The sequence below is a fragment of the Cavia porcellus genome, unplaced genomic scaffold (genome assembly GCF_034190915.1).
Source record: "Cavia porcellus strain 051 isolate PalLab524CR breed Dunkin Hartley unplaced genomic scaffold, mCavPor4.1 scaffold_6, whole genome shotgun sequence".
In the NCBI taxonomy this organism is placed as follows: Eukaryota; Metazoa; Chordata; class Mammalia; order Rodentia; family Caviidae; genus Cavia; species Cavia porcellus.
In genome coordinates this window covers 32,126,150-32,198,238 of record NW_026947489.1, presented here as the reverse complement: position 1 = coordinate 32,198,238, position 72,089 = coordinate 32,126,150, and the positions used below count along the sequence as shown (strand labels likewise).

The 72,089-nt window shown below is 38.2% G+C and overlaps 1 long non-coding RNA gene across 1 annotated transcript; it reads right to left on the bottom strand.

Moving 5' to 3' along the window:
* Positions 1-31,146: 31,146 nt before the first annotated feature.
* On the bottom strand, positions 31,147-59,552 carry LOC134476412 (uncharacterized). Its single transcript, XR_010048024.1, has 2 exons — positions 58,962-59,552; positions 31,147-34,556 (listed from the first exon to the last, which is right to left on the bottom strand). It is a non-coding gene; the product is annotated as an uncharacterized LOC134476412 (long non-coding RNA).
* Positions 59,553-72,089: the final 12,537 nt, after the last annotated feature.

Sequence of the window (72,089 nt, the reverse complement as noted above, 5' to 3'; positions counted from 1 at the left end):
GGATTTCTGGCTCTCAGGAAGAAATAGCACAGCAGAAAAGCATGGTGAAAAGAAGATGTTTCATCCATGGTGGCCAGGAAGGAGAGCAGGAGAACAGTGCTAGAGAAGGAGTCAAGGACCATACATTTCAAGTCACAACTCCATTATCTACCCAGCACCCTAACTAGTCCCCTGTACTAGTCCTCTGGAAAGCTCTTGAGGCAAGCTTAACTATGGCATTCTACTTCAACCTAACACTCAAACATGTCTCCTTAAACTGTACTTAATCTCCAAATAAAAAGAATAGAAAGTTAATAAATTTGCCTAAAATGACAAAACTATTCTGCCTATACACAATAATCCCTTACCCAAAGTCTCAACATTTCCAGCATTGCTCAAAACTCCAAGTCAAAATCTTCTGTAAGACTCAAGATAAACTCTTAGCTACAAACCTAAGTACAATTCAAACATTACATTAACTAATCCCAAAATACAGTGACATAGAGTAAACATTCCTATTCAACATTACAAAATAATCAAGCCAAAGGAGGACTAAAACCCAGCAGAGCATACATTAAGTTCTGTAGATTCAGGACACATCATAGTAAGATGTGGTTTCCAGAAGGTTTTGGCAAACCTACCCCTATGGCTTTTCCAGTTCCAGCCCATGTATCATCTCTCTTGGGCTGGCATCACTCAACTGAAGTGTTCTCTGAAGATGTTGTACATTCCAGGCATCTTTGCCTGTGTTCTCCAATATACCTTTGGTTTCATGCTAAACCCTCAGGGGTTCTGGGAAAGGACTCTGACCCTGTCCCAGAGTTTTCATCTTGCTTCCCAGTCCTTCCTTCGAAATCTGGATGGATGTCTCAGTAACCCTAACTCTTGTATTCTGACTGCAAGGAAAACCAGAATCATATGGTTTCATATGTCAATCATATGGTTGACACCAAGGTCTAGCACCATCCTGCACAGTAGTTGAGACTCCTTGAGCCATAGTTTCAGTGGCTTTTGAGTGCCCAGATGACTGAGAATGGTGAAATGAATCCTAAGGAACAGATTCCCTAGATGAGTCTTCTCAAACAGGAGACCCAAAGGGTTTCTTCTCAAATAAAAGGATTACAGGACTCAGAGAAGATGGCAAATCAATAAGTAGCAAGTAGGGAACCTCCCTGAGAGAAACAGCTCAGACACTGGCATTTACCACTATGGAGAAGACCAGATGAAAGGAGAGGGATTCTCAAGACCCAGGAAGAAACCAAGGGGGAAAAAAAGGAAAGAAAAGAAACACAGAGATGAGAGGCTGGAGCCAGGTGTGCTCTGACTGGAGCCAGTCAGACTCCCGGTCACGGTGCTCTTGCTGGAGCTGCAGCCGCACTGAAGTCGGGGGTTAGCTAGCCCAGCAGAGAGCAGAGCTGGCATCGAGACCTGCAATAACCCATGGTGAGCGCTCGAAATGTGGTCCTGCCAGGGGGAGGGGAGTGACTGACTGGATTACATATTGGAATTGGGCAGGATGAGTCTGAACAAGGAATGGCAGTGACTTCAGTTGGTTGCTCCCTTTTCAGAGCAGATTGGTGGGATCTGCTTGGGCTGGGTCATGCCCCTGTTTGGGACCCAATAGCCAGGGATGAAAGTGTCCCCCAAGTTGGCCTGAACTGGTTCCATCTGGGCCACACACACTGATATGGTAAAGGCACCTGCCAGTTGACTGGCTCAGAGGGGAGGGCCCAGCCTACATTGCCCCTGCTTGTACCTCAGTGACCAACATCAAACTGGAGAGGGCAGAAATCCCTAGATAGGGTGCTTCAGAAAAATCATAACCAATACAGAAAGGGGCTGGGACCTCCACCATATACCTGTATGGAAGAACCCAGAAATGACAAGAGAAAGAAACAAGAAAAAGCCTCCAGCAGCCAACCCAGGGAAAATGGGTCCAGGAGAGGTAAATACAGAACAGATTGAGGCCAGCCAACAGGAAATATTGGGCACAGCATCAGCTGACATAAAGAAATATCTTCATGACATTATAGATGAACTCAAAACTGAGATTCTAATACAAATAAAGCAAGATATAAGAAGATTAATAAAAGAAATGCTAAGCACTTCTCATGAAGACACAGATGGAAGAAAGGAGGAACACAGAAAAAAGGAGAGAAACCTTCAATGAAGAATATATTTTTAAAAACTTAGAATACATGAAACATACTCAAAGAGATTACCAGGATATTAAAAACTCCATTGGAAGCTGGCAAAATTGCCTGACAGAAACTAACACTAGATTAACAAAACTTGAAGATAAGTTTGCATTGTGTGATCGCCAAAGGGAAGAACTCTTAAAAATAACCAGAAAACAAGCAGTACTAATACAAAGGCTAGAAGATGACAAGAGGATCTCTAACTTAAGAATAAAAAATGTGAGTGATGAACCAGGGGTAAACATGAAGGAAATACAAAGGCTATTCACTGAAATAATTAAGGAGAACTTCACAAGCATAGGAAAAGGAAATGATATTCAGATGTATGAGGCATACAGAACTCCAGCCAGCTACAACCAAAACAGAACTACACCCAGACATATAATAATCAAGATCCCAGAAATTCATCACAAGAACAGAATATTAAAAGTGGTCAGAGAAAAGAAACAGATCATCTATAAAGGAAAACCCATCAAAATCATGACATACTTCTCAATCCAACCCATCAAATCAAGAAGAGCTTGGAGTGAAGTATTCCAAGCCCTGAAAGAAAATAACATCCAAGCCAGATTGATGTATCCTACAAAATTGTCTCTCAAAATTGTCTCTGGAGAAACAAGATGCTTCCATGACAAAGAGGAACTGGGGAGTTTGTGATCACCAATCCAACCCTGCAAAAAACTGAACATCCTAGAGAGAAAAAGAAAAAAAAAACAGAATTTCAGGAACAGAGGCAGAGAGGCTTCAATGAACGGTGCAGACAGTGGAATGAAGGAGAAAATTAGAAAACCAATGGCAGGGGCTAGGGATTTAGCTCAGTGGCATAAGCACCTACCTTGCAAGCAGGTGGTTGTGAGTTTGATCCACCATACCGATAAAAAAAAAAAAAGAAAGAAAAAAAGAAAACCAATGGCAGAAAAATAGCATAGTAGAGATGAGGCAGAGAAGTTTGACTATAATTTCTGACATAGATGATCTTGATACACTAACAAAAAAAGACACAGGCAGAGTAGATCAGGAGATAAGATCCATCAAGATACTCTGTATAGGAAATATACTTAACCTGAAAGAGGGTTTATGGACCAAAAGGCAAATATGGGAAAACAATATGCAACAGGGAGCCAGAGAGAGAAATAGGAACAGCTCATCCAGCAGCTGAAGATAGGTCAGAAAGATATGACACTTTTGTGTATTGGAGGACTGCTCAGCTATAATGAAGGAAAACCTGGAGGCTTTTGTAGGTAAAAGAATACAACTTAAGATCAAGCCCAGAGGTAAAAAGTTTCAGAACCACTTAGGTAAATAGTGGGTTGTCCCCCAATGCAAAAGCTAAAGGAGTTTGTAGGACCCAAAATGTACAATGTACCCTGTGAAAGTGAAAGGGGAGGGAATTGTCTAATAAAGGAAGGCAGAGGACATTGTTAATAGCATATCAGGATCTTAAATCCACGTTATTCTCATCACTCTGTTTAATATGATTGTATTCTATTCCAGTCTGTCTACGTGTACTAGATTTGAGAGCACAGACAGCTATTCCAAAAATAGCAGGATATACTACGGTAACTATCCTTAATTTCCTATTAACTTAATCTGAAAGCCCTATATAACTTACACTGTCTTATTATTGCTGATCTTATTTGAATCTAGTTTGTTAGATCACTGTTTTGTATTGACTGATTTTATTTGAATCTATAATGATTGATAGTATCAAGTCTGAAAATATAGGCAAATACCCTGAAGAGGATAAGATTCGCTAGGATACCCACTCTGATTTGACTATTACTTGCTTTTTAAGTCTTATAATGTCTCCAATATTTTGTTTTTATTAGTATTGTTATGTACTGCTATTCAATTATACTATGCCTGATATAGACAATTCTATAGAAGATAACAAGAGACATCATAGTAACCACTGTAGATCACCTTGTATTGTGGTTTTGCATGTCTTTTTTGTTTCATATTTTTTTAGGAATTTGTTTTGTTCTGTCCTGTTTTATTTTGTTTTTCCCTCTAACACAGAAAGGATAGATATACATGTAGAGACTCATGCATGCAGAGAGTTTCTAAACAGTTTATGAGAACTGATTATATAATGCATGATGAATTGAACAACTACTTTGAAGAAAAAGAAACATTAAGGTATCCAGTGCTGATTCCGTAGTGTCATGATGTGAAATCCAGCAATACTATGAATTTTTGTTCAGAGCGATTTAGTCTGTTTTGTTTTAATTTCAACATATATGAAGGTATGAACAGCTATTTTGAAGAGAATGAGAGACAGTATGACAACGATTGTTGACTTCTTTATTGTCTGATCTTAAAGACTTAAAATGCCTTCATCATCCTGTTTGGATCAGTTTTATACTATAATGTTTTGTATGAATTCAATGTGTGTGAAGATAAGGACAACTATTTGGAAGAAAACAAGAGACAATATGATAGGCAGTGAAGATCTCCGTTGTCTTGTTTTGAAATCTGTGTCCCTTACATTGTATTCCTATGTTCTGTTTTGTTATATTTAATTTCACCCTCTTTAAAATAAAATTTTAAAAAGGATTACACTTTTGCACAGTCCGCAATGGTGGTGTTTTGCTCATCCTTGAGATATCTTAAATGTCTCTCTTTTGTTTCAGTTAAAATTATAGTAAAACTTTGCTTTGCAAGCATAATTTATTCCAGAAACAAGCTTATAATGCAAGGCACTTATATAGCATAGCAAATTTCCCCATAATAAATAATGGAAGTTCAGATTTGTTCCACAACTCAAAAATATTTATATAAAATTTACTGTAATATTGTAACATAATACAAAAATTAAAAATTATAAAACTGTCATGGTTGGTGTGAGGGAGAGAAGAGAGAAAGTTATTGTGCAGAACAACTTTCACTACCAATAAAGGAATTATTATTATTTATTGACTCAATGGAATCTTTCATTTCATGCAACTTTAATAAGGAACCTACCTAATGACACTTGCTTTTGCCTCCTTTTGACAATGTCGCAAAAATGTGATATTGTGTTGTCATTAAATAGACTCATCACACACACTGCTACAATCTTATTCAGGTGATGATTTTCTACAAAATTTTACATTCTTCCCCATCTTTTACACAGCACCCCTAATCTCATGTGAGATTTTTGTCCCTCCTCTGCAGATGATCACTCACAATCCTTCAGTAAGAGAAAGAGAAGAACCACTGGGTCAGTTGTGATCATGTGATACTCTGTGTCATACACTACTCATATCACTTGTTTATCAAGTTGAAATTGATTATAATTGTTTACTTGTCTTGTGGAACACTTACAGAAGTTACAATTCAAGTTTTACTCTACTTGGTTTCTTTTTAAGGTTGCTAACTTCTTCAGCAGACACAACTCCTTTGGCCCCAACTTTACATGTGGTTTCTTTGCAGGTCCAAATTGAATATTTTTCAGTCTTTCTGCTCTGCTTTTTACACCCAGTTATTAATCTAAGTCCAACTAAAAGCAGTGAGCAGCACCAATGCCACAGTCAGAATATTGGTCTACCTTGAAATTTCCTGGACCAAGTCAATGAACCCACCGCAGTTAAACTCAGCCTCTTCAACATCAGGACATGAGCAAAATGTAGACAGCTTTTCTCACAGAGTATGACATGAATCTCCTCTATTCCAACTCGCAATACAGTTTTCCATCCCACATGAGTCTTCTTGATCCTGCCCTTTCCTGTCTGCATTCCTACCAGTGTTCTCACTTTCTAAGTTTTGACCAGAACCATTCATCAAGTTCTATTTAGAACATTTTAGATCTTCTCTATCCTGTATCTTCAAACATTTTCAAACTATTCCACGTACCATTTCCAAAGGCCTCTGAATGATTTAACCAGGTATTATCAGAGCAGCAAGCTCACTTGTCTGCTATCAATTTTCTGTACTACTCAGCAATCTTACTGCTGTTACAAAATACATGACATCCACAATTTAAAGATGAAGTTTATTTTGGCTCACAGTTTCAGCAGGAGTGGTCTATAGCTGGTGGACTTTTAGGTAAAAACATCTTGGTGGAGCACAGATGCTCAATTCATGACAGTGGCGAAGCAGAGTAGGGAACAGTACCAGACAGAAATGGGTCAGAGGCCAGCTATATTACCCAAAGTCACATCCTCATGACCCACCCAGACATCATCAGAAGTGTGCTTTACTAATCTTCTGGTGGCTCTCAGTCAAGTTGACAGTCCAGGTTAATGGTCTCACAAATTTTAAGAAAATAATCAGTATTACAAAAAGAAATTTTTTTCAAGGGTGCTCATTGTTATGGGCTCTGAAATTTAAAAACACAAACTGTGTGAGAATGAGAAAATTGTTAAAATTCTACAGCACATTCATACCACAGCCTACTACTATACAGGCACTAAAATGGTATTTTCAAAGATTTATAGTGGGAGAATCTTACAATAAAATATTTAAAAGGCTAGGCTGATAGAAAACTTGATATAAAATTTCTAAAGATTCATAAATATGAATTAAAATATTAGATTAAAGTTTGACAAAATATTAATTGCATTCATGTTTAAGAGGTGAGATAATAGGAAACTTACATTTTCTTTCTCTACTTTTCCTATCTTCCAAATTATATTCAGTGACTACGTGTTGCTTATATAACCAGTTATTTTTAAAAATAAGTGAATAATGTGAGGCAGATTTCAAAGTATAAAAAGAGTTTGAACTACTAGAAAACACAAGCGGCCAGGAGAGAAATGTTTGTCTAGCAGCAATCAAAGATGGAGCAAATCTAGATAATGATAGCCTCCCTGATACTAAGATTAGAATCTCAGTATGTTTTTATTGTTGATTATAAGGTATAATATAGGCAATTAAGAAGAAAACAACTGTTACCCCAAGTGTTTTCATTAAGTATAACTAAGACACGATATATGGACTTATACAAAGATATTTTAGTGAGATCCCTTGTCGTTTTTATATCTTTTGGAAAAATTGTTGATTTGCATTTAGATTCCAAACAAGCATAAAATTCAAGAAATGACTTTTCTCTACAATGTACTACAAATACTACTTTTTAAAACAATGCAACTGGCATGCCTTTCTATATTTTAAACATTTACTGTCATCCCAATATCATCCTTGTGTGATATTCAGATTATTTTTTATCTTCTAATTCTGTTAAAAAATTAATTCATATGTAATATAATGCCCTCAGTTGTCTAAGATTTTCAGTTAACCAGATACATCCTCCCATATGCTCCAAAAATGCAAAATGAAGTTGAATTTACACCAAATCATCTTTTTAAAAATTAGTTTAGTAACTGATCAGTGGATGTGAACATTCCACTATGCTACACTCACATGCAGAATTATCACTCCTAATCCAAAGCCATGAGATTGGGTGGAGTTACAAAACATTCACCCAGGCTGCGTAGGCTCCCTCCAAATTCATGTCATTTAGAATCCTCACCTCAGCATGCTCTCAGCAGTGACCTAGCTAGGAACCTAGCTAGTATCCTAGTCCATTTACTAGCCTACTCTCCTAGAGAACAGTTCCATATTTTCTCTTCTCTACTAAAACTTCCAACGCCTCCTCCCCCATCTTCACTCTCAGCTTTTGACCTTGATTGCTATTTCCTTGAGAAAATAGAAACAATCAGAAGAGAACTTCCACAAGTTCCCACTAACACCTCCACCCGCCCACCAGCATCTGGGCCCATATATGCTGCCTTCTCTACTGTTACCAGGAATGAACTTTCTGTTTTCTTAAGTCTAAACTCTAGAATTGTTCACTAGTGTTTAATTCTTTTAAATATTCAAAAATGGTACGTGAGAAATTTCTCCCCTTACCCTTTCCTGCAACATCATTTACCCCTCTTGACTGGATCACTCCATCAGCATATAGATATGGTGTTATTTCTCTCACCTAAATTGCCCTCAGCTAAAATTTCATATTTGCATTCTTTTATACAGGAATTTCTCCACTTCTGTCTTCAAAACCTCTTCCCTCGATTTCTCTAAAGTCCTTTCCATCAAGTTCTTGCCTCTGCATTCACCAAAAGTGCTCCCTGCCAATGATTTTCACATTGCCAAAACCTGTGATCAGTTCCCCTCATCTGATGCTTCAGAAATGTTTATCATCAACATTGACTCTCTCCTTCTACTACATTATTTCCCAGGATATTACACTCTCTTGATTTTTCTCCCATTTCTCAGTCTTCAGTGTTCATTTTCTTTTATTGCACCAACCTCTTAAGCTTTGGTGCCCATGATTCAGTCCTTGGGCAGATATAGATATTTTCACTATCTTGATGATTCAATTTATCCTGTGGCTTAAAATTTTTATCTATATACTGACTAGTCCAAAATCCTTGTCTCCTACCCTGACCTCTCTCCCATCTTTACACCTGGATATTGAACATTCTACTCAGTCTTTACCCGCTTTGAATGGCACCTAGTAGGCACCTGTTTTGGTTACTTTACTCTTGTTGCCTGGACAAAATACCTGACAGCCAAAGTCAAGGAAGAAAAGGTTTACTTAGCTCACAGTTTGTGGAGGTTTCAGTCTGTAATCAGCTGGCTCCAAAGCAGGGTGGCATGGTGAGGGGCAACAGTTTTAAGCAGCAGAAGACAGCAAAAGCAACAAAAGCCCACAATGCAGGGAAGCAAGCCTCTTTTCTCCCTTATATCGTAGGCAGGCTCCCCACCCACACCCATGGGTGGGTGTAGGACTTGCATCATCTCTGTGCACTCCTTTTGCACAGAGTGAGGCTGTTCACAAAGTGAGGACCTTGGCCCCTTGCTGAATCACTTAAACTTCTAAACTTTTCAAATTCACCCAATGAATCAACCACTACAGTACCTATAACCAAATTCTCGACTACCTCACAGAAGACTTCCGTCAGTCAGCCTTAGTCTCTTCTTTTTGCTTTGACCAAAAGCCTTGGAGTCACCTTGGTTCCTTCCTTTAGCTCACACCTTAGTTCACAGCAACACCTGTCAGCTCTACCTTCAAAATGTACCCTGCATCTGACTACTTCTCACCAGCTCCACCTTCTCTTTCTTATTCCAGGTAATCATTATTTCTTTTCTCAACTAATTTCTAAAGCCTGTTGACTGGTCTCTTGTGCTCCATGCCCTCTATTAGCACAGGAGTCACTGATCCCTGTCTTTAAAATGGTGCATAAAATCACTTCCTGTGCTCCTCTTCCTCACTCCATCTGCTACAGTTCCAGTTTTCTGTGTCTCATCCAAGATGCCAGGCTCATTCCCTTATCAGGACTTGAAGTCCCTAAGCTCTCTGCAAGTTGTCTCCAGGGCTAATGCCCTTGTCTCTTCAGACCTCTGTGTAGACCTTATTTGCTTGGTGAAGCTTTTCCTGACCATCCTGTTTAAAACTGCATCCCACCCCTCCCCCAGTACTATAGCTTTTTTTCTTCTTCTCAGCACCTAATCATCATCCACATATGCCATACAGTGGTGATCAAAACTTACTGTGTGTATTTAAATAAAAATAAATTACAGTAAAACACAAGGACAGGAAAAGGAAAAAGCCATAAATTTGTGTATATATATATATATACACACACACACACATAAGATAGGTAAGATGACTGTACTACTAATTGTATTAGTTCTTGGAAAAGAACAGTTAATACTCATATGATTAGATCAGTTTTACATGTCTATATCTGGTCATCTCAGCAACCCTCTGGAAGGTAACCATATGCAATATTACAACCATTGTCAAATTCCTAACATATTGTTTTGCAAACCTACACTGTTATTGTTTTGGGTTTGTTGCTATTGTTGCTTGTTTGTCTCTTTTTGTTTTTCTTTTCTGTCAAAAGACACATTGCCATTAATTCCCCCTAAAAGTGCTCTCCCTTGCTTTAAACATGCTAATTCCATAATTCTTGTCCCTCTCCTAAGTAGTTCTGCAAGTTCTTTTTTATGAAAGCCTTTAGAAGGTACCATCAAAAATTACAGTGAATGTACTGCTGAGTACTATCCAATGCAAAGGCAGGCTTATAAAAACATTACGGTGTTCTCTCATCAACCTTATGCACAACATCTGGCACCATATGACTCTAGGCTCTTTCCCAAAGTCAAAATGACTCTGAAGAGCTGGGCATGGTGGCACACACCTGCAATCCCAGCACTCAGGAGGCTGCGACAAAATGATGGTCCTGAGTTTGAGGCTCAGTCAAACCTCAGTTTGAGCTTCCATAGTGAGTTCAAGGCCAGACTGGGTCTCAAAACAAACAAACAAACAACAAAAATAAAAAGACCATGAAAAGTAAACATGTTCAATTAATTTAGGACATTGAGGCAGCGACAATAGCACAATTAAAGATACTTACAAAAAAGAAAGAAAGAAAAGAATAAGAGAAGCACCAACACTGCTTTAGAAAGTGGCAAGAACAATGAAATAAGCATGTGTGATGCAAGGAGGGGCATTGTGAGGTGGCCGAGGGGCAATGTGTCTTTTGCTATAATAATTTTTTAAATTAAAATTCACTGCATTTATAGAGCGCAGCTCACATTTTACCTGGCTAGAGGATAGGTTGCACTTACTGTTTGCCATCAATACAGGTGTCAGATGTCAAACTTACCTCCGATGTCCTTGTTTCTGTCTCTGGGTCTCCACAGAGGTTTCTAAAATATTTAAGATGCACACTTCTTTCTGTTGTTATTACTCAAGACCTCTATTGAAATCATGCTGAACTGAGACATAGGGGCTGGTAGGGAAGCATTCTAGAACCCTAGGATTGGTCTCATTATTTTAGTGAGGATGCCTCTGAGTGATGGCCTTCATAAGCCTTCTCAGTTTTGCTTTGATTTGGTTTGTTTCTCCTTTTAAAAATCATGAAGACTAGTAGAGGCTGAAGATGGGTATTTCTATTCCCTGAGATCAGTTAGTCAATTGTAAGTTAGGCTGTCACAAACTAGGTTAGCTACAGAAGGTCAGGATCTGGTAGAAAAATTTCTTTTGATGGTAGGCCCTGTTATGAACAAAGTACTCCAGACCTGATTCTAAAGCAGCTACTTTTCCTCTCTCCTGGTCTGAAGGTCAGGGGGATCTTTTCTGATCTTCACTGTGAGAATCTGATAGAGCACTTGGTGACAAAACTCATGAAAGTAGGGTGTCCCTAAGATTGGGCCTTTCTAAAGTTTTCAACTCTCAAATCTGTCCACTCCAAGCCTCTAGCATTTGGTACTCAGAGGTTAGGTGTCCCTGTCCATATCCCAGTCCCAGAGATACCCTCCTGGGATTCTGCTCCAGTGTGATTTTTTTTTTTTTCTTTTTGTACTGGGGATTGAACTCACGACCTTGCACTTGCCAGGTAAGTGCTAACTCTGCTGAGTTAAATCCCCCACCCCTCTCCAGTGTGATTTTTATGTATCTACCTTTTTGTTGTTCCAATTCAAGAATTAGCTTCACCTTATAATCTCAGTTCTCTGATGGATCTAGAATGTGTCAGTACTTTTTTAAGTTTGTTCATTTTTTTCATATAGGAACAAGATAGATGATATCTAAACCTTCATTTGGGACCAAAAACCAGAAGTCTATTTTATATATTTTATCCTTTTTGTTATTGCTCATTGTCTGTCTCACCCATAGAAACTAGAAGAGGACTTTTTCCTCTTTTTGTTTGTTGCAATATCCTGAACACCTAGTACAGTGACATGTGGTAGGTACTCCAGTAATACGTCCTTGAAGTTGAGTGAATGAATAAACCATCTCCCAGAAGTTTCTAGTAGAGAAATTCTTTGGTTGGCCCTTCACAGACACTGTCTGTCTACCTGGAAAGCTCTTTCTTGTCCCCACTAACTTTTTACCTGCTTAATTTCTGTTCTTTCCTTTTCAGTTTCCAAGACAAATGTCAGTTCCTCAGAGATACCTATTCTGACCTTTTGGTGGAAAATCCTAAGCACTTGTAAGCCTGTTACCCCATATTTACTGGGATAAAATAATTATATGATTATTTATTTAATATTTGTATCCATCACAAGATTGTACATAAGCAGAAACACTGTTTCTTATGTTCATTTCAATATATACAGCACCTACCAGATTTCCTGACACATATTGGATGCTCTATGAATATTTGTGTTATGAATGAAGACAACATCCTGTCCTGGCAACATAACTACATGATTGCACTTAATAAACTCCCCAAAACTTACTAACTTTAACACAATAATTGTATATTTTCTCTTCCTGTTTCAGAGAGTCAAGAACTGAAGAGTGGCTCAGTTGGGTAATTCTGGATGAGGTTCATTCAGGGTTACGGTCAGACATCATCCTGGCTGTGGCCATCTGAAGGACTGAGTAAAGCTGGAAGCTGGGTGGCTGTGGGAGGTTTTTCCCTGGAGGCTTCAGTGCCCCTCCATGAAGGTGTGTCCCCAGGCTGTTTTAGTATGCATAGGACCTACTTCCTGATTCCCCCAAAGTGAATAATCCAAGAGAAAAACAAATAAAAGTGATAATTTCTCTCTCTTTTTTTTTTAACATTTAGGCTTGGAAGTCCCATATCACAATTTCTTGCCTTATTTTATTTGTTAAAATAACTTCCTAACTCTAGCACACATTCAAATGGCAGGAAATCGGACTCTATCTCTGAAGGAAATTATATCAAATAATTTGTGGACATAGAGATGTCCTTCCACTTATGGTGGGGTTACATCCTAGGAAACACATCATAAATTGAGCATATTATAAGTTAAAAGTATATTTAGTACACCTACAGTGTCCAGATGTCATACTTGCGCAGCACAGCACACTGCATAGATTCAGTTGCTTATCTCAATGATCATGTGGTTGACTGGGAGCTCTGGTGAGCTGCATCACAACCAAGCTTCACACTGCATATCGCTAATCCAGGAAGAGATCAAAATTCATGCTATGTGCTCTAATCACTGCATATCATTTTCATACCATCCTTAAAGTCAAAAAATCAAAGGTTGGATCCCCAGATATCCAAGAGCTGCCACATGTGAGCTGAAGGCCTCCACAGTGAACTCTACCTAGCTATGCAGCCATGACACTTTGCTCAGAACCTGGTAGGGCACTGCCCAGCATCCCCAAACAGTCCAGGACCTTTGGGTCATCACTCAGGTCCTGGTTGGGCCCTGCCAAGTGACCCCAGGGTAGCCAAGAGCTGCTACATGTAGAGCAATGCAAGCTAAAAGCCTCCACAGTGAACTCCATCTAGCTGTGCAGCCTTTGTATGTTGCTTGGAACCTGGTAGAGCCCCACCCAGAGAACTCAAGAAGTTGGGGAGATTTGGTGTGCCACATGGCATGAGCTGAAGGCCTGCCCCAGTGTACTCCACATACAACTCAACTTTAGTACATCACTCAGAACCTGTTGGGGCCCTTCCCAGTGACCTCAAGCAGCTGGAGAGCTTCAGTGAGCCATGTGGAGTAAATATGCTAAAGGTCCACCCAGCACTCTCCATTTGGGGAATCTTTGAGTGTCATTAGGGACCCAGTAAGGACTGCCTAACATCCTACACACAACTGGGAAAACTCCCTGCAGTACAGACAGTAATCCTCAATCTAAGAAACAATTGAGACTTTGCATTCAGCTGCCCCAGGGGAATACAGGAAAATGACAAAATAAAAGAACAAAATGCAGTCACAAGCCTCCAGCCTATCTCAAACAAGCCTAGGAGACATGGACACAGAACAAAATGTAAGCCATACATCTGAAACTTCTGAAATGATAGCAACTGAAGTAAAGAAACGATTCCATGAAGCTATAAAGGAACTCAAATCTGAAATAATCTCCCAGGTAAAATAAGAAATGATAAATGTAATGAAAGAAATGCTGAATACATCTAAAGAAGACATAGTTTTTAAAAAAAAACAGAGGGACATGGCAAAATGATTGAAACCTTGAATGAACAATATAAGAAAAAACTACAATCCATGAAACCAATTCAAAGGGATATCCAGGAAATCTAAAATTTTATCAAAAGCTGGTAAAACCACCTCACTGTGAAGACAGACTTTGAGACCTTGAAGACAAGATTCAACCTAGTGAGCAAGAAAGGAAAGATCCTTTAAAAATAACAAGGAATTAGGAAATAACAGTTTAACAGTTGCAAGATGATGCAGAGAAAAACAATATAAAATTAATCAGCATCAATGACAAAGAAGGTAACAGCACAAATGATCTAAAAAAGAATATTTACAGAAATAATAGCTGAAATTTTTCCAAACACAGGAAAGTAAACTAACATACAGATTAGTGAGGCATATCAAACTCCAATCAGCCAAATCAGCCAAAATAAATCTACACCCAGACATATAATAATAAACATCACATAAATTCAACATAAGAACAGAGTATTAAAAGGTATTAGAGAAAAAAAATCACCTAAAAGAAAAGCCCATCAGAACACAGCAGACTTTTCAACACAAACAATGAAATCAAGAAAAGAATGAAGATACGAGCAAAGACAGCAGATAGATAACAGCTGGCTACAGAGGCTCCCTGAGATAGTCAACTTAGAATTCCACATAATACAGCATGGGGAGCCCCAAACAGAGGGAGATGAATTCTGTCATCCCAAGAAGAAACTAAGGTGAGAAGAACCAATCAAACATACAGACCCAGTGTTATTATTGGAACAGCTAAAGGTTCAGTGCTCCTGCCACAGCGGGCGACTTGCCAAGCTGTCTGAGATTCCACCGCTTCAACTCACTGGAAGTGCAGTCACACTGAGGTCAGGGGTTGGCCAGCCAAATGGAGAGCTGAGCTGCTGGGAGCCTGCATCAACCTGTGGTGAGTGACAGGAGTGGAGCCATTCTACAGCAAGGAGGGCTCTGGCAGACTACATTTTGCAACCGAGTAGGACTGGCAAGTACAAGGGGCAGCAGTGACTTCAGCCAGTTGTTTCCTTCCCAAACTGGATTGGTGGAGCGAGGTAGTCCTGGGTCATGTGACCTTGCTGAGACCCAATAGGTTATCCAAAATCAATTCCCTATGGTGGTGGTACACACTAATGCAGTGAAGGCCTCAGAAGTTTGACTGACCTGGAGGGGAGGCTGCACACAGTAATACAGTGCAGGCCTCAGCAGCTTGACTGATCTGGAGGGAAGGGGCCATCATATGCTGTCCCTATTTGCAACTCACTATCACACTGCAGTAGGAAGGGTCACCTAGTCAGCATGCTTCAGAAGAATTGTAACCAACAAAGAAAGAAACTGGGGCCTCCAAGAAGAAGCAAAAAAGATGGGAAGAGGAAGCAACAAGAAAAAGTCCCCAGGTCCCAACCCTGAGAACATTGACCCAGGACAGGTAAATACAAGGGAGAATGAGAACAGCAAACATGCAATATCAGACAAGGCACCAGTGGACATAAACAGATATCTTCAGGACCTCATAGATGAGTTCAAAAGTGAAACATTTAGTCAAGTAAAGCAAGATAGAAGATTAATAAAAGAGATGCTAATCAGCGCTCAAGAAGACACAGAAGAAATGAGGAACTCAAAGGAGAGAACCATTTGATGAAAAATATAAAGAAAATATAGAATACATGAAACAGATTCAAAGAGATTATCAGGAAATTAAAAACTCTATGGAAAGATGGCAAATCAGCTTGAAAGAAATTAAGGATAGATTATCCAAACTGGGGGACAGTTTGGCAATGTGGGATTATGAAAGAAAAACTTTTTTAAAATATCAAGGAAACAAGCAGTAACAATACAAAGGCTAGAAGATGACAAGAGGATCCATAACTTGAGAATAAAGAATGCAAATGAAGAAGCAGGGGTATAAACAAAGGAACTACAAAGGCTATTCACAGAAATAATTAAGGAAAACTTCCCAAACATAAGAAAAGGAAACAATATTCAGATGTATGAGGCATACAAAACTCCAGCCACCTACAACCAAAACAGAGCTACACCCAGGCATATAATAATCAAGATCCCAGAAATTCAATATAAGAACAGAATATTAAAAGCTGTTAGAGACAAGAAACAGATCACCTATAAAGGAAGGCCCATCAGAATAACAGCAGAATTCTTGACACAACTATCAAGTCAAGAAGAGCTTGGAGCAAAATATTCCAAGCCCTGAAAGAAAATAACCTCCAACCCACGTTGATATACCCTGCTAAACTGTCTCTAGAAATTAATGGAGAAACAAGATGCTTCCAAGACAAAGAGGAACTTGAGAAATTCTCAACCACCAATCCAACACTACAGAGAATACTGCAGGACATTCTAGAGAGAGAGAGAAAAGTAGTAGGATTCCAGTAACAGTGGCAGAGAAGCCTCAATGAATGGAGCATAAAACAGAGTTAAGAAGATAAGCAGACAACTGATGGCAAAAAAAAAAAAAAAAAAAAGATGAGCCAGGGAAGGTTGGTTATCATATCTAATATAGATGGCCTTGATACACTAAATTAAAAAAAAACACACATGGAGTAGATCAGGAGGTAGGGTCCACCGAGATATAGGAAATATAATGAACATGAAAAACAGTACATGGACTGAAAATCAAATATGAGAAAACAATGTTCTATGTGACAGAGAACCAGTGAGTAATAAGGGCAACTAGACCAGTATTTGTGGATAGGTTGGAAAGACAGGCTTTAATAGATAAAGGAATACAATTAGAGATCAAGTCCAGGAGAGAAAAGGTTTAGAACCACTTAGGTAAAAGCAGGTTGCCCCTCCCCAATTTAAAACCAAGGGTCTTGGTCAGACCCAAAAATGCACATTTCCCCCTGGGGAAATGAAAGGGGAGGGAGAGTCTTAAAAAAGATGGCAGAAGATATTGTTAATAGTGTATCAGGATTTAAAACCCACATTACTCACACCATTTTGCTTAGATTTTATTCTGTCCCAGTTTGTCTACTTGCATTAGATTTGGGGGCACAGACAGCTATCCCAAAAATATCAGGATATAGCATAGTAATCATCTTTAATTTCCTATTATCTCAACCTGCAGCCCTGTATGACTTATACTGCTTTATCACGACTGATCTTAGTTAAATCTGGTTTGTTTGATTGCTGTGTGGTATTAACAGATTTTATTCAAAACTGATATAATTGATAGTATCAAGTCTGAGAATATAGGCAACTACACTGAAGATGACAAGACTCTATGATACACATTCTGGTTTGATGACTGCCTATTTTTGAAGTTTTATACTATACACAAAGTTGTGTTTTTATTAATATTGTTATGTACTGCTATATTCAATTATACTATGTCTGATGATATAGCCAATTCTATTGAAGATAACAAGAGAAAACACAGGAACTATGGTAAAACTCCTTGTACAATGGTGTTATATGTCTTTTTAGTTTCATGTGTTTATAGGAATATGTTTTGGTTTGTCTTGTTTTGTTTTGTTTCTCACTCTAATATAGAAAGGATAGAAATATATGTTAAGACTCATGCATGTGTAGAATCTATAAACAGATTATCAGAACTGATCTTATGACACATGATGAAATGAACAGATACTTTGAAGAAAAAAGAGACACTAAAGTACCCAATGCTGATCCTGGAGTGTCATAATGTGAAACCCAGAAATAGTATTATTCTTTGTTCAGAGTGATATTAGCCTGCTTGGGTTTGTTCAATCTTAACATAATTGAAGATATGGATAACTGCATAGATGTTTAAGTGTATAGGATTGATAACTATGTTTCTAAGTTTTTGTTGGATAGTTGAACACAACTGGTTGCAATCTCACTGTTTGAATCTCCACTTCATATGCTCCACTTTAGTATCTTGAATAACTATTTGTAAGAGGACAATCTGTAATCATCAACTAGTGATTTCTTACTGTTTATTTTTTTCTTTGAAAGTATGTATTATTTCTGCCCATTTTCTGTTTTGTTTATTCTTTAAATAAATTTTTTTTAAAAAGCATGAAGTGAAGTATTTTGAATCCTAAAGGAAACCACTTCCAATCCAGATTGATGTACCCTGCAAAACTATCCTTCAAAATCAATGGAGAAATAAGATACTTTCATGATCAAGAACAACTGAAGAACTTCATGACCAAATTACCAACCCTGCAAAGAATAATGTAAGATATTCTACATAGACATAAAAATAACTATGACTTCAAGAACAACAGAAGAAAGCCACCAACCAGGGAAAAGAATTAAATAGAGAGAAAAGGTAAAGAACCAACAGCAGAAAGACAACATGACAAAATAAGCCAATATGTATCAGTTATAACCATTAATGTAAATGGCCTCAATTCACCAATTAAAAGAAACAGACTGCCAGTATGGATCAAGAAACAACATCCAACCATATGCTGTATGCAAGAAATCCATCTAATCCAAAAGGAAATTCATAGACTAAAAATCAAAGGATGGAAAACAATGTTTCATGCAACAGGATCCCCAAAAAAGCAAGGGTAACTATTCTGTTTGCAGACAATGTTAACTTCAAACCAAGAATGATCAAAAGATAAAGAAGATTGCTACATACTGGCTAAGGGAAAACTTCAAGAGGAAGAGATAACAATCAAATATATATGCATGAAATATGAGAGCACTCAGCTATATAAAACAAATATTTATAGAAGTGAAAAATCAAATGAGCAATAACACAATTATAATGGGAGAACTTAACACCCCATTGACACAAAAAGACAGATCAATGAGCCTGAAAATCAGTAAAGAAATAAAAGAACTGAATCAAACTTCTGAACAAATGGACTTAATAGATGTGTACAGTGTACCACCCAAAAACAGAATACACATTATTCTCAGCTTCATATGGGACATTCTCTAAAATGGATCATATACTAGCCCATAGAACATGCTTAAGTAAATACAAAAGAATTGAAATTATCCCATGCATATTATCCAATCTTAGTGCCATTAAACTGGAAATTAATGACAAAAGAAACTGCAAAAACTTCATAAACACATGGAAATTAAATAACACACTCCTTAACAATCAATGTGTCACAGAAGAAATTAAAGAAGCAATTAAACAATCTCTACAAGGAAATGAAAATACAAATACAACTTATCAGAACATGTGGGATGCAATGAAAGTAGTCCTCAGAGGGAAATTTAATGAACTCCCACATCAGGAAAACAGAATGAACACAAATAAATAACCTGATGCCACACCTCAAACATCTAGAAAAACAAGAACAAATCAAACCCAAAGCCCAAAGAAGGGAGGAAATTATAATGATCAGAGCAGAAATCAAAAGCAATAGAGACTAAGAAAGTAACACAAAGAATTAGCAAATCAAAGAGTTGATTCTTTGAAAGAATAAATAAAAGTGATAAGCCCCAGCAAGCCTTATTTAAAAAGAAAAGAAAACTCAAATTCAAGCAATAAGGAATGAAAAGGGTGAAATCACTGCAGACCCTCTGGAAACAGAGAAGATCATCAATACCTACTTTGAAAATCCTTACTCTCTTAAGCTTTGATAACACAGAAGAAATGAGCAGATTACTAGAAACATATGAATTATTAAAGTTGGATCAAGAAGATGTAAAACTGCTGAATAACCCAATTTCAATTAATGAAATTGAATATGTAATTAAAACCTTACCAACAAAGAAAAGCCCAGATCCTGATAGATTCACTGTGGAGTTCTACAAGAAAGTCAAAAAAGACTTAATACCAACACTCCTCAAACTGTTCAATGAATTCTCCCTAACTCATTCCTGGAAGCAAATATTACTCTAATACCAAGCCAAAGAAGACCCAACCAAAAAAGAGAACTACAGGCCAATCTCCCTAATGAACATAGAAGCAAAAATCCTTAATAAAGTACTGGCAAACAGAATGCACCAAGTCATCAAGAGGATTATACACCATGACCAAGTAGGATTCATGCCAAGAATGCAGGAATGGTTCAACATATGCAAATCAATAAGCATAATACATCATATCAATAGAGCCAAAGATAAGAATCACATGATCATCTCAATAGATGCAGAAAAAGCTTTTGATAAAGTCCAACACTCATTCATGATAAGAATCCTATGGAAAATCAGAATAGACAGTCTCTACCTCAAACTGAAAAAAAGCCATCTATGTCAAACAAGCATCACACTAACTGATCAAAAACTGAAAGCTTTCACTCTAAAATCAGGAACGAGACAAGGATATCCATTATCACCACTCCTATTAGATATAGTGCTGGAAATACTAGCCAGAGAAATTAGACAAGAGAGAGAAAAGGAATAAGGCTAGGAAAAGAATAAGTTAAATTATCATTTGCAGATGAATGATACTCTACATAGAAGACCCCAAAACTCCACTGAAAGATTTCTAGATGTAATAACCAAATTCAGTAATGTAACTAGATACAAAGTTAACACTCAAAAAGCAATAGCATTCCTGTACACAAATAAGAAATTAACTGATAGAGAAATAATAGAAACCACATCCTTCACAATAGCATCCCCCAAAATGAAATACTTATGAATTACACAAAAGAAGTAAAAGATCTATTCAGTGAAAATTACAGTACTTTGAAAAAAGAAATCAAAGGGGATCTCAAGAAAGGAAAAGACATTCTTTGTTCATGGATAGGAAGAACATTGTGAAAGTGACCATTCTTCTAAAATTGTTATAGAGATTTAATGCAATTCCCATCAAAATACCTCGCAGCATACCTCGCAGACCTAGAGAAATCATTCCTAAAATTCATCTGGAACCAGAAGAGACCTAGAATAGCAAAGGCAATTCTGGGCAACAAAGACAAGGCAGAAGGTATCACAATACCTGACTTGAAATTATACTACAAAACTACTATGATAAAATCAGTATGGTGTAGGAATAAAAACAGACTTGAAGATCAATGGAACAGATTAGAAGATAAAACTCCAACTACAAACACACTCAGCCACCTCATCTTTTTTTTTTTTTTTTTTTTTTTTGTCTTTTTCCTTTTTATCGGTACCAGGGATCGAACTCACGACTGCCCGCTTGCAAGGCAGGCGCTTATGCCGCTGAGCTAAATCCCCAGCCCCAGCCACCTCATCTTTGACAAAGGGAGAGAACATATACACTGCAAGAAAGATAGCCCCTTTAAAAAGTGGTGCTGGAAAAACTGGCTTTCCATATGCCAAACACTAGAACTAGACCCATGCCTATCACTGTGCACTAAACTAAAGTCAAAATGGATCAAAGGTCTAAATATTAAAACAGAAACACTTAATCTGCTGGAAGACAAAGTAGGTAGAAATCTTGAACACATAGAGCTTGGCAGAGAATTCATGAATAAAAATCATACCACATGGGAAATACATGAATCAACAACTGGGATCTCGCCATATTAAAAAGTTTTTGAATGTCAAAAGAAATCTCTGACAGAATGAGAAGAAAATCCAAAAATTGGGAAAAAATCTTAGTGAACTGTCCCTCAGACAAAAGACTTCTGCCTAGAACTTATAATTTTTAAAAATTAGGCCTCCAAAATTCAAAGACCCAATCCAAAAGTGGACATCTGAGATGAACACACACTTCTCAGATGAAGAAATACAAATGGAAAATAAATACATGAAAAATGTTCAGCATCATTGCTCATTAGAGGAATGTAAATTAAAACCACACTGAGATTCCATCTCACTCCAGAAAGAATAGCCAGGATCAAGAAAACCACCCACAAAAAATGCTGGAGAGGCTGTGGGGATAAAGGAACACTTCTGCACTGCTGGTGGAAGTGTAGACTGGTGCAGCCACTGTGAAAATCAGTGTGGAGTTTCCTCAAAAAGCTGGTAGAGGAGGTCCCATTTGACCCAGCTATTCCACTTCTGGGCATATTCCCAGAAGAACTGAAAACATGATAACCCAGTGATATACGTGCACCCATGTTTACAGCAGCACAATTTGTAACAGCTAAATCTTGGAAACAACCCTAATGCTTATCAACTGAGGAACTGATGAAAGAGATGTGGTGTTTTTATACTATGAAATACTACTCAGCTATAAAGAAAGACCACATTGAGGCTTTTGTAGGTAAATGGATGCAACTGGAGACCATACTCACAAGTGAAATAAATCAAACTTACATGTGTAAATACAATATTGACTTCCTAATGTAAGAATCTGAAAGAGTAACATACAAAATCTTCAATGAATATTGTGAATGGACAAGAAACTTCTCAAAGAGGAAAAAATAACTCAGAAAAAAAGGAAAAAATAAGGAAGAGAAAAGAAAAAAGATATAAATTTGCAATATATACACTTAAGATAGCTAAGATGATTGTACTACTAATTCTATTAGTTCTTGGAACAAAAAAGTTACCATCCACAGGATTAGATCAATTTTGCATGACTATATCTGGTAATTTGAATAAGGCTTTTGAAGATAACTGCAAAGCAACAAAATTTGTTACGTTCCTTTCACCTTGTTTTGACAGTCTACATTGTTATTGTTTTGGGCTCTTTGTAATAGTTATTTATTTGACCCTTGTTTCTTGTTTTTCATGGACTTTATTTTGTTTTGGTTTGTTTTTCTCTCTAATTCAGAAGGGATAGATGTACATGTATAGGCTTATATACGCGTAGAACTTCACCTAAAGAATTTACAAGAACTGATTTTATTATGTGTGATGGTATGAACAACTACACTGAGGAAAATGAGACAACATGGTAGATATTGATGATTTCCTATCATTTTGTTTTGAATTCCAACAATGCTTTTATTCTTGGTTTTTTATTTTAATTTATTTTCAATTATTTGATTTTAATATGAAGGTATGCACAGCTATTTTGAAAAGAACAAGAGACATTATGGTATTCATTATTGATTTCTTAGTGTTTGGTTTTGAAGGCCCATCAGGTTCTCATTCTTTTCTTTTGATTGCTTTTATACTATTTTGATTTATGTTAATTTATTTTGTGTGAAGGTATGGACAACTATTGCAAAGAAAACAACAGACATTATGGTAGCCACTGCTGATTTCCTGCTGTCTTGTTCTGAAATCCTGTGTTATTTGCATTTTTTGTTCTAATCTTCTTTGCTCTGTTTTTTGTTTTGTTTTGCTTTGTTTTGTTTTGTTTTATTCTCTTTTTTAAAATCGAAAAATATCAAAAGTTGAGACATCACAAGTTGGGGACTGTCTGCATATAAAAACTACCACTTAACCAATTATCAAATTGATGGATAAGAAATTGAGAGAAAATTGTGATGTAGTAACTTAAAATCAATTTCCTAGCTTTAGGAGAGAAAAAGAAAAATAATTCTGTAGCAGTTTAAGATAGCATAAAGAATCACATAGAGCATTAATATCCAGGGAAACTTCTTCTTTAGTACTAATATGTATGCAGATGTGTGTCATTCATAAATACTTTTATACCTGAGTATATCTTAGGAAAAATACCAAATCCAAGAAAATCAAAGGATAATGTCAAGCATAACTCTGTAAAAAAAATCATCAATAAAGCAATGAATGAAACAACTGCAGAATAATAACATATCTCTGTGTGGGTGTCACTGTCTGCTCACCCTTTTTTGGTGGATGGGAACAGAGCACGTAAGGAATCTTCTCTGCTGATTTGTATCAAACATCTGATCCCAGGATTGGAGAGCAGAACAAAGAGAAGTACAAGGTCAGAATAGTATCACCAGATAAATTCTCAAGTAGAACTTTGCACAAGCGAAGGCCCTAAACCACTTTTTGTGGTCATGAGGTTTATAACCATGTCTTCACTCCCTTCCACTTTGGGTACAATATGCTAAGAATACCTCTCTACTTCTGACTGACTGTCGCTGTCTCCTGCTCTTCCTTTCCAAGGCTATTTTTGAACACAGAAGAATGGTGTATAGACCATGTAAGTAATAAATAGCCCATACCACACAGCATTCACATAAGAAATGTAGATGATGTATAATGACACAAAGTGCATTTTAAAATATGTGGGGTGTGAGTGTGTGATGTGTGGTGTGTTACAGTCTTGTGATAGATATAAATATTAAATAAATTATTATATAATTATTGTATTACAGTAAATGTGAGGTTTGCAGGTACTTAGGGCTCTTTTTCACGAGTTACTAAGTGAAAAGTTCACATAAGTGATTTTCCCATTTAATAAAAACTTACTCCTTCACATGATCAAGCATGGTTATGTTAATTTAACCATTGCTAGAAGAATTATTTATAAAATAGAATAGATTGTTCTGCATTTTAAACATTGGTCTGCACTTTTAAATTAAATGCTAAACTTTAAACTTTCCTTATTGATTCCAGATTATCTTTAAGATAATCAGATATTATTCTGTATTTTACATGGAAAATACAGAAAAGTTGTCACATAGAAATAGGAATTCTTCATCAAGCTCTTTAACATCTTTTTTTGTTTGTTTTTTGGTACTGGGGATCGAACTCATGACCTCGTACTTGCTAGGCAGGCACTTATGCCGCTGAACAAAGTCCCCAGCAAGCTCTCCAACATCTCTGCACACAGTTTCCTAATGTTTAAAATGGGAGTAGTATTTTCCTTGGATTTTTCACTGTTTAATAAATATTAAATTATATAGCACTTGTAAATGGTACCAATGAACTATTGCATTTCAGAATACAGATAATAAAACAGAAGGCTGTTTTAGCTCAAAAAGTGTTACACATCTGTGATTTTGATGTCTTGAGTTTATCATACATGAATCATGATTCCCCAAAGCAATTAGATTACATTTAAAATTATAGTAAATATAGTCTGTTTCTTTACAAAACTGTATGAGTGTTTAGTACCTTTTTTGGTATATGAAAGGTTTTTCTTTTTTTTCCCATCATTCTTTGCCCTCTTTGCCTAGTTGAGTTTGCAAAAGGGATTCTGAATAGCTACGAGTTTTTTAATCTGTATACTCTTTCTCAGCATCAATGCAAATGCTGTGAATACTTTCTTTAATATATCTCCAATGTTGATTGTTGGAAATAGACACATGCATATAAAAGCATGGCCAATACTGACCCTATTTTTGTTGGTGCAAGTACAGCCACTGAGATCAATATTGCCAAGGAACATGGCCAGCGTGATTATATTTCTCAAAAATCTGGAGGAGGTACTACATTGACACATTTCTAATACTATCATCAGACTTTACCATCCTGATTTCTAAGCACTGATGGTCTCAGCCAGCCACATCACCAAACAGAATGAATTGTGTAGAGAGCATTATCCTGCCAGAATTGTCAAGTAAAGTAATATGTCATCTCCAAAGAACAGTTTCAACATCATCTTCACAACTTCACCACAGAACAAGAAAGAATAACTGATTTACAGAAGCGCCCAGCTCCACGCTTGACAGTGCTTCTAAGAGTCATTTCAGTCAGCGTTGAAAGCAATACTTTGTAAACACTGGAGTGTAGCCAAGGGCATCAGAATCAACTGACAAACTTATTCCTGGTACTGACATCATGCTTCTGATGCCAAATATTTGAGGTGAGACACAAGCATTTGTACTTTCAACAAAAATCAAAGTGATTCTAATAAGCAGATCATCTTTGAGAGTCACTGATCAAAACTGAATGACTGACATATGCTGCCCCACCATTTCACTGTTGACAAACTGTTCTACAGGATCTCACCATTCTCCTATCCCAATAAACACTCATCAAGAATTGGTACTGTAATCTGCATTCCTGTACTAGGTAATCAGTAAGCTCCTATCATGTGGCCTAGGATGGGCACCAGCTTTTGAAGGATGAATGTAACAGACATAGTATCTGCCATCACTGAGCCTAAAGTCTAGTGGCAGGAGGACGGGAAGGCAGTTTGGAGAGCAAATAATCACTCAGATTTCTTCCTGAAATGGGTTCTATAGAGAAAAACAAGTTCTGAGAAAGTACTACTGGCAACACTGGTGGAGATGGTCAAAGAAACAGCAGTTGATTTGGGTTCTTAATACTGGCTACCAATTAGGATACGAGCAATCCAAAAAGAACAGTGGGTACCTGAATCCTGTAGCAGCAAGGAGCCTTGTTTTTTGCACATGGTTCTTCTCAAACTGTAGACTCAAGTTCACCAAACAGTGATACGTAAACAATTTAGGAAAAGAACAGTTGTTCAGAAGGGAGTTTACAGGATTTAATGGTGTGTCCATTAAGAAATTCCAGACCTGAATGCTTATTTATTTACTAACAGCTTCCAATCCAGGGTTCTCCTAATCAGATTTTACATAATTTGATATGAAACAGTGATCCTCAGCCTTGGCTATACACTAAAATCTCCTAGAGAGCTTTTAAAAAATATATTGATACCAGTACCTTGGCTCCGGTCCTAGAAATTCTGATTTAATTGGCCTGAGGTGTAGTCTGAATATGAGGATTCTCTAAAACTCCCCAGATGGTTCTAACATGTAAACAATTTTGAGAGGAGGAAAGAAATTACATGAATCAACAAGGAAAGTCAATGGAGAATTAAAGTAATCCATGTGTTTGGTATGTCTCTGTCAAAAAGCAAAGAACAGCTGGTAACACTGAACCTGATGGCACATAGAGCATTGAAGATCCTCCCTGGCTCACTGCTTCAAACACACACAGTTCTTTTTGCATTTAGTCTGCTCCCAAGAGTCCGTTCTTTGTGCCTAGATCTTTACCCACTTAGGCTGAACAGAAAGATGTAAATTCAGTTAGGCAAATATATTTTTCCTCCAAAAATTTGAAGATTATTTAAAAAGACAGAATTATCATCTACAAAATAATAATGTATGTATAGCTTAAGGTATTAAATAAGACAATTGACATTCAAGAGATTGGGAAAAGCTTCACTGAGACTGGAATGATCAAAAGAGAAACAATACAAAATTTAAGTGATAATGAAAAGCAAAGCCCAGGCAAAGATATAGGAATAATCACGGACAGGAAAGTGCTGTATCTTTGATCTGGAAGGTTTCTCTCAGGGTCATATGTTATACTCCCAATTCTTTGCCACTGAGAGGTGGTGGAAACTTTAAGCCATGAAGCCTTCTGATTATTAGTCTGGCAGGGCATTGTGGACACCAGGCAATTCCTCTTTTGTTTTGATTCCTGGTCATCCATGCCATCCACCATTATGTGCTACCTTGAAACAGGCCCAAAACCAATACGTTGATCCTGCACCGAAACTACAAAACTATCATCCAAAATAAACCTTGACTATCTCAGCTATTTGTTAGAGAAACAAAAAACTGACAGTGGAAGAGACCTGCCTTATCACCTGGTGGAGTAAGATCTCAAAGGAAGGGGATCAGAAATCTCCTCTGTGGAAGTTAGTCAACTTCCCACTGCCCCTGTGATAATGTATGTTTTCAGAGAAATATTCTTAGGCAGCATCCTTCATATTGCAGAAGGCTGGTGCCATTTTTCTGTTTCCTTCTGTTATCCACTTCTGAAAAGTGACTAACCATTTGGTGTCTAAATACTCTGACAATGCTTGGCTGTGAGACACTTTTCTGAAATATACAAGACTGAGCGAGGATGAGTGAGTCAGATGTAGTGACTTGTACATAATCCCAACATTCCGGGAGGCTGAGGCAAGAGGATCACAAATTTGAACCCAGTCTGGGCAAATGCCAATCCAGCAAGATGCTGTCTCAAAGGTTTGAGCATGTAATTCAGTATGAAGGCCTAGGTTCAATTCAGTACTGGTATATATAGAACAAGAACAAGAACCTTGAGGGCATGGCCTGGAAATTCTATAATATTTGCTAAATCCCACAAGTGATTAGGACATACAGCCTAGATATAGAACAATGGCCTTATTCAGTGGCAAGAGCTGGGAAACATATGTGTAGCTTAAATGCTATTTCCTGTGCTTAAATGCAAGTATGCATAGAGTACACCTTGAAACACATTTTCTATTTAAATTGCTGGAAACAATCACGATAAAGAAAATATTGATGATGATAACTAATAAAAGCAAGTTTGAAAAGACTCTGCAATTTGGAGGGGCTCAATAAATCCAAATTTAGAAACATGTGAAATGTCATCTCTACTTAGTAATAGCTGATGGGATTGTTGAATGCTCCAAAAATTAAAACGCATTATATTAACCCTGTTGTTGGGAGTTTGCAAGTGTACTTATGGAACTGAAATCTGTTTAAGATTAACTCAATGGCCAGCTTCAGACTTTTCAGCATATATTTACTGTACCCTTAAAATTACTTTTATAATTAAGTACCAATTGAAGTCAGATACTCACCACCATGGAAGGCAATGTGGACTGAGAGAGACTTAGGTATCCCCAGATAAGTCAGATCTTCTTAATCATGATATCAACAACTTTAAATGTTATCACATCAGCATATGATTAGGGGTTGGAGTAATCACGATGAGAGGGGAGAACAAGAAGTGTACTTTTAGAATATTTGGGAAAAAGATGGAATAGGCAAATTTGGGTGAAACTTCTATCCTTTTGCTGGATGACAAATATTATTCATTTATTCAGTGGATCATTTCTAAAATGATGATACTTAAAAGTTAATATTCTTTCACTTGGGATAAAGAACTGTCATTGAGTGTCTATGAAATGAAACCTTCACGGAAACTCAGAATTCTTTCATCTTCTTTAAGGACTGAACTAGTAAGTAGAAGCAAAACTTAAAATACAAGTTTAATAATCTTTATGAAGCATCTGCCAATCTTTTTCTCAGTGTGGCTTATTTGAGGCTCTGTTTCTGATACATTATTTCATAAGTAATTGAAAATTACCAAAAACTGTATTAATGTCAAGTTGTTTGATAGTTCCTAAGAATAGATGCAAGATAATATAAATGATAAATCTACTTCCAGTGATAAGATTTTGCCTTTCAGTAGATCTTATGTAACAGCCTATAACTGCCCAGGCTTTCAACAACAGGCAAGAACACTAACACAGAACACATAACCTCAATCTAAGTAGTAAAATTACAGCCATAAATTTCTTTGCCTACTGTCTCCTGCCATATTCATTTGTTGTTACAAATAGTTTAATATAGACAAAGAGGGCAGTCTACCTAATATCCCTATATTCTTTAATTCTCTGGAAAATGGCAATTATCAATGACAACAAAGAAACAGAAAGCAAATACCCTCACAGTTTTGTTGCTTTATTCAAGTCAAAACTTCAAAAAAACCTCTTTTTTAGTGGATAGTCATATACAATTAGAACCTCCCACCTCTTAATGAGAACAAATGAGGCTTAATTGAAACTTAATCTTAAAGCAGTCTCACCTAGTAGAAATAGCTCAAGAGCACCAACTAAAACACAAATGGACACGTGGTTAGAGAGGAAAACCTTCGATAGAGAAGTATGGGCAATCATCATACGTGTAGGGTAGGTTTACATAAATAACTTAGAAGGCATGGGCTTGCAGTGATCTGTCCGATACTGATGGCGAACCTGAAAGCCCTGTCACCGGATAGAGGATCCAATACTCACTGATGCTTCAGAGCATCACTGCACCAAGCCCCTTCTTCTCAGCAACAGCCTTGCTTTCAGGACTTGGGAACAGATTTAATTGTAAAATTGTAGAAAACAATGCAAAAGATTTGTGAAAGTGATTTTCCCACTTTGCGTCTTAGTTTTGAGTTTATAGAATCATAAAACATTCCCTGAAAGGGATTTAGCAATTTATTTTATAAGTAATGATATTTGTGAATATTTCAAGGCCCTATTCGTAGTTTGTAACTAAACTGCTTGCAATAACAGCAATACTGAGAGAGAGAGAGAGAGAGAGAGAGAGAGAGAAAGAAACAGAGAGAGAGAGAGAGAGAGAGAAACAGAGACAGACAGAGACAGGGGCAGAGACAGAGAGATTTCCCTCTCAGATTCTACCAACTGGAAATTCTTTGAGGTTAACAACTAACTTTTTAAAAAAGTGTTAAATTCATTGGTTATTCCCATATTACTGCCTCCAGTGCTTTAGACAGGCAGCATCTAGATGCTTCTGTGAAAACATGAAAGGGAGATTTGTTTGAGACCATGTGGAGGGAAAGCCTCTGGGCCACAGGAATGTGGGAATCTTGCTGGACTTGCTGTAAGATCTGCAAACATCTCTTCCTGGGTCCTAACTTTATTTGATGTCTTTGAGCCCCAGTTTCTTTATCTGTATAACCAAAATAACAGAAATATCCCCAGATTGATGTAAAATTAAATGTTAGGTATTGGATAAATAAATGATTAAAAAATGAAAATAACTAAGCAAAATGGCTAGCCTTAGAAGATTTTTGGCTCTCTTTGTTTTCCTATGCTTACATGTATCTTTTTGCCAGAAACTTCTACTAAATCTCAAGTCATTCAGAGACCACTGGATCTAAATTTCCTTACCCACAAAATGAAGCTAGAATAACTTACTTCATAATGTCCTTGTGAAGAATAAATGTAATAATGTCTGTGAATGTGCTTTGCACAGTATGTGCTGTAATACATGTAAGGGATTAATACTACTATCATTAGTAACCACATTCCCATATGTCAGACTTAACATTTTGTTTTTTAGTCTGTTTGGAATAACTTTTATCTTTTCTCTCCAAGTACCTGACCACCTTCCTACAGGCTTCAATTTGTAATTTCTTTCTAGGAAAATCAAGAGTTTCAGAGTATTTGTTTTTACTAGTGAAATCCATTCTGTCTGTTCTGTTCAGGGTGACCTCTCCCTCTATCCAACTCCCTTACATCACTGGTCATCTACCTCCTTTGTCATCTGCGGCACATTGTTAGTCAGGTTTTTGCACTTACCTGTTTGGTTTCCTCTACTACATCATCGGACACTTCAAGGACAAAGAATGTGTTTGTATTTTTCATTCTTAAAGCAAACTCCACAAGTGTAGTTGTACACTTTAATCAGAGTTGGCTCATGATGCTTATCTGTTGGATAATCCAGTGCATACAGTATTATATTTATTCAATAGTCTTTTTAATGACAGAGAGCTAAGTTGTGCATAGCAGTACATGTCTGAAGTCCAAGCCACTGAAGCAGGAGAATCACTTGAGCTCAGGAGTTTAAAGCCAGCCAGGCAATACAGCAAGACCCCAAATACAAAAAAATACCAAGAGGCTCAGCAGTGTAAACAACCATTTATTATGCTCTTGTATCTGTAGGTCAGGAATTTGTTGGACAGGGCACAGAGGGGATGGTTTGAATCTGTTCCAAGATGTCTGACACTAAATAATTGAAGGCTGGAAGCAGGCGTCCTCTGAAGGCTCATTCACTCACAATGAAAATGAGCCATCAGCTGGGAACCTAATGGAGCTGCTGACTGAAACATATGTATGTGGCCTGTCTCTGTGACCTGGGCTTCTTCAAAATGCTGTGGCTGCATTCCAGACGAGAGCCCAGCGGAAGCTGTAGCCTCTCTGTGACCTAGCCTCCAGTCACACAACACCACTTCTGGGACCCTCTGCTGGATGGAGAAGTCACAAGCCCAGCAAGCAGAAGGAAAATAAATTCTATCTCTTGGTGTAAAGTAGCCTAGTTCTGAAAAAGCATGTAATAAGAGATGTGCTGCTATGGCCATTTTGGGAAACGATAATCTGCCACAAGATTTTACTGCTCTAATGTAATACTGTCGAGTTGTACTGGGTTTTAAAAGTAATGGATTATCTTACTCTTAAGTCTCTAAGTAGATGATCAAAAATCTAAGGTCATCTGCTATACAGTTTGAAAGAGAGGCATGAAAAAGACCAGGGTATGGCAAGCACAGAGCTCCAAAAAGGTTGTCTCCATCTTCATGCTATCACAGTAGGGAGTATGCATTTGTAAGGAACACCAGCATTCAGACCACAGCAACCAAAAAGGGGTCTATGGAAAAGCTTTTTTAAAGCACTGAGTTAAACATAACATTGACCAAAATGAATTTGTTGGACAGGGCACAGAGGGGATGATCTATTAAAAACAAAAGAGAAAGGCAACCTTTAAAATGCCAGGCAAAGAGAGGAAAGGAGAGGCAGAGGGAGACAGACAGAGAGGACACACTATACATAGAACTGAGTAAATCTGAATAAAGATTTCATACTATATCCATGCCACCTTCCTGGTTGGGATGCTGTACTACAATTATGAAAGATGGAGAAACTAAGCGGAAGATAGAAGGAGTCTTTCAATGTTATGCTTTTCAACTACATGTAAATCTACCATGAAATCAAAATGCAAAGTTCACATGTACACACACACACACACACACACACACACACTCATACACACACACACACAAACACAATTTTCCTAACATATTAACAGTTACTTTTCCCAAGTAACAAATGTCATCAAGAGTAGACAATGCCTTTCTCCAGAAGAGAAGCTCCAGTATCTGGCTGCCTTTCAGTATCTATGATACTACCAGAGGGAAGATATTTTTGCGCAGGCAAGTCTCTTAGTAATGCTCAGATCTCTTGACATCAACAGCTGCCTGCTCCACCTACACTACCTCCTTCCAGTGGATTGAAAATAAAAGTGAGTTGTTATTCATGAAGAACTGTACTTAGCTGTGTCCAAGTCGGTAACCATTTCTACATTTACCTGTGGTATATAGTGAAACTTAAACATAAAACTGCGTTTCCTAAATTTTTGGTTTTTGAAGAAATGAAAAGTCTGCTTTTGAAATGTATGTCTAAAACCCAAAGCATAAGCAATAAAACCTGCTGAATTGAAATGGGTGTGTAAAAGCTTCCTCTCTTCCGCTCCTCTCTGCCCCTGCGGAGGAGTAAAAGCCTTTTGCTCTGTCAACAGTCAATCAACAAATATTTACAACCTTTTCAACAAACTATTTCAACCATTACTAGATCATTAGGGAGGACTTCAAATTTGCTGACCCTTTAAAAGCATTAGGGATTTAACTGCAGAAAAATGAAACCACACACATAGTTAATAGAGTTCCCACTGTGCTCTCGTACTTCAACCACAGAGAGCTTTTAAAAACCAATTTGTGGTTCTGGACAAATGGTCTAGACTAGCATAGGAACCCAGAACAGAAGCAACTGCAAATGAGATAGGCAAATGGAAACTTCTAGATACTGTAGTTTTATTCAATTATACTAGATCTTGTAAACTAAAAAAAAAAAAAAAAATTGAACTAGAAAGTGAACACTTGCACTGTTTGTGCCTTTTATCAGAATGATGGAAGGTGTCCTGTAATTGGTACTTTGGTAACACGCCTTTACATATAAACTGTGGGCCAAGATGAGCAAGGACCTGCTTGGAATGCTGATTTTACTAATTTCCTTGCACATCTCTCAGTAGCTCAGCAGGTTAGGAATGTTGTACATGTTTGCAAGATTGAATTTATTCTTCCAAGAGTTATTGAATTCCAAAATGAGTACTTAAAACCTCATAGAGTGTGTAGAGAAGAAATAAAAGAATGTTCTTTAATATCTCTTCAATGTTCTATAACCCTAAACATTTTCTAAAAACAAAGTCTACTGATGCCTTCCCTGGAGCCAGGTTCCAGCATGGGATCAGGAAGACTCAGCAAGAAGATAAATCATGCCTTCCTGTGATGCACGGGCGGGGAAACTAGAAGACCACTCTACTGCCACCCGCTACCACGACCGCCGCTACCACGACCGCCGCTACCACGACCGCCACTACCACGACCGCCACCAGGAAGCAACTGGGTGATTCAGAGAGTTCAGAGTGAGATGAGAGCAACTAAGGTGAAAGGAATAGCTTGATGCTGGTGTTGTTTGATTGACTTTGCAGGCCTGGGGCTGGTGGTCTGGACATCTGTTTGGAGGATGGCAGGGTGCATGTGGCAACTGTGGGGGATTTTCTTATGTCTTATTTTTGAAATCCAGTGTTTTACTCTATTTTACTGTTTTGCTTCATTCCAGAATCTGGTAACAAGATGACTATTTTGAAGATAACAATATGCACTAGAACAACCTGGTTAAGTTCCTGTCATCTTGTTCTGAAAACCATATAGCTATTGTTGTTTTGTTGTTGCTTTATAGGTTTGTTTGCTTCTCGATTTGTCTGTTTTTTTCTCTTTAAAATAAAACAGAAAGTTTTTTTTAAAGTCTTAATTATAAGACATAGCAAAAACAAAACAAACAGAAAAGCTTCATAGGGAGGCAGGGTTAAGGCTATACATAGATCTCAGTAACTTCCTTATTTTGTGTACTGGTGTCCTCGATTTTTCTCTTTCAAGTAAGTGTAACAAGAAATCTTTCCCTTCTGCTTCTCCATCCACTCTCCCCCCACCACCCCCAAATTTGCTGATTCTATTTTGGAAGGACTACACTGATGAAAGCAAGAAGAAATAACAGAAGGAGGCAATCCTAAAACTGTCATGATGGGAAGAAAAGAGGACAAAGCCAAACTGTTCCTAGTGGCCTCAGTCCGTTCAAGAGGAGGCAAGCTGAGACTTGCTGACACAGAATGTTCCAGAAGAGAAACTAAAATCCCTGAGAGAGATCCTCAGGTATAGGGCCAGTCATCTTCCCAGTGCTCTGTAGTAGAGAAATGGACACATACCCTGGAATAAAGAAGAAAAGAGCATTCTGTTATTGACATATGGACCATCTGCAGGACCAAGAGCAGGCCGGACTGGTGGCTATGTCTGGCCCTGAGTAGGGTCAAGAACCCTTGTTGCTGTCAGATACAGAGATGAAGTGCGTGGGAAAGACTGCCATTCCTAAACCCACATTCCTCAAGGATCCTCTCCTTTGGCTGAGCAGAGGGAAGGATTGGATCAAGACAGTAGTTCCCACAGGTCACGGGCAAGAAGAGCAGAAAAATTAATTTTCCACAGTAGGACACCCCATCTCTGTCCCATGACTGGGATGGCCTGGGGGGAATACCTGCTATGTAAGTAATCACTGAAACGATTCACCAAATCACTGAAATGATTCACCAGTGTTATTGAAACACTGCCTTCTTTGTCATAAAAATGCACACCAATTTTTTAAAGTAAACTTACTTTCAGAGAGTCAAAAGACACGACCTATTTCATAGAACATAGACAAGTAAGATTGCCGTGTTCTAACTCTCATCATTGTTCAGTCCTGCAGAGATTTATAGGGACATCAAACTAATGGGACACAAAATTCTGAAACTTCTGCGTCTACTCACATTCATCTCACAGCTCTGGAAAAAAGCTTCTCTCCGCTTGAACTCTTTGTAAAGTGAGGATAACATCTCTAGGGAAGCATCCACCACATCTCTGCACCTCTACTGACAATTTTTTTTAGTTGAGTAACTCTAAAGAACTTTCCACTGTACAGAATACAACTTAAAATATGAGAGGACAATACCAACTCTGAAACTTCAAACTTCTAAGTTATTTACAAGGGACTTCTCAGAAAGGTCAGTTAATTACATTTCCCCCATCTGAAAAAGCCTGGAAGAGTATATGGTAATTTCCTATCAGGGGTCAGTGTCGAAGAAGCAACATCCAGAGCTTTCCAAAGTTCTTTGCAGTTCAAGAGTATGGAGCTAATCCTATGATTCCCAGCAGCAACTCAACAGCAGTCTCGGGATTATACATGGTGTATGTACAGGATTGCCCAAAATCCTCCGAAGTCCAGTCTTCCAGATACGGATGATTACTGGACTGTATTCCACTTCCTCTAGTATACTTTGGGTGACAGCTCATGCTAAAGTCATAACCAAACTCCAAGCCCTTCTCTGTTTGAGCATTCCCTGTTATGTTATAACTTCTAATCCATCCCATCCTGTTGCCTGTAAATGAATCCAGCTCATATACACAAATGCTGGAAGTGTAGGAAATCCCACAGGCCCTGGGTGCTCATCTGGGATTTGTCTTAACTGTTTAAGATTAAGAAACTTGCCCACAATTATACAGCCAGTAACTGGCAAGACAAGCATTTGAGTCTTAGTTTTCCTAACTGCAGAGTCTGTGTGAGGGTGATGGAACTGTCAGATGGCTCTCAAGGACTCTGCTCCGGAAAAACAATATTCTGATTTGATTTGTCAGATGACCTGGTCCACATTAAGAGAGTCGGTGTTCAAGGGATTAATTATGAGGCATACAAAGACTCTCAGGCTCTAGTGGCTCTCTAAATTTCAAGTGTTGAGCCTTCCATGAAGATGGTCAAACAGTAAACAACAGCAAACCAGCCTCACCAAGGTTTGGAATCCAAACTCTGGAAGATAACAAGTTGGAGAAGAAATGAAGGATGGAGATGGATCCCCAGGAACCAAGAAGGACCTGAAGGAAGAATTGGACCCCACAGGGCAAAGGAAAAGACACCTCAACAAAGAAAAAAGAGGTGTCAAATTGCACTTTCTCAGTGACCCCCAGTTTAAGATGAGAGAGAAGAGGCTTAAATCGACAGCAATGTAATAAGGGCAGATGACTCCAGAGGCCTCCATGGCCTCCACAGAAAAACAGGCCAGCAGAATTCATTCAAGCAATACAGAGATAGTTCAACATATGCAAATTGATAAATGTAGTATACCACATTTTCAAAAGCCAAAGACAAAAACCACATGATCTTCTTAATAGATGCAGAAAAAGCACTTGGCAAAGTCCAACACTTATTCATGATAAAAATCCTACAGAAAATTTTAACAGAAGGTCTTTATCTCAACCTGATAAAAGCCATCTATGACAAACCAACTCAGCATCATACTAAAAGGTAAAAAACTGGAAGCCTTTCACTCCAAAATCAGGAAGAAGACAAGGATGTCCACTATCACCACTCCTACTCAATAAACTTCTGGAAACATTAGCCATAGCATTTAGACAAGAAACAGAAATAGGAATAAGGATAGAAAAAAAGAAATTAAATTGTCATTATTTGTCAATGACATGATATTCTACATAAAAGACTCACAAACTCCACCAAAAGACTCCAAGATTTAAGAACCAGATTCAAGGATGGAACAGAATGCAAAATCAACACTCAAAAATCAATAGTATTCCTGTACAATAACAAACTCACTGAGAGAGAAATTAGGAAAACAACACCCTCAGAATACCACCAAGAAAAATGAAATACTTAGAAATCAACCTAAAGAAGGAAGTAAAAGGGTTTTCCATTGAACATTACAGTGTATGAAAAAGGAGACTGAACATGGCATCAGAAAATGGATAGATATCCCTTAGTCTCACATAAATAGAAGCAATATAGTGAAAATGGCCACACTTCCAAAACAGCTACACAGATTCAATGCAATCCTGATCAAAATACCAATAACATACTTCACAGAACTGGAGAAAAAATCCTGAAATTCATATGGAACCAGAAGAGACTGCAAATAGCAAAATTCACTTCTGAGCAACAAAGGCAAAGTAGGTCATCATCATCCCTGACTTTAAATTATAGTGTAAAGCTACTATGATAAAATCAGCATGGTATTGGCCAAAAAAAATCAGATCCAAGGATCAATGGAACATATTATAGATGCAGAAGCAACTCCAAACACACTTATCCACTTTATTTTCAACAAATGGGCCAAGCACCTTCACTTTGAAGAAAGCATCTTTAATAAATGGCGCTAGAAAACCTGGCTTTCCATATGCTGAAAATTAAACCTAGACCCATGTTTATCACCATGTACTAAACTAAAATTAAAATGGATTAAAGAGCTAAATAGTAAAACAGAAACACTAAATCTGTTGGAAGATAGAATAGGTAAAACATCCTCTTTGATCTCCTTACTTCACCTCTGCAGAAGTTGCCTGAACTATGTCTTAACTTGCTATTCCTATAAGTCCTTGTTTCTTCTACTTGTATAACACAAAAGCAAATTTTTCCACTGGCTTTTTCACCCTAAGCATTCTGAACATGTTAAGACTAAATTCAGATCTTCTGAGAGCAGCATAATTGTTAAGAATGTGGTTGGGCCCCCATTTACTAGGCATATACACACAATTTACGTGACCACATTATGTTGCTTTCAGGAGCATATTCTCAAGTCACACAGAAGCAGCATGAAGATTAATGTACACTCACTTTCAAATCATTGCAGCCATATAATGAGACCATTCTCTCTGCTGAGCTTGTCTCAGCACTTCTCAGCCTCACAGTGTTTTGTCAAGTTTTTTAGACTTGGATGTGAAACCGCCCTGTGGGTCTGAAATTCAGGAGACTGAACTATAAGCCCGTGATTAGATTTTTTTTTTTTTTTTTTTGTCTTTTTTCCTTTTTATCAGTACCGGGGATTGAACTCATGACTGCCTGCTTGCAAGGCAGGCGCTTATGCCACTGAGTTAAATCCCCAGTCCCGTGATTAGATTTTTTGATGAGAGGTTCTCTGGGAGCTGATTGCTTATTACAAGAAATGCAACAAAGATTGCACAATTCTTAAATTGTTGCATTTTGAAATGAAATGGAATTATCTGTCATCCAGAACAGGATTTAGTATTGCTATCTGTTCATTTTGGTTTCTTTTTTGTACCAGGGATCAACTCAGGACCTTGCACTTGCCAGGCAGGTGCTTATGCCACTGAGCTATCTCCCTGGCCAATATGGCTAGTTAGTGACCAACTAAAAACAACTGGTTTAATACTTTGCAATTTTTATCTAATACACTTTCATGTCTTAGATATATTACACATAAATAGAAGATATAAGACTTTAGTCTCCACTTTTATGAAATGTAAAAGAGTTACATATTTTATCTGATTCACTCCGATCATGTGTCAAGGCACCCTCTAAACTCTGGGGCTAAAGATAATTTTGTAAATACAGATTCGGAGAGAACATGGCGGACAGACAACAGCAACTACCAGAGGCTCTCTGAAAGGTTCGGCTCAGAGGCCAGAAATAATGCGGACTAGGGAGACACGAATCAGTAGAGATATGCTCTGCTGACTCAGGAACGAACTGGGCTGAGAGAATCCAACTTGGAATACAGTCCTGGCGCTAAAATAGGAACAGAAAAATCTCGGTGTGGAGGCTCGACTCCGCGCCTTTGGAAACCGGTTTGGATTTCCCGCCGTGCGGCGGCCGGCTATCTCCACAGCGGCTCAGCAAGGAGAGACGCGCCGAGCTCTGGGAGCGCCGAGCTCTGGGAACGGGAGAACGGAGTCGAAAAAAAAAAAAAAAAAAGGACGGACAGAGGTGTACACGAAAACTGACTGGTGGCGAGGTGAGTAAGAATCTGACCCCCCACCACAGTTTGACTCTAGCGGAGATCTCTCTGGGCGCCATTCCCCTCTCGGACGGGATTGGAGAAAAGTCCCTGGCCTGAGTGACGCTGCTGGCGGACTCTCTAGGCCAGACTAGCCTAACCCAGATCCCAGAGCCGGACGATGGCCCGGAGGAGCGACTGACTTCCGCGTAGGCTGCCTCCTCCGACTCCCTGGTGCGCAGCGGTGGGCGGGAACAACTAGCCAGCGCAATTTGATCAGGCTGTGGCTGACAGGCAGGGAAGCCGGGCCTCCTTTGTAAGATTGCATTTTATAAGGAACAAAAAATATGGGGAAGGGAAGCAACAAAAAAAGCTCCTCAGCCCCCAATCCTGAGAAACAGGCAATAATGGACGCCGCACCAGTATACATTAAGCACCATATTGAGAGCCTCATAGACCAATTCAGGAATGAAGTTATCAATGATCTGAAGCTAGAAGTATGCAGAATAGTTAGAGAAATGCTAAACACCACCCAGGAAAAAACAGATGGTGGAATGGAAGAACAGAAAAAGAGGGGAGAATTGCTTGATGGAGAAAACAGAGAAAGCATTGAGTATGTGAAGCAGGTTCAAAGGGACTATCAAGAAATTAATAAGTCTATACAAGACTGGCATAACAGCTTGAAAGAAACTAAGGACAGACTATCTGAACTGGAGGGCAGACTTGAAATATGGGAGAATGAAATGAAAAACTTCTTAAAAATAATAAAGAAACAAACAGCAATAATACAAAAACAAGAAGATGATAAGAGGAGCCACCACTTAAGGATTAAGAACATAGAAGAAGAAGTAGGGACACAAACAAGTGAATTACAAAAGCTACTCACAGAAATAATCCAGGAGAATTTTCCTAATTTAGCAAAAGGTAAAGATACTCAGCTGTATGAGGCATACAGGACCCCAGCTACCTACAACCCTAACAGAGAAACACCCAGGCATATAATAATAAAAATCCCAGAAATTCAATACAAGAACAGAATATTAAAAGCTGTAAGAGACAAGAAACAGATCACTTACAAAGGAACACCCATCAGAATTACAGCAGATTTCTCTTCACAAACCATCAAATCACGAAGAGCATGGGGGGAAATAATTCAAGCTTTGAAAGATAATAATCTCCAGCCAAGATTGAGATATCCTGCACAACTGTCCCTGGAAATTGATGGAAAAACGAGGTGCTTCCAGGATAAAGAGGAACTGGGGGAATTTGCAACCACCAATTCAACTCTACAGAAAGTATTGCAGGATATTCTAAAAAAAGAAAAATACAAAGAACCCAGAAATAGTGGCAGGGAGGCCACAACGAATGGAGCAGACAACAAAATGAAGAAGACAAACTGACAGCTACTGACAGAAAAAGAGCTCAACAGAAATGAGACAGAGAAGATTGGATGATAGGAACAGCTATTTTTGAGAAAATGACATCTTAATAGGTAATGCTGATTCAGTACCATCTTGTTTTGAAGTCTCATCTAGCTTTTGTTCTTCTGTCTCCAATGGTCTAACCAGGTTGTATCTTATTGGATTTTGTTATGTACGTTAGCATAAGCAAAAACCTTTTAAAGACAAGGAGATTATACAGAGACCATTGTTCATTTTCTGTTAGTCAATTCCAAATACTCTATAATGCTGTCATTCTCTTAAATGGTTTTACATTGTTTTGATATACTTAATGCTACAGTATATGAAGTTGTACTCAAGGACTTCAGGGAGGGAGTCAATATGGTAACTATTTTTAAGTCGGAAATATCTGGTGGTGAAACACTATTCTGCTTAAAAGGTTATGTTTTGATCTGCCCTGTTTCGCTGTTATGCCCTCTTTTTCTTTTTCTCAATCTCCACTCCATTATATACTTTTTTATTGTTATCCATTTAATTAAAGGGAAAAATATAGCAGGATATAATATAGTAACCCACTTTGACTTTCTATTTTCTCGATTTGAAGCCCTGTATTACTCTCACCATCTTGTTTTTGACTGAGGTTCCTCTATTCTGTTTTGCTGAATAGTATCAGGTTCGAAAGTTTAGGCATCAGCTGAGAAGATAATGAGATTCATTATAACGCCCATTCTCGTTGACTTCTATCTACTTTTGAAGACCTACAATATCTCCAATGTTTTGGTTTTGTCGGTTTTATCCTTTATGGTTTTGTTCAATAGTATTACAACTAATGATATAGGCAATTCTATTAGAAATAGCGGGAGGCATTAGGGTAACCATTGTTGATCACCTTGTATTATGTTTTTATATTATCTATTATATCCACCCTTTTGACTTGACCGATTCTGTTCTGTTATGTCACATTTGGTTTTACTCTCTTCCAAAAAAGCAATAAGAACAGTGGGAGCAATGAAACCCAAAATGTGTAATAGTCACTGTACAAAAGAGAGGAAAAGAAAATGCTCTAAACTATATAACTGCATGTATATTTAAATGTATAAGACAGAAAATGATATCACAGAGTTCTAATGGATCATTGAACAGAACTGTTTGCAGTATCATTGCTGGAATGTCCACTCTACAAACTTTAATTCTGTGACTTGAACAATTATTTCTAAGATGGCAATATGTAATCTATTAACTAGTGATTTCCTACTGCGCATTTTTTTCTTCTGTAAATCTGTATAACTTGTACCCTTCACTGTTTTTTTTTTTTTCTTTTCTTTTCTCCTTAAATAAAAATTAAAAAAAAAAAAAAAATTTTGTAAATACATATTCCTGCCATCAAGTTATATGCTTGATTCTGGTCTCTATATTCAGAGGTGACAGGTACCACGACTTCCAGACAATTACTCTAAAATTGGTTCCAGTCTAAAGTTCAGAGATAGCTTTCTTATTTTGGGGGAGTTTTAAGATTGAGTGTGCTTTAAGAAATGAGGCCATAAGAGAGGCTGACAGATAGGAGTCCTGCAGTTGGTAACTGCATTCCCTTACTCTCAAAACTGTGACTACCTATAATCCTAGATATTCAGAAAGCTGAGATGGCAGGAGCACATTGTAAACTTGAGATCAGCCTAGACAATTTATCCAGATCCTGTCTCAAAAGAAAAATGGATGGGAAGATTGCTCAGTGGTAGCGTGCATATTTTGTGCAACTCCTAGTACAGGCCAAAAAGTATCCTCATGTGATAGCCACATATGATCGTGCTACCTATAGTCCATACAAATCATTTTTGATTCTTTCTCTGAAAATGGTAAAGAATTCAGAGCTTGGGAATAACATAAATGACACTGAAATTAGAAAACTAAAGTGGAAAGCGTACATCACTATACTTCAGGTCTCTTAAGGTCTCACCTATAACTGCGTATTTCAGATCAGCCACATGTGGAACCACAGCCTCGTAAGAACAGAACTGCCAAGCTATCCAGGTACAGTACAAATAATTATCTTCCACAAATTGGCTTCTAATCAGGTTTCTAAAAACAAAGTTAAGGTATGTTCAGTCCTACAGTAGTCAGAGTTCTCCAGAAAAACAAAATCTATACCATGGGTGTCTATGGCCTATATACAGGAAGGCTGGGGTGAATTTAACAAATTGGCTCACATAATTGTGGAGTTGAGGAGGATGGCAAATCCAATACCTGCAGGTATAAAGGGAAGAGTGATAGTTCATTTAGAGGGCAATCCGTTGGCGGAACTCTCTCTTCTTTAAGGAAGATCAAGCTTTGTTCTATTAAGGCCTTCACCTGATTAGATGAGACCCACACACATTTGGGTGGTAATCACCTCTACTCAGTATCTACATACTTTAATGTTGATCTGGAAAATATCTTGAAAGAAACATTTAGAAGAACACTGGGGTCATTATTCTGGGGACGACAGCCAAGCCAAACCAATCTACACAATTAACTATTATAAGCACCTATTGCCACAAGTGGACGAGTTCGTTTTTTGAGTATTATATTTTAGGGATTAAATATTCTCTAAACCCAAACACAGAATATATACTTCCTTAGATCCTACAATTCCTCTCTGGGAAACCTCAACTCAATGTAGATGGTTTCTGAACAGACAAAGCAAAATTTTAGAAGAGACACAATAAGATTCACTGTCTCCCAAATGCCCATCTGCTATATTCTAGAGAGAAAAAGCAGCAATGTTCTGGGAAAAGATGTGGCCAAGAGATTTCTCTTCTTGAAATATTTCCCACCTCAAAAGAATAAGGCAAGAATTGTTTGCTTGTCAAGGAAATTCCCTGAGGGAAACATTAACTTTGGAACATCACAATTTCAACAAAGAGGTTATAAAGCCCAACAAATAATATCTGAAGCTCATTTTCTCACATTCAGTAAAAAAGAAAATGAGAAAGGGAAAAGAATTCTCACATAAGCAGCTTTCCTGTGATACTTAGTGCTTCTTTTTTGGAAGAGACAGGACTAACATCTTTGAGTTTAAACATGGTAGCAGGCTCTAAGAAAGGTGGCCTGCAGAGGGGCTACTGCACTTGTAATGCAAGTCACAATTTACGCTGGGCATGATAATTTGGGATTTTAATTCACAAAATTGTCCCTTATATTCATAAAGAGAAAAATAATATGCTTATGAAACCTTTTATTTAAGAAAATAAGCAAGAGATGTAAGTCAGAAAATTCAAAGGGTCTAAGAAACTTTCTGAAAAAATCTAAAGCCACACTCATTTTGTTATTTTCTTGTCTTTTTTATAACTCAAAAGAGGACAGCATGCTTAACAAGGGGAAGAGAAAGTCTCTAAGGAGAAAATTCATACACATTAACTGGTTTGGAGCTCTCATGTAGACAGAACAAGAGAAAATAGGCTTCGAATTAGCAAGAGTGTTTCGAGGTAGTTATGGAGAACTATCAAATATTGATAGAATTATAAACAAAAAGGGTGTCATAGAGAGACTGAAGACTCTGCTTCCAGAAAAGGTCACAATGATAACACCCTAGGACAGTGGTGGCAAACCTACGACACACATGCCACAGCGGGAGCACAGAACTCTCTCTGTTGCCATCTGAGCCAAGGCATCCCAGCTGCCCAGAAGTGGATACCAGTTGTTTTTTTCTAAACTAAAACATCATTATTTGGATTTAATTGCAATGCTGGCACTTTGTGATAAATAAATCGGTTTGGAATTACAGTTTAGGCACATGGTCTCTGAAAGTTTCACCATCACTGCTCTAGGATTTTGAACACAAAGTACTAAACCTCCTATCAGCAAGGATTTCTACATCCTGCATCCGTGGAGCCAGTCACCCTACAGTGTAACTGGCCAGATCTCTCTCCACATTCTTTTTTCACATACACACATTCTTTTTTCTTTCAATTAGTCTTTCAGTCCAAAATACCCCCAAGACTTTGAGGAAATATGAGTGGTTTGGATTGCCTGATGTGCACCTTTTATCCAATAGCCAACATCACTAGTATTATATTTCCTCCCTAGAGGATGCATTGTCATAAAACACACACACACACACACACACACACACGTTTATGCTGACACACTATCCATGCCAAATGTTGGTCACTTTCTCATCACTTTGACAAAATACCTGACACCCACAATTTAAGGAGGACAGGCTTCTGGATCATGGTTTTAGAGGATTTAGGCCATGGCTGGTTGGCTCCAAGGCAAAATCTGCTCACCCAATGGCAGCCAGAAAGCAAAAAGAGAGGAAGAAGGAAAGAACCTATTATAACCTCAAAAACCCAAAATGTGCTGTACTTATTATAACTTGCTCTCTTCCTGTAAAACTTGTGTAATTGCCAGTTAAGCTGCAACCTTGTAACATACCCACCAGGTAACCCCTTCCCTGCCTTCCTGGTTCCTGCAACTGCTTGTTCCGCCTCCCTGGTTCCTTTTATGGAGACAAACTGATCCAAAGACCCTGACCCCTCCCCTTGCAGCTTGCTACTTTATAACTCCCTGCAGCCCCTGGCTCTGGCACACACTTCCCTGGCTGCTTTTCTGGGACAGTGCTGCCGCTGAGCTTAGCTAATAAAGCGCCTTTTTAAAAAATATTTTGGTGTCCGTCATTTTTCTGCCCATATCAAAACCAGGCTCAAGACTACATCCATCCAAGTCATTTCCCAAGTGACTTGCTCTCTCCTACTCTGAACATAGGATACATTTTAGACCTAATCCATAACATTCTTCTCCTGAGTCCAGAAGGCTCATGTCTGTCTATTATTTTAAAAAGTATTAGTCTATTTCTAATTGTCACCAAAATTTTAAAAATTGCAGCACTGCTGCAAATTCTATGTCCAAAGTCTCCTCCGAGATTCAACGCAAACTCTTAGCTGTGGATCCCTGTAAGTGTCAAAAAGAAAGCTAGTTCTTCAATATACAATGGCAGAGGGTAAACATTCCCATTCTAAAATGCAGTGACAGGATACTAAAAAGGAAATAATCCAAGTGAAATCAAAATGCAGTACGGCAAACATTAAATTCTGTAACTTCGTGTCTGGCATCTGTGGCAGATGATGGTAAGCCATGAATTCCAAAGGGCTTGGGCAGCTCTGTTCCTATAGTCTTGCTGGTTGCAGCCCTTATGGCCTCTCTCTTGGACAGGATCCACTCACTGCCTGCTGTTTCTTCAGCAGACCTTCCACACCTTTGGCATCTCCAACTGTCTGTGTCTCCCCTGAACGGTTAGCTTCACTCTCATAGCTGCATTCATTTCTCTCTCAGGAACACACTACTTGGCCTCCCAGGACCTCTTTGCAAATCTTGGTGAAAGGCTCCATGACCCCACAACTCTTGCATTTGGCATGCTTAAAAAGCTAGCACCATGTGGATGATGCCAAGGTCTTCTCCCAGCTCTAGAAGTAGCCAAGCCCCTTTGAAACATGGCTGCAGCCACTTCTAAGTACCTAGATAGCTAAACTTAGTGATATACTTTCCAAAGTAATCCTGGAACAGGACTCTGAGGCCATCTTTTAAAAGCAATGGTCTTTCAAAGTAGTTTGAAAGTATGGTGGGGTCTGGCTAATTCTTAAGAATTTTTCAAGTTATTTTTATCCTGCTACAAATTACATAGTTTCTTCTTAATGATAATGATAATGTTTTCAGCAGCCATGCTCTCTTTATCCCCAACTTTGAAGATATTTGTTGTCTGGTGAAACTACAAACTTTGTATGTCCGCTTTTTGCTCCCAATTGTCATATAGAGCAGGCCTAAAGCAGTCACCAGTGCTACAGTCAGAATACTAGCCTGCCTTGAAATTTCCTTTGCAAGATTACTTAGCCCACCTCTCTAAATCTCAGTATCCTGTAAAGTTTCAGGTCATAGGCAAACTATAAGCAAAACTTTTTTCCAGAATGTAACATGCATGATCCTTGGTCTGGTTTCCAATAATGTCTCTGTTGCACTTGAAACCATGTGAATCTGACCTTTACTGTCTACACTCCTATCAGCATTCTGGTCTTCTGAGTTTTGGCAAAAATCACCCATCAAGTTCTGTTTACAGCCATGTAGGACTTCTCCAGCTGGCATCTCCAATCTTTTCCTAACTCCTACCACAAAAATGTTCCAAAAGCTTCTGAATCACATAATCAGGAACAGTCACAACAATGGCCCAGTTTCATTACCAATTTTCTGTGTTAATCACTTTTCCATCACTGGTACAAAATAATTAACACTTGCAATTTAAATAAGGCAAGCCTTATTTTGGCTCATGGTTCTCATAGCTTTAGAGGATTTAGCCCATGGTTAGCTGATTCCAGGGCAGAAAAGACATGGCAGAGGGAGCTAGTAGTCCTACAGAACTAGGAAGCAGAGAGAAAAAAGAGGATCTCAAAACAAGTGTATACACTTCCGTGCATGTCCTCAGTGACCAAACCCTTCACACTAGGCCCCACCTCCAAGCATGGGAACTTTGTAGGACATTTTAGATGCAAATTTTAACACTAAACTAAAATACAGATAGATGGGAAATTGTTCTAATAATGATCTGTAACATTTTTCCCTCTGTGTAAAAACATATTCTTTTTTTTTTTTTTTTTTTTTTACATATTCATTTTCTATTCCAAATGGAATGATAAATTGTTCTTCTGGAGAATTATCTATTTCTATTGGGCTATCTAGATATTTAAAAGCCAAAATAAAATAAAGTCTAAAGATTTCTCAAGCACCAACTTTACTTTAGGAATCAGCTAACTCCAACTTAGTTCACTCTACATAGCAAATCTATCTTTTCTAGAGGGAAGATAATAGAAACAAATAAACTGATGGAATTTAAGGAAATGGAAAACAATAGAGATAAGAGAAAAGAGATAAATTGTTTACATGACTACTTTTTCCCCATCTATAATTTATCACAGAAAATATATTTGTCAAAGAACAAAACATTTCATCTACCTCCATTATCTCAGCAATTTTGTCCTTTCCTTCCTTTAATTAGGCACTTCTAATCATTTTTTATTCATAACTGGTAGCCATTCTTCCTTTAAAAATTCTCACACTTTTGGTGAGAACCCTGGGCACTTCAGAAACAAAATACTAAATACAGAGTGGGGATTTAGCTCAACAGCATAAGCACCTGCCTGGCAAGTGTGAGGTCGTGAGTTTGATCCCTAGAACAAAAACAAAAACAAAAACAAAAACAAAAACAAAAACAAAACAACCTAAATGCAATGTAGAACACATCTTACTAAAATGATGTAATGCTGTTCTGCATGAAGTTAGGATAGGATGTTTCAAATACAAATATGCTATCTAGGTCCTCCCATGTGTATAGGTAAACTAAGTTCAAATTATATCATCAAATCTGGCTTTTAAAATTTTTAACTGAGATTCATGGTAAGATTCATGTTTTTGAGATATGAAGAAGAGGAAATATTTTCTAGCACAGAGGATCTAGTTTTTATTTTCAACCATGATAGGTCAGGAATCAATACAATGTCCAGGTTCCCGTAAAAAGAGATAGTGTAAACTGAACTCTACTTTCATAGCATTCATATGTTAAAAGCCTAATCCTAAACATGACTGCATATGGAAATAGAGCCCATAAGGTAGTGATAATGGTTCAGTGAGCTAATAGGGGTATGAGTGAGTTCCATAGACAAGTGCCCTTATAAGAAGAGGAATGAACATTAGAGAGCAATCTCTCTGTCTCTCTATCTCTCTCTCTCTCTCCCCCCGACCCTTCCCCTTCTCCTCTCCTCTCCCTTCCCCTGGGTCCATGTATAAGACATGTGTGGATACAGAGAGATGGCTCTCTACAAGCTAAGAGACCTTTGTAGTACCTTGATCTTGGACTTCCAGCATCCAGAACTAAGAGAAACAAATTCCATGGTTTAAGTCATCCAGCGATATTTTGTTATGACAGATTTAGCAAGCAAAGGCAAAGCTCAACCTGCAGACTGGAAGAAGCAGGCAATGGCCCCGGGTCTGAAAGCTCATAAACTAAGATGAATAGTTAAGATTTGAATAGCTGATGTGCCCTCTGGGCTAGAAGACCCAAAAGGAAAACTGGATATAGAAACACGCCATGTAGTCACAGTGAGTTCTGAGATTTAAACCAAAGGATCAGCTATCCCATAGCTTAGTGATTTAGAGAAAAACAATATTTAAATCTCTAGTGCTCCCAGCAATGTGACCTTCAGCAAATTTTTGTGAGCTTCAGTTTTCCCATTTGTGAAACATGGACAAGGACAGCATCTATTTCTTATGAAAGTTTGATAGAATATGTAGGTAAAGAGTTCAGCATGATATCTGACTCATAGAAAGCACTTACTTCTATGATCTAAAGCAAGAAAAGGTTAGGGTAGATAGACTAAGATTGCTACTTACAAGCCAACATGGCAGGAGGACAGGGTCAAAAGCTGCACAAAGGGACAGCTCACAATGGGGTTTAAGAACAATTCAGAAAGGATCCTGCATTAAAACACCAACTAAAACCCCACGATATTATAAATAAAATTACTGGATCCAGGTCAGGAGCTGGCTCTTTGTCCTAGGAAGCCTTGCTCATGTGGATAGAAGAACAAGTCATCATTCTCATGGAAAAGAGGTGGTTCACTCAGAGCGTGTGAAAGACAGAGTAACAATGGCTAAGAAGTCAGTGAAGGGTGACAAAGCATCCCTGGGCTAACAAGAAAAGGAAGCCACCAGCAATCAGAAGCTTGAGGGGCTGGGGAAGGGAGTGGCTGCTGGCTGCCAGTGGGACCCGGGCTGTAGGACAGAGCCCTAGAGGAACAGTGGCTTTTTCCAGAGGAATTCAACCACGAGTAGCCTGAGGTCTGGCAGGAAGGACAGGGAAACAAGCTGATCCACCTCTTTCCTGCTTCCCTCTGACTTCTTGCCAGTCCCTCCCATTAGCAAAACCCCAGCAGAAGCCAGAGACAAGCAAGGGATTTAGCCCATAGTGGTCACCTCATTGGGGCCCAGAGTGGAGAAGGAGAGGTATATGTTCCTGGAGGTGAATAGAATATGCAGTTTAACTTTGAAAGAATAATAGGAGCCTATTGTCCCCCAGAACAAGATGGGGTGCTGGGGACACTGGTTATAGAATTAATAAGAGGCTTTCTTCGGTCTCACTGTGACTTATCAGGCAGCAACAAGTTAAGAATCCCTTTGTCTGTTCAGGGGCAAGAAGACCTCCTCTGTAGGTCCTTTACCCAACACACATTCTCTTCTGATTAAAATCCTCCATGTGTATTGCAGAAACTTTAACACCTACTTCCTGCTAGAGTGGTTGCTGCTTTCCCCTTCAATTTTCTGAAAGTTTAAATTATTTTCTATAAATTCTATTTCCAAATGAACTTTAGTGACCCTGTTCTCCTCTACAGAAGGACAAGGTTAGTTGGAAATGTTTTAGGATCTGTTGCTTATACAAACACAATTCAGAAAACAAAATAGAAATCTTCTGTTTCATCTTTAACCTGTGTCCTAAATACTAGAGTTTGTTTGCTATGGGATTCATTGAAGAGCAATGGAACTTTGATCATTTTCCTCTTGGAATGTGTTGCGAAGATGCTGACTTTGGGATCCAGCCCTCTCACCTCTGTCCCACTGGATATGCACTCATAAGTCTTCTTGACTCTAATGCATAGTTTTGTGTGCACAGTGCAAGGATAAAAGAGACAACTGAGGGATCAGAATGGCATTTCTTTACTAAAAGTAAGGGCAATAAACTTTACTCAAAAAAGGAACCAGCACAGTAGCAATGAAAGCCATTACTTTTCTCTTCATTCTAGAAGGCGACATTGTAAGTTCTCTTAATTAACAGAATCCTTTGCACATCACATTGAGCAGAGCCTTTCCCTTTGAAAAAAAATCTGACAGCACAGCAAACATATGCATTTTTGGCTGCGTGTCAAGCCATATTTATTAACTAAGTGCTAGGGTGGAGGATGATTTTCTTGCCAACAGGATTCACAGGACACAGAAGTTGAACACACATCAAGGAATGAGCCATTGCTATGACAAGCACAATCACTGCCAGTAACTCCAACTTTGCTGGTGCTGTCACCACTGACCACATATACCACAGACGAACACCTAGGATTAAACACAGTCTCCCAGTACTACAAGAGTTTGGGGGCCAATCCTCAGAGATACTGGAGACTAGAGAAAGTAAGAGCTGATCGGATGGAAACTATTTTTTCCTTCTCCCCACCGTTTTAGGCACAAGGACCTTTTTGGACCTGAACTCTCCCATATCGTGTTGGTGGAAAGGAGTATCCTATTCATTAGCAGTCCCCATACTCAGCACTCTCTTTGCAAAACAACATCTCTGGAAGAAATCCAATGACTTGTGAAACCAACAAAGAGAGCATAGCAGGTAATTAAAGTACAGGCAGGTTTTGGGGGGTGCCTCTCCACCCTCTGCCCATACTCCCTACTCCTCCTACTTCCAAAGGTCCAAATCTTCCTTCTTTTGTGTCTCCTGCCCTATCACCCCTTGGTAGTTTGTGAATACAAGGGTAGAATAAAAGATAGTTACAGGGTTCACCTAAGGTGACAAAGTTGGCATACGCTAAACACTTAGCATTATGCAGCCGTCCCTTAAGAGTGCTCCAAACCCATCAGTCATCATGGAAAAATTAGAAGCTTTACTGGATTCCTGCCTCTCCAAACAGATCTTCTGAGCTCCTTAATGGACTCCATAATTCAGCATTTGAGAATAGAGCCTCAAACCAACAAGACTGTCTCTGTAACACGCTGTCAGGCAACTTGGAACAGACAGAGAGGAACAAGTCAAAACAATCAGCAATTGCATTACAGGGATAAGATTAATCTTGAATGATGCCCAAGTCTGACTCACATTGTCAATTATTATATATGATCTCTGTGAGCAGGCCATTTTCCTAACTCACTGAAACATCTGCACATTTCAATAGGCTGAGTATTACCCCGTCTACTGCCCCAGGTTATTTTCGTTGTGAATTATGTAATTTAGTGAGTGACACAATAACGAGAAGAATGTTTTTTACCTGTTCTTTGTATGTGATGTTGTCGAATGATTAGTGCAACAGGCAAAATGTCTCAGAACCTTGGACTTTGACAAGGTAATCCGTTCTGTGACCTTGGGCCTGTTACTTCTCCTCTCTAGGCATCTGCTTTAAAAATGGAGAGAACAAATATTCTTGCCTCTTTCACCACTGGGTATAAAAATGTCTCGTAGGGCCAGAGATTTAGCTCAGTGGCATAAGTGCCTGCCTGGCAAGCATGAGGTTGTGAGTTTGATTCCTGATACAAACAAAAAAAAAAAAAGAAAGAAAAGAAAAATGCCTGGTGCTTGCCATGTACATAACCACTGGTCCTTAAAACTAAAGCCCAGAAAATTGAGGCTAAAAGCCCACTAAAGTGAGTAGTGGGAATTTAAAATAAGACAGACCAGGTGAGGTGGCACTCATTCATAATCCTAGCAATCTGAGAGTCTGAATTAAGAGGAGCAGAAGTCCGAGCCCAAACTGGGCAACTTAGAAAGGCCCTGTCTCCAAAAAAAATTCTTTTTAAAGGTTGAGGATATAGTTCAGTGGAATACCTTGGAATCAATCTTCAGTACCAAAATAATAAACAAACAAACAAAAAGTTTGTTCCACCTTCATTAGCCATGTGGAAAACTGTGTTTAAGGAGTGTTAAGGTTTGTATCTAACTGCCCCCAAAACCTTATGTGGTCATAAGTAAGGAGTTTCACAGATGGCTGGATCAGGATGGGTGATTCTGTAATTAAAATTATGGTGCTGGGATTAAGGGTCCCACCCTGGGAGGAATGAGCAGCACCGTCCAAAAGGCAGATAACTTGGATGGAATATAAAGAAACAGAAAGGAGCTGCCTTCTTGCCTTCTGCCTGCCCTGCTTAGCCATGGACTGTTTCTCCTCTGTGATGCTTGTTTGTCATGCTGCCTGGCCTGGGAGCCAGCTAGCTATAGACTGAAATCTCTACAAACTGTGAACCAAAATAAACTTTTCCTCTTTTAACTTCAGGTGTTGGGTATTTTTGTCTCAGCTGTGAGAAAAGTAACTAAAACAAAGAGAAACTTAAATCTTTGTCCAATGATAAGGGGGAAAAAAGAGAGCAGCTAGAGCAATCTAGGAGGTAAAAAGATTACTTTGTTAGGTGAAAAATAAATTTACACTTAGTCTAAAATACATTCCATAATGATCAATTTAAAATGATGTCATGAAAACACTAGAAGGAAATAGGTTGATATTTTTATTGGGGATTTTCTAATGATATCATAAAATCCAGATCCCGTGGAAGAAAATCTGATGAATTTACTACATAAAATTTTAAATTTTCTTACAGAAAAAATAGATACACCTTAAACCAATGTATCAAAAGTCTAGGAGCAATGTTTGCATTCACATATGAGAAAAAAGACAAGTGTACCTAACATAAGAAAAAAGACCAAAAAAATGCTCTTTAAAAATCAACATTATCATCATGAATACAAAAATGAGCAAAGGAAATGAATAGGCAGCTTAGAAAAGAGGCAAAACACATGTCAACATATGGAAAAATGTTCACAACTGAATACAAACTAAAATAATATAGATACTCTGATTTTTACCTATCAGATTAACAAACATTTAGATGCTTTTCCAGTTTCCTGATTGATGTAGACTTGGAGAAATGGACATGCTACATCCTTAAATAATGGACACTAATAAAAAGTTGTCAGCTTGAGAGTGTGTGTGTGTGTGTGTGTGTGTGGTGTTGGAGATCAAACTAAGGACCTTGCACAGGCTAGGCAAACAGTCTGCCACTGAGTCACATTTCTGAGCCTTATAACTGGACAAGATATGTTAAAATTTATTTAAGAACACAGATTGATTCCTTTCCAGAAATTTATTCTGTAGATATGCTCCCAAAAGTGTACAAAGAATATTCACTTTAGTATTTTTGTAATAACAAATCTGGAAGTAACTATGCAGTGCAACAGACCAACTATGAAGTGTAATAGGTGCAGACATATAATACCACAAGCTATCCAAAGTATGTTCCTAAGTGAAGAAAACAAGTTCCAAAAGTATGAGCAAAAAACCAATCTCATATGAAGTTAGGAAAAGGATTAGCTAGGCCTGGAGGTACATGCCAGTAATACCAGTATTTGGGAGGCTGAGGCAAGAGGATCACCATGAGTTCAAGGCCAGCCTGAACTACATAGCAAAGACCTCGTTTCAAAAAAAAAAAAAAAAAAAAAGCAAATACAAAAAGCAGAATTCTATAATATTTAGAAGTGGGCTGTGTGTGTGTGTGTGTGTGTGTGTGTGTGTGTGTTTGCACACGCGCACGCACGCACATACATATACGCATGTGTGTTGCTTAAATAAGTTTTCCCTATTGTCTCAGAAACTGGGTGTTCCAACACTGACCTCAGTAAGTGACATAATTTCTAAACAGAGGTGTTACCCATTCAGGATGTGCTGAAAGTTAATGGAACTTGGACAGTGACTCCTAGCTCAACCATCTCCATCTGAAAGAATAGTTAAGGTTCAAAAAGCAAGGGCAAAGAGCAGAACTTGGAGAAGTGTTACGAGCCTACTAATTTTAGAATCCTCCTCATGTGACAGGCTGCACGGGATGTCAGGTGAGAATGAAAGGAAGAGAAAATCTCAGAAAAGGTGTGGTGGAGTGCCTCACAAGTGGAAGAGCAGCACCTCACCCAAAGCTCAGTTCTTCCTGACCTGTAAAAACAGCCTTTGTTCCGTGTTACTCCTGAAATAGCAAGATAGAGACTGCATGTGTGAGGTTGGACTGTGTTCCCCAGCACACAGGGCATACAACGGGGTGCATGCCTCTTGCCTGGATAGACTAAAGGGCAGAGAGGGTCTAGAATGATAAGCTGCTCCAACACAGCAGAGAGGAGGCTGTGGTAGGAGCAAGGTGTTCTGTGAAGGCAAACATGCTAAGCTTTCCCACAGGCCAGGGGACCCTCTCACAAGCTAGCCACACTGGTGCTGTCCGCTAGAGCAGGACAATGCCACCAAGAACATTTCGTGAACGTTTGGAATTGTGAAAATAAACTTGAAGGAGAGTCATTAGAAGCTAGGCTCATTCCACACAAGAAAAAACCAACTTTAGGTATCTGCCATCCAGAGGTCACAGATACCTGATTCCAGGGCACCCACTGAGTAAGATCCTGTCCTTTTATATCTCTCACCTCTCATGCAGCCCTGGAAGAGAGAGGGTTCCACAGAGGATATAAAGGAGTGGAAAAGTAAGGTGGAAGAGAAGGAAAACCGGATGCCACTCACTGCAGGTTTCTGAACCAGGATTAGGCCTAAGCTTGGGGAAGGGGAGCAGTTGGAAATGAGATGTAAAAAGAAAATTTGCATTGGATCAAGTAAGCTTTAAAATACACTCACGAATAAGAGTGTTTTAACATTCAGCCAGGTCTGAAAAAGCTTCAGGATCTGCTCAACATTGTCAAGGGGCTATGCCAATGGTAACCGAAGAGAATTAGAGAATAAAGCCACTTTGCTGACGTCCACCTGTGTCTAGCCCATTGGATGTACAGTCCCACTAAGCATTCCTAAAAGAATAAGGAATTGTTAACTGTGCTTACTCAAGTTATGGGACTAGGATGTCACATATGTGGGGAACTTTGTTATCTTTATCCATGCCTTTGACATTTTCTTTTAGTCTAAACATAAATACTCAAAATTTAGAGCCAGTTCAGGTAGGAAGATGCACCCCTGCATGCTACTGCTGCCATTGGAAGATTTGCTTTCCTTGGGTAACCAGTGTGGGCAGGGAGAAACAGCTAGACATGTTCTGTGTGCCCACAGGCTGCCATTGGAGCCCCTGCTTCCTTTGGGCAGCCATTGCCCACCAGTAGAACCAGACAAACATACCCCTGTGTGCCTACCAATATCAGGGGGGTACCGGTGTAGAGACACAGGCTGAGAGAAGAAGCAGCCCCACTACCACATACCCCTGGCCATCAGGAAAGCCTTAGTGTAGCTGCACAGGTCTGGAGAATAGCCTTCCCCACATCCTGCTAAGTCCCAGAGAAACTGGGTTCAGAGAAACCCAGGTGCCTGGCCCATTCCCCTACACCACAGAGGTGTAGCCAATGCAGGAAGTGCCTGGGACCCACAACCAGCTTGTTGGGGGGAACCCAGGAGAATGTAAAGACAAAGAAGCAAAAGGCAATCACAGACCTCCAGCCCACACAGAACAAGTCTGGGAAGTGTCGACACGGAAGAAAATGGAAATTATACACCCAACGCATCAAAAGAGGCTTCAAGATAGACTTTCAAACCTTGAAGACAGGATCACAGCTAGTGATCATAAAGTAATGATCTCTTTAAAAAAAAATAAGGAACCAGGAAATAATTCAATGGCTAAAGGATGATGCAAAGAAAAACAATTTAAGAATGATAGGCATCAGTGAAAAAGCAGAGGTCAACACAAATGACATAAAAAGACTATTTATAGAAGTAATAGCAGAAAACTTCCCAAGCATGGAAAGAGGATCCAGCACAAAGATAAGTAAGACATATAGAACTCCAACTAGCCATAGTGAAGATAAATCTACACCCAGGCATATAGTAATCAAGATCCCAGAAATTCAGCACAAAAATAGAATATTAAAGGCTGTTAGAGAAAAGAAACAGATCACCTATAAAGGAAAACCCATCAGAATCATGGCAAACTTCTCAGCACAAACCATCAAATCTAGAAGAGCTTGGAGTGAAGCATTTTAAATCCTGAAAGAAAACAACTTCCAACCCAGATTAATGAACCCTGCAAAACTGTCTTTCAAAATTGATGGAAAATAAGATGTTCTTTCATGATAAAGAACAACTGAAGGAATTCCTGACCACCAAACCAACCCTACAGAGAGTGCTGAAGGATATTCTAGGGAAAGATAAAGATGATCGTGGTTCCAGGAACAGCAGCAGAGGAGGATGGACAAACAGAACAGGCAATTGAATGCCGGGGAAAAGGGAGGAGCCAACAACAGGAGGATAGTATGGCAGAGACAAAGCAATGTATGCTGGTTGTAACCATTAATGTAAATGGCCTCAGGTCAGCAATAAAAAGAAACAGGAAGAGTGGATCAAGAAACAAAATCCATCAATATACTGTATACAAGAAACACATTTAACTCAAAAGGAAATTCATAGACTGAAAATCAAAGTAAGAAAACAATTGTTCCACGGACGGGAGAACAGAAAAAAGCAAAGATAACTTGCCCATTGTCTTGGTTACTTTTTTCTCATTGCTAGGACAAAATAGCTGACATCCAAAATAAGGGAGGGAAAGATTTATTTAGCTCACTGTCGTGTTCTTTTCAGTCCATAATCAGCTGGCTGCAAGGCAGGGTGGCAGGGCACTGGGCAACACTTCAAGGCAGCAGCCAGAGCAAAAGGGCCAAGGACAAGCCTCTTTTTTTCTCCTTTGTATGTACACAGGCCACCCGCTTCCTCCCCAGGGCAGGTGCAACACTCCAAAATCTCCTTGCCCTTCTTTGCGCAGGAAGAACATATTTACAAAGTAAGACCCATGGCTCCTGCTAAGTCTCTCAGTTAAACTTCTAAACTACCCAAGCTAACACAGTGTATCAACCATAACACCCATCAACCACAGAATGGATAAGAAAGATATAATATTTTCATACAATGAAAAGCTACCCAGCTATAAAGTAGGACGATCTTAAGGCTCTCCGTAGGTAAATGGATGCAACTAGAGATCATGCTGATGAGTGAAATGGTTTGCACTCATACAGATGAACACCAAGTTATCTTTCTAGCATAAAAAACTAAAGGAATTAGTGGGATCTAAAAAGCACAATAGATATTATGACAGTGATAGGAGGAAATCCCTAAAGTGGTAACCACTGTTAATTTCCTACTGTCTTGTTTTGAATTCTTGTATCATTTTCATAATTTTGTTAGGTTTAATTTCATTCTGTCTTGTTTTGTTAGATTTTACTGTGTCTAATGGTTTGGCAGCTATTTTGAAGATAATGGGATATATGATGATAACCATTATTGGTTTCCTATCATCTTGTTTTGAAGTCCTGTAATGCTTTCATTCTTGTGTTTGGATTAGTTTTGCTCTGTTTTGTTTTGTTTGATTTCATGGTTGTGATGATGTGGACATCTGTGTTAAAGAAAATGAAAGACATGGTAGCCATTGCTGATTTCTTGTTGTCCTGTTTTGAAGTTCTGTGTTGCTTACATTGCTCTGTTCTGATTTACTTTATTCTGTTTTGTTTGGTTTTATTCTCTTTAAAATAAACTTTTAAAAAATTACTCAAAATGTAACATGTTTTAAACATGAAGCTAATGCATACCTTGTCACAAGATACATTTGTTTATGAAAACTCTCTTCCCGGAGCATACATAATACACTTTTAAGAATGCTGTCTTTCAACTTTCACACAGTTAACTACTACCTACTTAGTCTAATCAGTTAATATAGTGTGGAGTTGTCTATCTAGTTGATTCTACAAGGCACTAGAACTTTCTGGAATCTATCCATGGAACTAGCTAAACACTGAACAGCTCAGAGAGGAAGGTTCCAGGCCACCAGGACTATGGCCAACCTTACTACCTAGGAATATTCCCAGGTGCATTTTGAAAGCTGCTTTCAGGGCTCTTGACACACATTTGATGTATCAGGAGGCCTCAGTGTGAGCAAGCTTGGGTCTAGAGAGTTCCATAATGTCTGTCACTAGGATGTTCATTTGTTTACCCATCACTCTATCAACCAACTTGTATTAATACCTAGTTCTATGATTGACTGCTATTTATTATACCCTGAGGCAGAAAACAATAACCAACGAAGCTGAGAAAAAATTTTCTTTAGTTGTCCCTTTTCCTAAGAACTATTTGGTAGATATACTGTAGTATTTTCACATCAAGACAATGTTGTAGATGGTCTGTGGCCTTGTAGCCTTCGTGACTGGGATAAGGTGGTTTCTTGCCTTTCCAGTGCATAGGCTGGAGTGGGTTCTTTATTTAATGGCTCTGTCAAAAAGATAGGAATCTGGAAAAGAGCAGGCTTTAAGGTTTTAGCCCTAACCAAAGGCCTCTTGCTTTTGAGTCATTATAATAAAAAAGATAGTTCACCTCAGTTTATATTTTTGCCCTCCCTTTCCATGGAGGAAACGTTTTTGTATCTCATTATAGTAAGTTTTCCAAAAACTACATTTTGAGAGCTATAAACTCCAGGCTCAGGAAAAAGCAACCAGGAATTCTGTCTGTTTATTCTAGGGAATAGTAAGCAAGGAGATCATGAAGAACTGTAACAGTAAAGGCTGTGCTGCCACCTCGCCCAGCCCCCAACTGCAAGATCCACTTCCAGTGCCCCCCCACCCATCCACTTTTCATACGAACACATCTCCAAGGTACCTGCTGGGTTAGGGTCTTCTGAGCAGCTGTCATCAAGTCCTGTGGGTGACAGAGCCAGCACTTTAGGAATCCAAGACTGGAGAACTAATGATGAGAGGGCCCAGACATGGGCCACCTGAACGCGAGCTGCATAGGGAGAGAAAGACAAAAATTAGGCATCATTCCTAGAAGTAGCCTGAAGTCAGACCCATGGTCAGGAGCCAGATGACACAGGTACTGAGGTCAGTGCAAGGCGGCAAAATGGAGAAAAGAGGGAAGGGAGGACAGAGAAACGAATGGGTCAGGAACTACATTGTTTTGAAAAATAGTAACAATAATAGAGGCAATTTCTATTTGGCCTAGAAACTGGCTTCTTTTTTCAGGAGGGTCTTGCATTATCTTGATAGCAATCTGCCAGATAATTAACCTGGATTTTGGAATGAGCATATGCAGGTAATTGTAGATCCTAACGTAATTCTCTCTGCCTTGTTAAATATCACCACAAGACTGCCAGGAAGGAAGTTGCACAAGAGTGAAATGTAACAGTTAATTAACAATGCGAAAGAACATACTCTGAAAGGTAAGGACAGGAAGAACTCTATAATCGTATAAATTATTCCTACTTATTGAGTGCTAAAAGCACAAGTTCCAGACATATATAAATAATATATCTATATAAATAATTAAAAACATAAAGAAAATTACATAAGCAGGAACCAAATCTAAATTTAGTAAGGCCCCTGCTTTTAGAACCCCTATAAATTATACTTCTCACCAGCACCTTCTCCAAAAGAAAATTAAGATGAGAAATATTTCACTGTATCAAAAAGAACTGGCCACACCATTTCCTTTCTCTGGGTTTCAGTTTACATACAGGAATTCATGCACACACAGACACACACACACACACACAGAAGGAACAATTGAACTCTAAAATCCCTTCCAGCTCTTACATATGACCTCCTTAAAAATTACTAGTCTATTCATTAATTACAATTCTGTTTACACTTCTATTTTTTAGGATAGTGATTTGTTTCAGGCTTGATTTTTCTGTTTATATGGTAAAACATCAATATAAATGCTAGCATCTTAAACATTTCTGAATTCCAATTTTGTGATGTATGCCTTGATCTATCTTTAAACAGCACTTCCTCTAGCAATATTGGAAATGTTAATTCAAATTTCTTTAATCTATAGAATGACTGTCTTTGGCCAAAAGGCTACATTGTTATTTCAACCTTCATTAATTAATTAGCTGTTTCTGAATCCTTGAGAATTAGCTTGCTGTTCATTTCCTTCAGAGGTAGAGTTTACATGGTGCGGGAGCTCTGGTGTATAAATTAAATAAGTGAGTTTCATTTTCTATAAGTGTGAAATACAAAAGGAGCATAACTCCGTGGGGTTCTTTGCTCTAGCAATGGTTACATTTCAGTTCAGAGAATGGTTATCAAGTAGCCTTGGTTAATGAGACAAGGAAAAGTTAGGTGTAGTCAGATTTGGCATAGCTTTTTCCCTGCACGGCTCTGCTTAGACTCACAGATAACAGTTAAATCACAACAAATATCTTCTTGAATATGAACCTTGTGATAACGCATATATATATTATCTCTGGTCTTACTACCAGTAGTCAAAGTAGATAGTACCAGGAAACTGAGTAAGAAAGGTTAAGTAATTTGCCTTTGACCACAGAAGAGACAGAAATGAGATTTAACCAGGGTCTTATCTACTCCAAACCCAATGTTCTTTCTAGTATTTTCAGACTGATTCTGAGATCCTTCTCAGGCAACAGCAAGCAGCGCTTAAGCCCTTGGGCCCCCGAAAGAGTATACAGAGTTTGAATATTTGACCTAGGATTTACTAGTGCTGAGGTCTTATGTAAGTTTCTCAGCTTCATTGAGCCTTTGTTCTCTCATCTGTTGATAGCAGAACTTACTACACAAGGTAAAATGAGGCTGTACTGAAATACTGTCATAATGCAACTACACACACTTAGGAAATTCCTTAGCAGATAATAGGCACTCAATGCACAGTACTTGTTATTGGTTTTCTGGATTTTTGTTGCAGTGCTGGGGATCAAACCCAGAGCCTTCACACATGCTCGGCAAGTCCTCTGCCTCTGAGCTCTATCCCCAGCCCTTGTTGTTTTTGAATTTTATTTCTTCTAGAAGCAGAATTAATTCAAATTTTGCAGTGGAACAAGAACCCTTTCCATGTTATCCATCAACAGCAAGTGCTTTAGAAATGCTTTTTAATTAGCTCTATGGTTTGTCAAAAAAATATTCTCAGTCTGAGAAAACTGTATGTATAGTATATTTATTATTAGGATACACCATTTACTAGATGGCAATTAGTCTCTTTTTCCCTTTATTTGTGCATGTGTATAAGCATGTATATTCAAATAGCTATGTTTTTATGATCACAGTTTATCATCAATTACTCATCTCAATACCTCAATTCCACAGAAAATGTTTTATTCCAGAGTGTCTCATATGGCATGTGACAGTATGTCGACCTTTGAAATTGTTTATTTACCACTTAGTACCGTACATAAACTTTGAAGATTATCAACATGTAGACTTTGGAGAAAAATGTCACAGAGAAAATAAGTACGTGTGTGTGTACGTGTTTGTGCGCCCCTCATACCATTCATTTTACTATGTAGTTATGACGCTGTTAAGCTCATTAGTCAAATTTCTGGGGCCACAGCAATTATTAGAGTGTTGATCTGACAGTTAACAGAATGGTCACCCCAATGCTTTCCTTACTTTGGAGTGATATAATTCAATTCTCACACGATTTTCTGTCTCAAGTGGCATCATAGTTCTCCAGGGCTTTCAATGGCTTGTTCTACCTTACATTCCCATGTGAAGGAATATTTCCCAGGTAAAAATGTAAGAGCAAAAGGGACAGCACAGGTACAAACTCAGAGCACTTCTTGAAAACAGTGTTAAATGGTTTTTCCCCCACTCCTGATATTTTAAGTTTGAATATTTGATCTAGGATTTACTAGCTGAAGAATCTATTTCAAAATCTAGGACCTTTCTCTATTATTGTTACAAGATCATATTCTTCTTTACCCAGTGCTATAGTCTGAATGTTTATATCCCTCCAAAATTCATGTTGAAACTTAATCTCCAGTGGTGTAGTACTAAAAAGTAGAACCTTTAGGAGATGATTAGATAATGAAAGTTTCTCCTTTATGAATGGGATTAAGATTCTTTTTTTTATTTTAAGGAGGGTAAAATAAAATATAACAAAGCAGATCAGAACAAATCAATGCAAGTAACACAGGATTTCAAAACAAGACAACAGATCAAGAGTGGTTACCATAATGTCTCTTGTTTCCTTTGAAATAGTTGTCCATATCTTCACACACAATGAATTCAAATAAGACAAAGTAGTATAAAACTGATCAAAACAGAAGAATGAAAGCATTACAGGCCTTCAAAACTAGACAATAGGAAAATCAACAATGGCTACCATAATGTCTCTTGTTCTCTTCAAAATAGCTGTCCCTACCTTCACTTATATTGAAATTAAATAATACAAAACAGACTAAAACCAATCTAAACAAAGAGTAAAAGCATTACTGGACTTCACAGCATGATGATAGGAAATCAGCAAAGGCTGCCATAATGTCTCTTTTTCTTCACATATAGTACAATCAATTCTCATACACTCTTTAGCAGAAGTTCTAGGCATGTCTAAGCCTTTATGTGTACGTCTATCTTTTCTGTATTACAGGGAAAAACAAAACAAAACAAGTTACTATAGAAACAAAAAAAAGACATAAATATCGATAACAAAGACCTCAAAACAATGGCAATATAGGCCTTCAAAACAAGGTGGTGGGAACATAACTAAGGTTATTTTGCATAACAATCTTCAAAAAAAATTCCTCAGATTACCAGATAAACATACAAAATTGATCCAATCCTATGAATGTTAACTGTTTTGTTCCAAGAACTAATAGAATTAGTAGCACAATCATCTTAGCTGTCTTAAATGTGTATATACAAATTCATAACTGTTTTCTTCTTCCTTCCTTTTTTTCCTCCTTTTCCCTGTGTTATTTTTTCACCTTTGAATAGATTCTTATCCTTTCACAATACTTATTGAGGATTTGGGATTAAGATTCTTATTAAAAGGGCTTATTAAAAGCATTGGCCTTTCCTCAATTATCTATCTAGGATGGATATAGGAATCAGCTTGTGTTATAGCATGCTCACAATGGCCCCCACTTATGCCTCATGTAATCATGGATGAGGCTGAGTCTGGCGCTGGTGATTGGTTTGTCGTCTGACACTGGGATTGGTGGTATGTGTGCTACACTCGCCCAAGGGTGGAGCTGTATACAGTGTAAGGGGGGGCGTGGCTTCTCTGTCTTGCTGGCTGGTGACTTGCTGTTGGCAGCAATCCTCAGGTGGGCCATCCATACCCAGCACCAGGCTGATTCAGGTCATCTGGGTGTCACAAATTGACCATCAGTTGTCAATTCACCCCACATACCAAGTACAAATCTAGAAGTCACTGGAAATTCTGAATGCTTGTTATAATACTGAGCAGTCACTTTGAGTACAGAATGACTTATGGTATTAGAAAGGGGTATTAGGAGGACAAAAAATTGTTTAAAAATCATGCAAAAGTAACTTGATTAAATATATCTTTGCTGGATGATAATTAAAGAAATAGATGCTTTAAAGAAACAAAAAAATCTCCACTCGTCTCAGACCATCCAACCCCAGTTGGCCATCTTCACTGTGATATCCTCATCTATGACCTCTTTGTATCCAATGCCATATTCTGATTGCAACTGTCACTGAGTCACACAGCCTGCTCTAGGCATGAGGCCAATTTGATTACAACAACTGTTTGTATGACAGAGAAAGGTAGTTTTCAGGGCCCTAGCAAACCACTTACCCAAACTCCTGATTCTAAGGCATAAATCGTGACTACCATTCATAAGACAGAAAATAAATATGTGCTTAACCCAATAAACCAACCACCTGGAAAATACATATGAACACAGTTATATACCCAGGATGTAAAAGAAGCGATCAAACTGTTTGTACACTACACTTTTAATAAGAAGGCATGAACGCAACAATTTTCTTCAAAAGCACAATTTTCACGTACTCATCATATCTGCAATCCTATTTTTCCTCTTCAGGGTTGCAACACGACTTCCTCATTTTCGAACTCCAGATGTCTAGTACAAAATACACATATGAATGCTATTTAACTGAAGTGGCATTAAGACATTTAAGTCACCCAGAAGCAGAAGGTTACCTGCTGGATAGTTTCATTCATGTCAGAAGCTACTAATTTGGTAAGGAGCAGAAGGGCTGGGAATCTGGGTCTTCTTTCAGCCTTTTAATTTGAGCTAATTATTTTAATTTCATTGAAATTAAATCTGTTTTTAAAAACTCAATAGCTGGATGTGGTGGTACATGCCAGTGGTCTGGGCGGATGAGGCAAGAAGATCATGGGTTTGAGGCTAGCCTAGGCTAGTTAGCAGCCTAGTAAGGCCCTTTCTAAAAAGAAATTTTTTTGTAAAGTCTGGGGAAGTCCAGGGTGAAGGCCTTAGCTTTAATTCTTAGTGCCAGAAAAATACAAATAAAAAAATAGAAAGTCTTACTAAATAATATAGTATTCAACTGCAGTTAAGACAATCATAACTTGTGCTGCAAATGAGGTGTCTTGGCCACTATAATGACTAAGAAGCATATTACTCTATTTTCATGTTTATATGTTGTTCTTCATTAAAATATAACCCACTACACTAAAATTGCCGCTGAATTAAATCTTTAACTGTATTGTATCTTTTTTTGCTAATAGTATGTCTTCATTTTATTCATATAGTTTGCCTAATAAATCTTTATTAAATTGAGTAACAAACATATGCAAAAAATAGGCAATAATAAGAGCCGCAGTATAATGAACACATCTTAATCTCCCCTCCTAGGCATGCTTTGTGTCATTTAATTACTGCAGCAAACCTATGAATTATTGTTCTTACTCTAACTTCCTAGATGAGGGAAGTAAGAAAAGTGAAATCATTTCCCCAGGGTTACCCATGTAGTAAGCAACAGAGCTCAGGTTCAACCATGGCGTCGTCTCTGACACCAATGCGCATTTCTTTTCCTCTTCATAAACACAGAGAATCAAAGCAGAAGCCCTGCTTTCTTAACCTAACCAGTAATATGGGTGATCACTGAGACACTGGATCTTGAATCAGCTTGGTGGGTTCTAAGAGAATACGAAAGGAAATACAAATGGTCCAGTTGAAGACATTCTCTCATAGGTAAATCAGCTACTACCAGCAAAGTAGTGCCCTAAAAACCCTAGTAAGTATATCCCAGGCCTGAACGAGTCTGTACTTTTCAATTATCTCTACAGTTTTTCCCTGCAGAGTATTCATCTCCCAGCTCAGCCAGCATTTTGTATTTTTGTTTTGCAGCTGGCGTGTCCCAGAGGGCCCTCTGCTTTCCGTAGCTCTCTTGGCCTCAATAGAAAGTTACCCTTGTTCCCCCTCACTCAGCTGAACTTCTTTGAAAAGTATTTTACTAGGAAATGAACCAGCAAGGAAGAGGGAAAAAATGAACCAGAAGGAAAAAGTGTAGGGAGGGAGTTAAAAATCAGGACAGTGATACAAGAAAGAATACTTGAAAGTATGGAAACCGATTTTTACAAATGGCACTTTTTTATAGGTTTTTGCTTAGTTGGCCTTTTCACTTTTGTGTCCTAAAGAAGGCTCTTTAGAAATCTGTCTGAGTCTGTTTAATTTAGCACATTCAAAAAAACTCAAGATACGTGTTTGTTATTGGGTTGCAACCCGGGATCTTACACACGTTAGGCTACTGCTTTACCCCTGCTGTGCTCCCAGACATCCTCCCCTAATTAGGGGTGGAACTCAGTGACAACTAAGGTTTCTTTGTGCCTATTGGTCATGTTTCACCTCATTTAATTATGGCAACAAAATGAAGGTGGGTTACAGCCAATTGTTTGTGAAATAAGAAATTGAGATTCAGAAAGATAAAACACACTCACTAAGGTCCTTCATTAGCCAGAGATGAGCAGGTCTTCTAAGCAGGCTCCTTCTCTCATAGTTCCATTTTGCACCCCACCAAATTGTCCCTTGTCTTGTCCTTGTCCCTAAGGCACTTTCTTCTACCCCTTGGTCCTCTGCAGTGTCTTGGATACACTCAGCTTCTCAAAGAGTTGGAGCTAATAGCTCAACACCAAAGTGTTAGCCCTGTGGTTAAAGTCGAGAGTTTGTAGGCAGAGTTTAAAGGGAGTATAATGATCATATCTGTATGATCTTGGTCAAGCGCCTCAGCCTGAGGTTTCCTCATCTGTAAAACCAGGATGAAGAGATCTTACAGAACCCTACAGAATAAAAGCTAAATACATAAATACAGGAATAAAGTGATTAGAGACACACCTGACAGGAATAATCATTACGGGGCTGGGGGTTTAGCTCAGCGGCTTAAGCACCTGCCTTGAAAGCAGGCAGTCGTGAGTTCGATCCCCGGTACCGATAAAAAGGAAAAAGGAATAATCATTACATAATTGCAAATTATTATTGGATAATCTATTAGAGAGGCAGGAACAAGAAATTAGAACTTTAACACTTCCTAAAACACAATGTATCAGATATTACTGAGTCACTGTGCTACTAACAGGTGGTTCTAAGTTCTGAAATAATACTGGTAAATGATAAGGAATAGCCAGAAAAAAGGACTACCTTGGAATATCCAGTGTCAACCCACTCTATTATATTGCTTTTGAATGTGTTTGAAGTGTCCTTTGGAAGAAAACAATGCTGTGTTGGATACTTTCTGAGAAAAACATAAATTGTAGAAAAATAATTGTCTTGGAGCTAGAAGTTACAGAGATACAAGTTAAATGCCTTCACTATACTTGGTCTTCCAACTCACTTTGATCCAACACCAGTGTAATGAAAACACTCACAGAGAAGACTGATTAAATGATAGTTCCAAATGGGAAGTATTACTCCAAGTAGAGTCTTCCTTTTGGAAGGAAATGTTTTTCATTAAAGAGATAGCCATAAAAAGATGAGCAAAGAAAGAAATGGAGAAAGCCTATTAACCCAGATAAGTTAGAGGGAAACAGAGGCTTTTTATAATGATGTCCTGCTTTGTTTAAAAAACCTCATTGAGTGAGATATAGATACAACCAAGCTTACTTCCAATGACTTAAAGGATTTAAATAGTTCCTTTTAAAACAGGTCGATCAGGGAGATAGGGCTGGCTAAGAAAAGTAAGCAGGTTTTTTCTTAAACAGCTATTCTTTAGTCAAAATAAATGCTCTGTTATACATTATAAATTGAATTCACATGAAGCCTAACTTCCTTGTTAGCGTTAGAACTTTCCAATCATTTCTACAATATTTGTATTGGACCTGGACCATTTCACTTGGGCTACTTGTACAATTCTGATGCATATCAAAATTTAGAAACCAGTGGCATCATTTTTAGTGGCTGCCTAGTAATATATAGACATGATACAATTTATTTAGTCAATTTCCTTTTCTTGGACAGTTAACTCTAATCTAAGTTTCACTATTATAAGCCATATGATGGTCATCTTTTAACAGCTGACATTTACTGTGTGCATCCTATGTGCCAGCCACTATGCTGCATGCTGATTTCCTCAGGACAAATTCTTAAGAGGGAGAATGACAGAGAAACTCTGTACACCTTTACATGCTTTGATGTCCACAGTCAACTTACCATTTACAAAGGTTTGCTTTGTGGTCAATATTGAGGCTAACGTGTATGATGGGAAAACACTGAGAGCTATGTAATATGGAGATGAAAATCAGCTATCAGATCAGTGAGAGTCCTTAAACAGGCTCAGACGAGAGACTTAGAAAAAATATAGCACAATGTCCTGGCTCCTGTATCAGATTTTCAGCACTATTGTTGCTAAAAGCAGAACTCCTGAGTGGTTGTTTCCAGGAATGTCTATCCAGAATCTAGCCAAAGGGTCTGTATTCTGTTTCTGGGAACTGGCACATTTCATATGCTGCCTCTTCTGGGACTCATCAAGACATAACTGTCTTTGGTCGTCAAGGGAACACAGGCCAGTCTGCAAATGCTGGGTCCAAAATCACTTTTTATAGAATCTGATAAGGAAATATTCTGATATGAGACCCAAAAACATGCTGACCTGTGTGCCCAGGTAATAAATTAAAACTGACCTAAAAAAAGTAATCAGGTAGACATACTACAGTTTTCCAGTGAGCAACAACAAAAAAACCTTTTCTTCTCATCCTTTTTTTCCTAGATTTTCATTTAATGAAATGTGTAGAGAATTGAGTAATACGTATTATATATTCATTGCATATTCATAACATATATTACCCTTCTAATGGGAATGTCAGGAGAAATAATTTGGAATGTAAGACCAGTGTAAGATACTTTTGTACATACACATACCTGTATTTATGTGTGTCTTTAGAAGAATTTTTTATTTTATGAAAAACCCACAATTTTAATATATTTAATATGACAGCAGCACCTTGTTATAATATTAGCATTCAGAGACAAAGCTACCTTGTTTTCAAATAAATCTGGTTGATTTACTAAGCATCACTAGATCATTCATGTAGGGTTGAGGTAGGATAGAAGAAATACAGACAGGTAGGAAGGAGGCAAGGAAAATCAGAATTTTAAAATTGTGCTTTTATGAAAAATTGCAGTCTCAGTACACAAAGTGACTTAAGTGCAGTATAGATTTTTTTCCCCTCTTGTCTCAGGGCACTATAAGCCTGAACAATTCCCTTTCGCTTCCAGTGAGCCTTTTCACCTGTAAAAAAATGATCCCCTGTCCCCTGTACATTGAGCCTCCTCCATTCTCAAGAAAGCAGATATTAATGGGCAGCAGATTCAACTTCAAACACATGGAAATGATTTATACTGTGACATAAACTGCCAGATGGATAGCAAGACAGACAGCAGGAATATATGTCCTAATGCTGCCATCTTGAAGACATCCCCAAGTCCCATAAATGTACCCAAGTCCACATCTCTCTGCCTCTTGAGGGTCCACATTATTTCTCTTGAGTGTGTGCTTTAAATTTCTATCTAATAAATCCTCTTATGTGTCTTACTGATGTATTCTGAAGTCTTTTTCTTTGACGAGAGTCAGCAAATCTGCAATTTACTTCTGCTGGTGGGGTGGGTTTAAGAGCCTCCAGGAACCCTGTCTGGTAATCGTATATCTATGCATGATTTGTAAAATACAAGCACAGTGGATGAGCACAGTGAAGCTACTTGCTCTCATGAAAATGTACAATTTTGTAGATGGATGCATTTTACATTAATTGGTTTCTCAAATCCTTTTAAGAATATAGTAAGAATAGAGACTACAAATAATTTCAATAGAGATTATCTGATCTCTACTCTTACTTTATAAAATAGGAAAATCAGGCATTGGGGAGTTAAGTGAAGCCAGGCTTGGTGAGGTTTACCCGTAATCCCAGCAGGAGGTAGGAGGATTTCAGGTTTGAGCTCAGCGAGGGCAAGGTAGTGATTTAGAAAGACCCAGTCTCAAAATAGAAGATGGAAGTGCGCTATGGATGTAGTTCAGTGCAAAGGCCCTCAGTTCAATCCCTGGTGCTGAAGGGAAAATGAAACAAAAAACGTAAGTGAACTTCTGAATTTCACAGAGCTGGAAAATGGAACCTATGATTTCTGACTATAAACCAAGACTCAAGTTAGTGTTCAATCCTCTTTTCTTTTTCCTTTATCCTTCCTAAATAAAATTCTTTGAGAACTTGTGATTTTTATAACTTTAAACATAAATATTCTTTGCTAGAGGTAAAGTAGCAAATGGTATAAAATAATTGCAAAAGGCATTATTTTTTTCCTCTCCACTTACTTGTGCCTCCCATGTGGTGGAAATATACTTATCCTTTCAAAAGCATATGTGTGTTAACTATGTGTCTTAGGGACTATGTGCCTATCCAGACAGTTCATTTGGATTTTAGAAAAGCCAATGTGAGAATCATGCTTGTGGGGAAGCTGTGAAGAGGCAAAGGGAATGGTATATTTTTTTAAAGTTTTTAATAAGGATTATTAGGGGCAGTGATTTAAAAAAAAAAAAAGCAGCTGTTTAAAGCAGCATGGCAGAGAGCTTACCTAGCATGTGCAAGGCCCTGGGATCAACCATGTGCACAGTTAAAAAAAAAAAGTTATTTCTAAGAAGCAAATTAGAAGACCTATTGCTTAATCTAAGAAAAAAACAATATAATAAGGATAAAAAATTCTCACGACCTGAGGCTATTGGTACTTAGCTGTGTCTCAGCACTCTGGATGCTGAGGCAGGAGGATTGCTGCAAATTCAAGGCAAACCTGAACTACATGGCAAGACCCTGTCTCGCCCCTCCCTACAGAAAACAACAACAACAACAATTTCTTTTGCTGGTGTTTACTGCTGGATATTTTGCTCATGAGAGATTTTTTGGCATTAATTTTATTCTTAAAAGGCATCACATTAAAATATTATTTATCTTTATTCCTGAGGTTTTTGTCCCCCTATCTTAAGTTTTGAGCTTGAGACAGTCTTTGTCAAGGCCTCAGGGAGAGGATTTTCTCTGCAGAGTGGATTAATGTCAGAAATGAAATGGGAGAAACTAATAGAAACTTTAAAGAAACATGTTAAGCCAAATTAAATCAAGTAACTAACTAGTACGTTTATAATTTGCCTTGTTGCACATAATTAACACTCTCAAGATTTCCTCCCTCTACAGAAGTTCTGCATGACCCCAGTAGGTATTTCACTGAATAATGGTAAAACAGAAACACTGGAGAGAACTTAGAATTTTATTTTCTTGGGACTCTCAGATAAAGGCCTTTGTAATGGAATGTTACGAGGCCTTCAATTTCGTGCTGGTGACCCACCTTTCATGCTGTATTTTTATCCTGATGAATGATAAAGGAGCAGAAGCCTCTCTCGTTGACATATTTTGCTGTTCTGATGTGTGAGAACATATTCTCCTGTTTCTGTGGAATCATTTTTTCTTAAATGTGGATCTGAACTGAGATTGGCATTTATGACTACCGCACCTACAAAAAGTGACTTCTGGTGGAATCTGAAGAAACACAGATAGCCTTGGTCTCCTAGTTTGACAGTCAAAAAAGAAGTTACTGTGTTACTCTAGTGGTCTTGAAGGCAGGTAGGAGAATCCCACCAGGTGCACAAGCTAATGGTCCATTGAGATACAGGAAGAAGTAGTAGAAATTTTGTTTTCACATGTTTTTTTTTATTGCAGTCATTTTAAAAAAAATTTATTTTGAGTTGTTTTGAAATGATTATAATGTATCACTATAATAATATATTTTGTTGTGGTTTGTGTCTAGATGTCCCCTCCACCCCAAAGCCTCATGCACTTTCAGATGGGATTTTTTCACAGGTACCTAAATCTAGAGATTGTGATTGATTCATGGTTCAGTGCTGGGATTTAGGGTGGGGATAACTGCTGGACCAGGTCACTGATTGGCCTGGTACTGCCTTAATGCACTAGACCAAATACAGTATAAGAAAGAGGTTTCTTTCTGCTCTCCCTCTCTTTGCTTTTGGAGTCTTCTGCAGCCATAAACAGCTGCCCCTCAGACAAGTCACCCTGCTTTGGAACTAGCCAATTGGACTGAAACTGATACAAACTATGAGTTAAACAAATCTTTTTTCCCTATAACTTTGGGTGTTGGGTATTTTGTCTCAGCAATGAGAAAGCAACTAATAAACACATGTATAGTATTTGCACCTCAGTTTTATTTATGCTTGCATTTTTGCTGTTGCTTTTGTTAGATTTTTGAAACAAGGTCTCCCTACATAGTGTATGCCTACCTTGAACTCACAGTGATCCTCTTGGACCATCTTGCCTGATTTAAGTGTATTTTAAAATTACAAATAGGGATATAGTCTATTTAAATAATCTTGGAAACTGAAATAGGTGGAATCAGATTGTGTAAATAGTGCTAGATTTGGTTAGAGTCAGAGAAAATGAATTCAAATCTTAGTATGGTTCTTACTAGCTTAGGTAAGCTTGTGTACACAACTTCATCTTTTTGAGGTCTTAGTTTCTACATTTACTAAATGGGTATATGGGACTTGATAAAAT